Raw genomic sequence first — 60,350 nt, 5'->3', positions numbered from 1 at the left:
TAAAAGAATTACATTACTAAAATGAGTTGTAAAACATACCAAAGATAATTTAGATAATGGGCATGATTATTACTTGATAAAAATTTTTACTTTTTGAGTAATTTCATTCTGTCACCAGTATATGTACTACCTATATATCCAACATATAATAAAGTTCATCAGGATATGATGACAGAACAAAAGGCATCACAAGAAGAGAAAATAATTTTGCCTCTTGTTATCGGTTTTGAAGTACTGGAAAATATTAGCTGGAGCAAATGTCTAAATATTAGGTGGAGCAAACTCGTAAAAATTGGCTCAAGTTTTCGTTCAACACAACTTCCCTTCTCTAACCTCTGCACCTTTGGTGCACTTCCCATCAACCAGATTTGGTCTGATGAGCCTTGGAAAGGGGACAGAAAAATCTTCCACTGGACTTTGTTGACCTCTATCTTATTCATTTTCCAGTGTCTCTAAAGGTATGTAACTCGTGTGACAAAATTAATTTCACTTCTGTTCTCAGCATGGACATTGTTTACATGGATGGTTGAACTAATTTTTTTCCTAGGAAGATATAGGGATTATCACATGGAAGAAGAACCCTAAACATAACTCTAATTCCCTTTCTACTGAATAAATTTTGAATCCCTACTTCTCTGATGCACGACCACAAGAGTGTGCAGAATCCTCAAAGCCCCTGCCTCAAAAACTTGAGGCAATGACAATCATCTCCTTGAATGCGCAAGGAGTCGTAGTTATGACTCCTGAGTTCACCTCTTGGGATGTTCACACAGAGTTTCATGAAACTGGTGTCCAGCAAAGCTGCTGCACACATGGTGCACAATGAGTTTCCATCCTCACTCCTCTTTTCAAGGGTAAACAGATATGGCGGAATTCAGGCCGGTTGCGTCTTAAACTACAAACTTTCACGTAGACTTGGGAAACCTTGTTGTTTCTGCTCCCTCTCCTTTCACACTGGAGTTTCTATCTTTGCTTAACCATGAATTCTTGTGTCATTCATAACCTTTGATTTAAAGTTACAGAAAACTACTCAGGCTACTGAATGCAAGAATGTATTAGATTTGAAAATGGGAAGTCAAAGTCAGGGCTACATTAAGAATTTAATAAAATCTCTAAAAATGTATACTTTCTCCATTCTTCTCTCTGCTTTATGACAAAAGGATTTTTTAAAAAAAATTTGTTCCAACCTTTTCCATTGGTGACAATTATGGCTTGCAGCATGTTCAGGCTCATGGTCATTACCATAAGCGAGCTCCTGTGGCTCTCCCAACTTCCAAACTAGCCTTGAAACGCACCTCCATTGACCATATTGGTTCATGGTCCTGTCCATTGAACATCGCATCATCAGGGAGATAAAAAACTATGATAGTGGCACCTGGGTCAAAAGTACAACCCATTATTCCTGGATATCAAGGTCTGTTATGGTTGAAGAGAGGCACTGCCAGAGAGAAAATTATAGGAGCAGAAGAAAGTAATGTAAGTCAATGATGACACTCTATTAGGAACCAGAAAGATGGCATTTATTTATACATACAATAGTTGTAAAAGATTAGAGGAAGCCTGTCTCCTGAAGACATCCCTTATACCTTCATATGTAACACACTTTGTACATATCACTCTCTGGGGCATTGCTTCACCTACCTCATGGAGGATTAGTGTCCTTAAATGTATCTGGGAGCATGGCTATGTGTGGAGAACTTGATTTGTGACATCACTAAACTGTTTCTACTTCAGTCAGGTGAGGAGCTGATCCCAAAAGATGAAAATGGAGAGGTACTATTTGACACACTGGATCTCTGTGCCACGTGGGATGTGAGTGCTACGAGGTGAGGACATATATACAAAAGATGAGATAGGAGACATCTGGTTTCCGTCTTCCATGTGCGGGAATGGGAAATGCACCATTCATCCAGAAATTTAGGAGCTTTCAAAGGTGGCTTTACTGAGTTGTGGGGAATAAAACCCATGCCAGGAATTCAACAGGTGATACGGGACGAGAAGAATTGGGGAAGAAAGATCACAGGGACCCCTTTCCTTTGCTGTGCATTAATCTCTTCAGTTTCCTAAGGAGTAAACAGAAATTCTTACTCTTGTTCTCACTATCTTATTCCCCAATTATGTTTTAATTTTTCTCTTCTTGAAAATCACTGCTAATTTTTCTCTTCTTGACAATCACTGCTAGCTAGTTTGTCATATCCTAAGAGTTGTTGCTTTTACACTTCTACCTTGTATTTATCTTGATCTGCAGCCAATTCCACAAATGATTTTTCACTATCCTTTTCTCCCCAGGCCATGGAGAAGTGTAAAGATGCAGGATTGGCCAGGTCCATCGGGGTGTCCAACTTCAACTGAAGGCAACTTGAGATGATCCTCAACAAGCCAGGGCTCAAGTAGAAGCCCGTCTGCAACCAGGTGAATGCCGTCAGCCTCCTCTCTTTTCTCTTATCCCTGCTCAATTTTCTGTACTACTGCCTTGTGTTCATTTTTTCAGTCCCACTTACCTTTCTGTAACAGAAGATTCCCAAAAGCAAAGCATCAGTCTAGAAGGGCATGGAGGGCTCTTATTTGTACCCTGCTTGGAAAAGTCTTAGTGAAAAGGCAGAACAACTTTAATACTGAATTGTGTAACATTTCAGGACGCTCAATTTGATTAAGGAGGCCAAGGATTGTCAGAATCAGGGAAAGGTTGCCTTAACCCTAAGCTATGAAAGATGACCAGAGACTGGATAGGTGAAGGTGACTTGGAGAGACTCTGCATAGATATAATGCCATAAAAATATGAAATAAGCAGTATATTACGAGAAACTGAGAATAAGAGAGGTAGTAGGGGTTTATATGGGGTTTGGACATCTCAGTGCCTCTTGGTATCTCTGCTTTCACGTTTCTTAACCAAAGGCATAGCAACACTAAAAATTAGCTGCAGACAATGAAAGCCACCTATCATAGAAAGAAAATTACTTTTTAGAGATGTCTGTTCAGAGTGGATGAAATTAACACTGAGGAAGGTTCAGCAGAATATCAAGCTGACTTGTGACTACCCCTACTCTTAGTCTGCTGCTCTTCTTTGGGGTCTGTCATGTAATCAACTGTTTAAACACATCTATTCCATGCATGGTTGTTTCATAGCTTAGGGTTAAGTCTACCTTTCTTCTGTGTTCTGACAATTTCACACCTCCTTGATCAAACTGACTTCCCTAAGTGTTACATGCTATTCAGCATTAAGGTCACTGCACCTCTCCCAATAACTTACACATTTTTGTTCAAACTCACTTTTTACAACGTAAGAGTCAAACAGTAAAGGTCTATGATTGAACTAGAGTATAAAAGTTGTGAATTTAGTATAACACACACAGCCCCAAGAGAGTCCAATAAAACCGCTAAAATTCAGGTGGTTTTAACGTTAGTAGTTTTCTCCAGAATTGGTGTGTTTTTGATCTTGCTGACTTCAAGAATGAAACTGCAGACCCTCAAAGTCAGTTTTACAGTTCTTAAAGATAGTGTGCCTGGAGTTTGTTCTTTCAGACGTTCAGATGTGCCTGGAGCTTCCTCCTTGTGGTGGGTTTGTGGTCTCACTGGTAAGAAAGAAGCTACAGACCTTCACGTGAGTGTTACACCTCTTAGAAGCAGCAGGTCTGGACTTGTTCATTCCTCCCGGTGGGTTCCTGGTTTGGTTAGTTTCAAGAATAAAGCTTCAATCCTTCACAGCAACTTTTACAGCTCACACAAGCAGCAAGACTTATAACACAGGAACAAATCTCCCACAATCTGACAACGGATCCTACCAGGTTACCAGTAGCTAGGGCAGCCTGCTTTTATTTCCTTATCTGGCCCCACCCACATCCTGCTGATTGGTCCATTTTACAGAGAGCTGATTGGTCCATTTTACAGACCGCTGATTGGTCCGTTTTGACAGAGTGCTGATTGGTGCGTTTACAATCCCCGAGCTAGACACAGAGTGCTGATTGGTGCATTTACGATCCCTTAGCTAGACATAGAAGTTCTCCAAGTCCCCACCAAACTCAGGAGCCCAGCTGGCTTCACCTAGCAGATCCTGGAGTAGGGCCGTGGGCGGAGCCGCCTGCCACTCTGGCGCCCTGCACCCGCACTGTTCAGCCCCTGGGTGGTTGATGGGACCGAGTGCCGCGGAGCAGGGGGCTGTGCTGGTCTGGGAGGTTCGGACCGCGCGGGAGCCCACCGCAGGGTGGGGGTTCGGGCATGGCGGGCTGCAGGTCCACGATCCCGAGCCGTGCCCCGCAGGGAAGCAGCTGAGGCCCTGCGAGAACTCGAGCGCAGTGCCCGCGGGTCGGCACTGCCAGGGGACTCGGTGCACCTACCGCAGCTGCCAGCCCCGGTTCCAAGCTCCTCACTGTCATGGGCCGGCGGCCGCTCCGAGTGCGGCCCCCGCCGGAACTCGCGCTGAACTGTGAGGGCCGCTCGCAGCCCCGGTTCCGCCCGCGCCTCTCCCTCCACACCTCCCCGCAAGCAGAGGGAGCCGCCTCCGGCCTGGGCCAGCCGGGAGAGGCTCCCACAGTGGAGTGGCGGGCTCAAGGGTTCCTCAAGCGCCGCCAGAATGGACATCGAGGCCGAGGAGGTGCTGAGAGTGAGGGCTGCTAGCACATTGTAACCTCTCAGTAGTTCTCCAGGTTTTTTTTTTTGGCATTTTTAAAACCTTAAGAAACTTTGAAATAAATAGTGTGGGACATGCATGTTACTACTTATATTCAAACTGTTGACCTTTAGCCACATTCCCAAATATATAGGCATATATAGGATACATCTGCATAAATGCATATAGTATTTTCAGAACCTTTTGAATCTAAACTGTAGAGATGATAATTTATTCCTACAGAGCTCACAAAGCATGTAACAGAAAGATATTCTAGTTACAGTGTCATTATATCTTAGAAAATTAACTATAATGCCCTCATGTCATTTGATACCCAGTCCATATTCAAATTTCCCATTGTTTAATCAAAGAATTTTTGTAACTCTTGTTTGTTTTAACCATAATTCAGCTGTGATTTTCAGATTGTTTTATTTGGATAATGTTTAACTTGTTTTTTCAAGTTACTGAAAAAGCTTCTGTAAATTAGAAGTTAGATTTGAATGTTTTAGTACATCAGGTTAAGCCTTTTGGGCAAGAAAGTGTCTTTCACGTGCTGTGTTTTTCAAATTGCACCACACTAGACAGCATGAAATGACAGGTTGCGGCACTAGTGGTCATGCTAGTTTTGATCACTTGGTTAAGCTAGTAAGGGTGGTCGGATCTGTTCATTTTAACACATTTTCCCTTTAACAATAACTACTAATCTGCTGGGTGATAATTCTCAACAAGAAGTCGTATTCCCATGTCAAATTTTCACATAGGATTGAGTATACATCAGTGATTTTGAACTTAGTTTTCTTATTGTATTTGTTATTTCCTTAGGGTTTTTAAAAATCATTTTCAGTTTTAACCACTTGTTTAAATATTCTTTAAATATTCTTACCTGACATTTTACTATAAAAAAATTATTGACTGGGCGCAGTGGCTCACACCTGTAATCCCAACACTTTGGGAGGCCAAGGTGGGTGGATCACTTGGGGTCAGGAGTTTGAGACCAGCTGGCCAACATGGTGAAATCCTATCTCTATTAAAAACACAAAAATTAGACAGGTGTGGTGGCAGGTGCCTGTAATCCCAGCTACTTAAGAGGTTGGGGCTGGAGAATTGCTTGATCCCAGGAGCCTGAGATTGCTGCGAGCCGAGATTGAGTCACTGCATTCCAACCTGGGTGACAGAGTAAGACTCCTCTCAAAAAAAAAAAAAAAAAAAAAAAGAAAAGAAAAGAAAAAAAAATCACTAAGTAAAAATAAGGAACAGTTATTTCTCTAGACCAGAGTAAAAATTTAACGACTTCCCTTTAATTAGCAGTGTCCTGAGAATGTACTTAATGCAACAACCACCACCAGAGTAGGCACATACTTTTGGTTTTTCTCTAATTTTCTCACTCATTATTGTGGACTCATGGATTTTTAAAAATGATTTTTAATTAATTTTACTGTGTTTTAAATGCTCACGTCGATATAGCAGATAAGACTTTTTATTTTGATGCTCAAATGTGACCAGTGACATTTCTATGAATCTAGTGCTTTTGTCTTTCAGACCTGCCCCCATGTCTCTTTGACAAATTCTTTTTCTCTGGCACAATTTGATGCCCAAGACTCAAAGAATTTTACCTGATCCCAGGTCTCCTTGTAGTAGTCAAGTTTATTTAGAAAGCAGGATCAGGTTCCTAGAGTTGTCTGTGCTCAGAAAGGGCTGATGCTTTTAGGAGACAGGGATATAAATTTATTTTTATGAAAAATGTTATTACTTGACAGTTCACGTTTAATGTTACACATCATTTATTTAGCTTCTTTTAACTTTAGTCCTTTTAATATTAACATAACTGTTTCATATTATCCAATGCTTTTCTATCTTGGTCATCTACCGGTGGAATGTCATACTTACCTCAACCAGAGAAAACTGCTGGATTTTTGCAAGTCAGAAGACATTGTTCTGGTTGCCCGTAGTGCTCTGGGATCGCAGCGAAACTTACGATGGTACTAAGAGCAACAGGAAGTTTATCTAAAATACTATTTTGATGAGAAATGTTTAATCAAAGCATGCTCAGTCTTTTGTAGTTAATCTCAGCTGTCTCTGTAATCCCAGCACTTTGGGAGGCCGAGGCGGGCGGATCACAAGGTCAGGAGATCGAGACCACGGTGAAACCCCATCTCTACTAAAAATACAAAAAATTAGCCGGGCGCGGTTGTGGGCGCCTGTAGTCCCAGCTACTGGGTAGGCTGAGGCAGGAGAATGGCGTGAACCCGGGAGGCGGAGCTTGCAGTGACCCGAGATCGCGCCACTGCACTCCAGCCTGGGCGACAGAGCGAGACTCCGTCTCAAAAAAAAAAAAAAAAAAAATCTCAGCTGTCTCGGGGAGAGGAGAGAATTTGCATTTTTGAGGAGATGCCAGGTAATGCTGCTGCTGCTGTTCAGGAGACTCCCTTGAGCAGCTCTGGTGCAGAGTGGACGCCTTAGTCTGTTTAGGGAACCGCCTAACAAACTGTATCCCCAGCCTCAGGGCCTCAGCATTTCTGCCTTTCCTTCCAGGGTGGACCAGAACTCCCCGGTTCTCTTGGAGGACCCAGTCCTTTGTGCCTTGGCAAAAAAGCACAAGCGAACCCCAGCCCTGATTGCCCTGCGCTACCAGCTGCAGCGTGGGGTTGTGGTCCTGGCCAAGAGCCACAATGAGCAGCAGATCAGAGAGAACATGAAGGTGAGGAGCAGGGCTGTGGGCCTCAGGGTTCCTGCACAGTGTCGTTCACATGTGTGCTTCTTGTAAGGCTCTCAGGACACCCTTGGGCCAGCTCCATTTCCCTGGCATATTCTATGCACAAATGCTTTATGTTCATTGTAAGGGTTTTCCACTCTATCACAGGAGAGGCAGCATGGGTGGAGAGAATTAGGATGGGATCACAACAAGATATTTAGGTTTCAGCATTGAGTTGACAATTGACTTTGTATCCTTCTGCCAGGTACATCTCCTTTTCTTCGTTTTCTAAAACAAGGAATTTAATTAGGTGTTCTTTAGTCTCCAAGTCATTGTGAATTTCTTTCTTTTCCATATATACTCACATAGTATATACTTCTTATATTTATTCTCTTAGAGTTTTATCTTTGTGAAGTGCTTGTTAACTCTGACTCTTTTTTATTGCGTTGGTTGTCCTGTTTGTATGCAGAGGAGATCAAGATTATATGAATACTTTGGGATATAAAACAAACCCTCTTAACATAAAGGCTTAATACAAAGCCATTTATTTAACTCATATTCCAAGTTTGGAAAACTGGCCTGGGCTCAGCCTGAATGTAGCCCAGTCCTTCTGTTCCTGGCTGGGCTCTCATGTGTGTGCAGGGCAGTGAGGCAGCTCTGCTTCAAGATGGCCATGGGGCATCTGTTGGGGTGCCTCCGTCTCCTCCATGCAGTTCTTCATCCTCCAGCCATCCAGCCCAGGCTTCCTCTCAGCACCAGTCTCCCTGCAGTGGATACCAGCACCAGCTCTGATTGAGGTGGCAGGGGAGTGACATAGACTCTGAGATTCCCTGGTTGTAGATAGGCTTAGTGTGCTGGCTTCTTGAATGCTGGTTATGCGAGCAGTGAACTCGTCATGTGGACCCACTCAAGACCTCTGGTTGGTCAGGATGTGGTACACAGTGATAATAGCTGAGGTCATGCAGGTGTTTTCTCCTTCCTGGGAACAGTTCTATTTATTCTTCCTAGAGGTGCTGTGTGGACTGTCTTGGTTGGTCTCCAGCTAGGGGGTGGCACTTGCAAAAGAGCACCAGCTGTGGTGGTAACAGTGGGATTTGAGCTTGACCTGAGTTGCCCAGGGAAAGTGATTTCTCAGGCAATGAGGGATGGGGTGGGGTGGGCTGTGAAGCTCCTAAAAGTGTATCTTTCTGTTAAGCTACCAGGGTGGGTGGAGGGGTACCACCAGTGAGTCCAGGGTTAGGTGGTCCTGCACTCTGAGTCTCCTTGGATGAGGCAGGCTGCAGCCCCTGTGAGGGTGAAGGGGTGGTTCTCAGGCTGCTGGGGTAATGTTCCAGAGGAGAGTTTCATTGCCTCTGCTGCACAGAAGAATTCACAAAGGGAGTGGGAAGTAGTGGGCTGCTTACAGCTTACAGTGAGTTCTCAGACAATTGTAGCTGAGCGGCGTGGTGTGGGGTGGTGGCAGGGGCAGCTCTTCTAAGAAGGTCCACTACAGCATCCATCCACCAAGTACTTATTGAAAGGGCTTGTTAAACCACAAACCTGCACTAGATGGCTTCATGAGGTCAGGTCGTGAGACATCTGTGGCCTCGTAAAAGCACTCAAACCTCATTCTCAGGAGGCCGTTTTCAGCATTCCTTATCACACCACACACACCACTCCCTGTCTTGTTTTCAAGGCCAAGGAGTTTCATTCTCAGCACAAATAACATACACACAGTGCCTCAGCATTTTTCCATGCCCTGACCTCAAATGCCTTGTACTTAAGATTGAATAGCTTGCTGTGCACCCGCCCCCCACAGGGAGCCTCACCCAGCACCCATGGAGTTGGCAAGGCAGTTTTCATTCCTTTCATTCCAGTAATGCTCTGCTAACAGTGCCAGATTTATATCCAGACAGTCTGTGCACAAAACTCAGACCAGCCCCAGGCCATCAGCTTTCCCACAGAGATAATAATCATGGCTTTCAGGCCACATCCCCCCTGGTCTGCCCACAAGGCTGGATACCCGGCTTCTGCACTCATGTCTGCAATGCACTTCCAGCTCTCCCTTGTGGGTTCTACTCAAGGGCACGTGTCCCCACTTGAGATTATATTACAAAATTCAGTTGGGAGCTTCTTTTACCCTGTGACCCTTCTCTGAGCTCATTTGCTGACTTCGCCAAGGGCCCCTGTGACATATAGTCAGGAATGGCTTCCCTGAGTTCACACTGAAGACTGGGAATGCCTGCAAGGCACCTCCCACTGCTGCTTCTATTTGTGTATTTCACTGGCTCCCTAAATGCATTCCCACTCTGCATAGGATTAAAGCCTTCTCTTGTGGCCTGAATTTCCAGATCCCCAGTGGGGATGTATACTCTGGAGTGAACTCTGTCCCCTCAGAATCTGGGGATATGGTGTTTTTTTCTTGTTTCATGGAGGAGGGCTGTGCCTGTGACTTCTTCAAAGTGTACGTAAAATTTTTTCGTGTTTCTATTAAGTCTCTGCATTTGTTCTTAAAAGGAAATTCACAATGTAAATCCCTACACACTAATCTCCAAGTGGGAGAGGCATGCTAACACTGCCTTCCATCTGCCATCTTGTACTTTTCTTCATTTTCTTAGTTCTTGATGAGATCTTATAGTTGACATCTGTTACCTTTTGCTGCCTCTTGTACTTGTTTTGTCGTTTGTGTTATCTCTGATTTCTTTCAGTAGCTTTTATAAAGAGATCTTTCCCCTCCCTGGCTAGCTATATTGTAACACATGATGCTCATTTACCATTCCAACAATCCTAGGGTCCTTAAGATTTAAGCTATATCTACTCTGCAAGTGTTCTATAAATAAAGCAAGAAAGCCTAGATATCAGCACATCTCCTTAAATAATGGTTTACTGAATATTTTAAGCCCACTGTTATGACTTACTGCTCAGCAAAGCAAAACAGTTTTTTGAAATGAGAACTGCCTGTTGACAAGGTACCTAATCAACCAAGAGCTCTCTTACACAGAGGTTGAAAGAGATTATTGTTGTTTCTATGCCTGCTAACACAACATGCATTCTGTTTCCCATGGATCATAGAGTAATTTTGATGTTGTTCTTTTATGGTTCAAGAAATACATTTCATAAGTCTACGGCTACCATGGTGACTCATCTGAAGAACCTGGGCAAAGAAAATTGAAAACCTTCTGGAAAAGATTTACTATTCTAGATGCCATTAAAAACATTCATGATTCATGACAGGAGGGCAAAACATTAACTTGAACAAGAGTTTAGAGGAAGTGAATTCAACCCTCATGGATGACTTGGAGGAATGCAAGATTTCAGTGGAGAAAGTAATTGCAGATGTGGTAGAAATAGCAGGAGAACTAGAATTCAAATTGGAACTTGAATGTTACGGAATGCTTGCAATATCATGATGTAATTTTAACAAATGAGAAGTGCTTCTTATGAATGAGCAAGAAAAGTGGTTTGGTGAAATGGATCCCATTTCTTAGGAAAATGTGGTAAACATTGTTGGAATGGCAGCAAAGGATTTAGAACATTACAGAAGCATAGTTGATAAGGCCATGACAGTGTTTGAGAGAATTATCTCTAATGCTATCATGTCCCCATAATGACAGAGTTGCCTAACAAAGCCATTCTCAGAAGATAGTCCAGGCGTTATGCAACACATGACTGTCATTGGTGACAGGGAAGGAGTCACTTTTGCCATTTTCAGTGTTTTCCTACGAGGTTTATAGCTTTCTATCCTTCATATCCACCGTTACTACCATTGTGTGAGGTTGCGTGATTTTTTATTTGTTTTTTTTTTGTTTGTTTTTGTTTTGTTTTTTTTTTTTTTTTTGAGACGGAGTCTGGCTCTGTCGCCCAGGCTGGAGTGCAGTGGCCGGATCTCAGCTCACTGCAAGCTCTGCCTCCCGTGTTTGCGCCATTCCTCTGCCTCAGCCTCCCGAGTAGCTGGAACTACAGGCACCTGCCACCTCGCCCGGCTAGTTTTTTGTATTTTTTAGTAGAGACGGGGTTTCACCGTGCTAGCCAGGATGGTCTCGATCTCCTGACCTGGTGATCCGCCCGTCTCGGCCTCCCAAAGTGCTGAGATTACAGGCTTGAGCCACCGCGCCCGGCTGCGTGATTTTTTAAATGAAGTTTGGATTCCCTTCTGATTTTCCTCTTGCATATATTCTACAATTATTCTTTTTGTGATTGCTGTGGAGATGACAAAAACTTTTAAAAATTACAATAATTTTCTTTAAATCAATATGAATTTAACTTCAATTTCATGTAAAAAAAATTCTACATCCCCAGGTTTTCTCCACTTCACATGGTTTTGGTCAGTAATTACAGCTTCCTACATTGCACACATATTAACTTAGAATTATACTTACTTCTAGACATTTATATTTTAAATCTTGAAGTAAAATAATGAGTAGAATCCAAAATTTCAAAAATACATGATTTTATGTTACCGTATATTCACATTTACAAGAAATCTTTATAATTCTATATGGCTATAAGTTACTATTTCCTTTCATTCAACCTGAATTCTTCCCTTCAGCATTTCTTTGAGAGAAAAAATAGTAAAATTAGTGATTAGACGTCCCTATACAATTTTTTGACATCATAAGTGTTCCTGAAATCGGGTGTTTGGCTTTATGAAATTCTGAGTAAATTTTTTTTTTCTTTTTTAACCGTAAGAGTTTTATAAAAATGGATGGTGACAAACTGGAAAAAGTCCATAGCAGTTTTAGTATTTACAAATGACTGACCCAATGATTATTTCACATCTTGAAGTCAGAGTTACACGTGCAAAAGAGATTTGAAATATGAAAGTTTGCTTAAGCGTTACACACTTGACTATTAAGTTTTAACAAAATGTCAATCTTTTCTTGACAATTATATCAATCGGGTTTATGAGATGTGAAATTATCATTCCTTAGATTCAGAAAGTTAAGGTAGAACAGGATGGCCGTGGTTTACATGAGGTTTCCTGGAGACATGCTAAGTGCGAATGTCGTTTAGACTTTAATGTGGAGATGCAGAGTTCACACTGTGATCTTCCATTGTAGAATTTGGAGGAAAAATCTGAGCTAGAAATATTTGTGGGGGCATTTCTCTGCCTAGAGGTGATATTTAATGCAGAGAATATCTAAGATCATCAACGGAATGACAGTAGACCAAAAATAATCCAAAAAATTGGTCTAGGGCCCTCTAAAGTTTATGGCCTCCTCCAATTTTATAGAGTAAGTAATTTACGGAAAAATTGTGAGCTGCAAACTTGCTGGGATGCCTATCAGCTCTGAGACATGCCTTGAGAAGGAGTCTCTGAAGGGGTTAACGTGGCTACTAGAGTAAGAATAGTGGCGGGTAAATGTGTTAGAAAGTGTGCCCAGCTTAAAAACCACTGTTCTCAAAATGCTTTGATCATTAAGCCCTGAGACTATCCCACATTTTCAAAAGTGTTGTCTGAAATGAAAATCATGTCTTCATGATTAGCTGATTTACTTAGTTCCCCTGAAAATTATGTATAAGAATGAAATGCCTTTGTAAGAGTTGTTCTTAAAATTTACCAATGTTTGAAAACAGTGTGCTGTTTCACATACCCTGTTTCCAAAAGATGCTTGAAGTCTTGGAACACAAGATTTATTAGATTTATTATTTCCCATTTTAATCTTGAGTGCAATACATAATGACTTTGGGATATTTCTGTTTTATACTTGTAACTATGCTTTGCTTAATGTATAAAATATTTAAAAGATTAAATATAACCAATGAACAGCACATTTTTACAATCTAAGAATATTTTCTAAATATGAGGTAGTCAGGGGAATGTGATTAGTCAATGATGACTTTGATGTCTTGCCCCACCAGAGACCAATAGGGTCAACGCTGTGACTGGGCACACATCAAAGATTCATGCCTGACTCTCAGCTGTGGGGTTTGTTAAAGCATTGTGGAAAGTTCCCTTTCATGAACAAGATATAATGATCAAAAAAAAAAAAAAAAAAAAGGGTGCTGAAATGTTTTTCCAAGCAGAGATGTGCTTGACTCTCTCTTATTTAACCTCCTCATATCTCACTTCTAATCACTTTTTCTGGTGGGTGCCCTTCCACCTCCCTGACGCCCCCTCTCACAGGGATGCCTCCTCCCAAGGCTCCAGAAACTCTGACCCTCACACTGCTGGAGGGACCCCATGAATTGGTGGTCAATATCGCTCACCCTGTAGACTCCATGCTGCATGTGCTGCTTCCAACAAGAGCTAGAGAGGCACTGACCAATACCTGTCACCTGCCCCTTTCCCAGAGGGTGAACCTCCACCCATTCCCACTGCAGAAATGAATCTTAAATGGTTGTTATCATCTTCCAACCCCGGCCCTAAACACATAGGCAAATCACAATTTTGGGTCATTAGTGTGTCAGAAGGAAAGAAAACATAGAAGTTATGGAGACTAAAGCAGGTGAAAAATCTTTAGGAGAGAGCATTTAATTTTTTCAAAATGATAAAAAAGTTATTGTCTGTCTTTTCTGGCCAATGGGCTTAGCTGTAGCTTGCTGAAGTGGTCAAGCAGGAGAGATTTAACCAGAGATGACGTGTCCAGTCACCAGCATAGAGAAATCTTCTGTGTCACCATCCACACGTAGGGCCTTCTGGTAGACCTCATGCAATGCCCTCCATGTTAATATTCATCAGAAAATGGATAATTAGGGGGGCCAGCAAAACTGGAAAGAGAAAAAAATGTACACCCTGAATGGCAATGACTCTGTTACTAGCAAGTAGCACAGTGTAGGAAACAGCCACTAGTGTAGATGTTAAGAAGTTCATTTTCTGACTGCTCTAGAATCTGTGTTTCTTAGTTTAATGAACATAACTTTATTGTATCTGTATTTTCAAAATAATCACTTAATTCTATTCCCCTGCCTGGAACTTAACACATAAAACACACAAAGTCAAATGTTCAAACATATTTCTCTACATCTGTCAACAGAGCAAAGAGATATTCTGACTTTTCTATTTCAAATTCTCAGTAAAAACAGGAACTCATTCTGCCTTACACTGAAGAGGAACAAGGTAGATATATGCTCATCACTAACAAACAATTTTGAGTATGGCAATTATACTGGTAGCAATAATACTTAATCACTTAACGTATTATTACCTGCCTATCATATGCAACACACTGGTTAGATTCAGAAATGTAAATTGTTGTGTTTGATATAGGGTCCAATATCCAAAGAGCTACAATGCATAAACCATTTTATAGGCCCCAATAACCCATAAAGACACAGATAAATGACTGCTCACATGTACAGTTACAACTTGTTAATTAGGGAATTGAGCCTATCCTTTGTGATTACACCAAGAGCAAACACTCAGAAGCTTGCAAGTGGTTTACTCCAGATCATATTTGAATTCTAGGAAATAGCACTAGTGATTGATTTTACGATCCCAGAAAACATTAATTGGTTGTAAAAAATTTCTAATGCTTGCTACTTTTCCTTTTCTTTTTTATGATTTCCTTTTTCATTTGGTATTTTCCTCTAAATAATAAAATACTACTAATAATATCTACCAAATTTTGCATACTTATGATGTGCCATTGTGCTTGTTTTTTTACACATTATCTCTTCATCTCTATTAGTTATTAAAATCTCCACTGCCATCAGTTACATAACTTCTTTTTTCCCTCATTTTATGAGTGACCTTCTATGAATCCTAGAACCTTAGAACATAGAGGAATAGTAAACGTCTGTTATTGGTTATAAATTATCTCCAGCAATGGTGCTTTTGCATCTACACTCTTCACTTGATTTTAAAATTTCTTCATCCTCTGCACTGAGATCTCCATATTGCAGAACATCAAGGCCAAGCGCTCCTATTTGCTCCACTAAGACAGAATTTTTGTAGGCAAATGCTGTGTTTGGCTCATGGGAAAAGATGCAAAGAAAAGGAGGGAAAAGGTTTGAAAAGATTGAAAATGCTAAATTGACAGGATCTGGCAAGCAATTCCATGTGAAGTAGGTGGGAATTGGAACCTGGCCCACAAGGTTGGTGGAACTGCCTTTCATCTGGTAACACATTGTGCAGGTTGGGAAGAACAACATATAAGCACAAATTTGGAAACATCTAATGCGAACACATGGGTAATATCTGCAGCATGGCACTAGACAGTGGTAGAAATGCCAGGCCTACATGGAAGGTGCAGATTCAGCAATGATCTTGGTGCTCTGGAAAGTTTCATGAAGTCATAAGAGCAGAGGCACAAGTCAACCCACGCTGACCCCGGGCCACTCTCCCTGCCAGAGAACAGGGCTCTGGAGTGAATCCAGGAGGAGAGGCCCAGAAAGCTCCTGTCTCACCTCTGTCTCACATTGGCCTCTGTGCCCCTGCTGTGGAGGTCACTCTCAACACCCATCCTACATTCCTCCTCTGAAAATAAATTAGGACACCCATCACCAAAATCACTTACATATCAAGGGTCAAATATCGTATATTTCTGTCTAGGCCATCTATGGCTTTCATGTCCTCTGAAGTCAACTGGAATTCAAAGACCTATCAAAGTAATAGAAAACTTTAATTATTTTTAGATTACATCATTGCCAATTGGGAAACACCAAGTAAATCAGACAGTAGGGTGCAGAGACAATACTTAAGAGATTGATACGTTTCCAAAATTTATGAAAGACCTCTCTAAACACTCAAGGGGTCAATGAAAACCAGATGAAGAGTAAGCAGAAATCCATTCCGAGATAAAGTATTTTGAAACTGTACAACACTGCAGACAAAGAGAATATCTCAAAAGATGCTGAAGAAGAAACAGAGCTGACATTGTGCCCACATGATAGGGTCATGTACCTAGAAGACCCACAAGAATCTAGAGGCAAATTTTGTAATGTCTAGTGTAATTTAGTAGGTTTGATGAATGATGTTGAATATCTATCTCTCTAATGCACAGGTATAATAGGAAAAATTAGTTTTCAACATTACTCAAGCCTATAATTGTCTAAATATTAATGATTTCACATTAAAAAAGCATGGGTACTCACTGTATAAATTTGGGAGACTCTAAATATCAAAAAGATGTCACTCTAATACATTAAATCAAATAAGCATATAAATCAATAGGGAAACTGAAGGAGTAATACAGAAAATGAGAGAAAGAGTAAAAAAATGACATCAATGTAACACTTGATGAATCTAGGTAAGAAGATGTGTTGCATTATTCTTTTAATATTTCTATTAAAATTTCTAATATTGGAAAACCCACAAAACAAAATGAAAAGTTATCAAAAACTATTATAATTATCAGTAATGGAGAAAGTTATGAAATTAATGTTATATTTATTAAAATACCATTTATTAATAAGTGGGAAATTCATATTATGATCATGGATTGGAAATCTCCATATTGTCAAAGATTCCGTTCTCTCCACCTTGATCGGTAGGCTTATTACAATGTCAAGAAGAGACTAAAACATTTATTTCCTTGCAGAAGTTAATAAGACAATTCAAAATTTTCAATAACACATTAGTCAAGAATAGCTAAGATATTATTAAATAAATGAAGTTAGAAAAATATTTGTAACATACTGGAAGTGAAATTTACTTTTTAACATCATAGTACAGAAAAGTAAAAAAGTTAATTGAAGATGGAAGAGAGGCCAGATAATTGTTCATGGAAATTTCATATATGTTACAGGTAAAAAAATCAGTTATGTGAGCAAATGTGAACTTTTCAATAAATGTTGGTGGGAGATTTTGCTAAAAATTCAAAAATTAGGTATGCATGTTTGGATCCTTATTTCATATAGTATTTAAAAAGTCAATCCTATTCGAATTAACCAAATTTATAAGGAAATAATATTAATAATTTTGTAAGATAACACAGTAAAATATTGTGATAGTCCCAATATAGGATAAGACACAAAACTCACCAACCACAAGAAAGAGGCATGAAAAATGAGTCTACATGAAGGATAGAAACTTTTGTTTGTGAAAACAACCACAGAGAATATGACAACACAGGTAAAATTTGGAAGACGTTATTTCAAGAATACATTCAAGTCTCTAAAGAATTAATATCCAGAATAAATACATATATATGTGGTTTCTAATTAATTGAACATATATAACATATATCTCATATATATATCTATGTATACTAGATGAATTAGAGAACATACACACGTATAAATACCACAGTCTTTTATGACATTTCCTTTTTGTTTTGTCAGTTTTCAAATGTCTAAAAATATTTTTAAAATCATATAGTGAATGCCATTACCTAGATTCATCTATTGTTTCATTGTCATTTTTTACTTTCTTTCTCATTCTCATTCTCTGTGTCATTATTTCAGAGTATCCTATGGATTTCTACACTGATTTTACTTAAGGTTTTAGAAAATAGTGACATATACATATATGTGATATATGTCATATATACGACATAGGACTTACAATATATATACCATATATGATGCATATTTCATGTATCTATATATAATTAGAAAACATACATATATATGTATGTATTTGATATTAATTCTTTAGAGACTTGGATGTATTCTTGAGAATATATAAAATAATACATCAATTTACATATATTCGTATTCATACATATACCTATTAATATATTATTTCACACATATCATATAACTGATAGATTAATTAGGAACATGCCCTCTAACAATCACATGTCCCTGTATCCACTTGCTTGGTTATATGAATTTCCAGCTCCTTCCAATAAGAGGTGGTGTGTATTTCCTCACCCCTTGAGTCTGACCTATCGTGTAACTTGCATTAAGTGATAGAATTTCCCAGAAGCGATGGTTGGCAGCTCTGAGCCTAGACATGAAAAGGCTTTGCACGTGTCCACTCACTGCCTTGGGGTCGTGCCCGGTTCTGAGACGAACCCTGGGCTGGATGACTGGAGGATAAAGAACTGCATGGGAGAGGGGGGCGCTCAGACAGATGCCCCATGGACATCCTGAAGCAGAGCTGTCTCACTGCCCTGCATGCACATGAGAGCCCGGCCAGGAACAGAAGGACTGGACTGAGTTTAGGCTGAGCCCAGGCTAATTTTCTAACCATGGAATCTTGCGCTCAATAAATGCTTTTGCATTAAGCCTCTGTGTTAACTGGGCTTGTTTTATAACCTTAGGTATTGGTATAAATATGGTCTCCTACACGTAAAATAAAGACAACCACCTCACCAAAAAAAAAAAAAAAAAAAAAAGGCAGAGTTAAAGAAACAATTTGCAAAGATAAAATTCTAAGAGAATAAATATAAGGAATTTATACTTCATAAATATACAAAACAAAAAACAAAAAACCAGCGATGATTTGGAGACTAAAAAACATTTAATCAAACACCTCATTATAGAAAATAAAGAAAAGGACATATCCCTAACAGAGGGATATGGATATCATTGACTTAATGCTAATTCAAATCTCTGGTTTTGATCCCATTCTATTTCTCTCCACCTGTGTTGCCTCTCCTGTGCCAGAGTAGAAGAAATCCTTGTGATGTACACAAAGAGTTCATGCATAGGAAATACAGGGAAATGGAGCTGGCCCAAGGGTATCCTGAGAGCCTTACAAGAAGTACATGTGTGAAGAACACTGTGCAGCAGCCCTGAGGCCCACAGCCCGGCTCCTCACCTTCATGTTCTCTCTGATCCGCTGCTCAGTGTAGCTCTTGGCCAGGACCACAACCCCACGCTGCAGCTGGTAGCGCAGGGCAATCAGGGCTGGGGTTCGCTTGTGCTTTTTTGCCAAGGCACAAAGGACTGGGTCCTCCAAGAGAACCGGGGAGTTCTGGTCCACCCTGGAAGGAAAGGCGGAAATGCTGAAACCCTGAGGCTGGGGATACAGTTTGTTAGGCGGCTCCCTAAACAGACTAAGGCATCCACTCTGCACCAGAGCTGCTCAAGTGAGGCCCCTGAACAGCAACCTCAACATCACCTGGGATCTTGTCAGAAATGCAAATTCTTCCCTCATCCCAAGTCAGCTGTCAGTGAACTCCAGGAAACAGTATGAGCTAATTAAATTTTTTTAAATTAAAACAATGTTTTACGTAAAATTCGTGTATCTCTTATTACCATGGTTTTTCTCGATGGGATCCCAGAGCACTAAAGGCCACCAGAACAATGTCTTTGGACTTGCAGAAATCCAGCAGTTTTCTCTGGTTGAGGTAAGGATGACATTCCACCTGCAGATGAGCAAGATGGAAAGGCATCAGATAATCCAAAATTTATATTAATATTAAAATCACCAAAGTAAAAGAAGCCGAATAATATAGAGCATTAAATTCGAACTGAGAATATTATTGTCAAGAAATGATCTTTTTCATAAAAATAAATTTTATGCCCCTCCTAAGAAAATAGAAATGCTATTTCTGAGCACAAGCAACTCTATGAACCCTATCCTGGTTTCTCCCTAACTCTGACCACTAGAAGGAGACACGGCCATTTCAGAGCTGGGATGAGGTAAGATTCTTTGAGCTTTGGGCATCATATCGTGCCAGATATCAAGAATTTGGTCAAAGAGTCATGAGAGCAGGTCTGAAAGACAAAAGAACTAGTTTCCTAATTAAGAACCAAAATGTATACATATATATGTATGTTTTCTAATTCATCTAACATATTTTATACATATCATATATGCCATCTATGAGATACATATATATCCATATATAATGGATGAACTAGAAAACATACATATATGTATAAATACTGATAATTTTAATAATCTTTAATTACTTTTCCTTTTTGTATGATGGATTTGTATGGTGACATCTCAAATGTCACCAGTGGGTTTCCTATGAAACAAGTGCTTTTGTCTTTTAGACCTACCCTCAGGAGTCTTTGACCAAATTCTACACACACACACACACACACACACACACATATCTATCTATCTATCTATCTATCTATCTATCTATCTATCTATATACACATATATACCTACTGAGTAGATATGAGCATTGAAAAATAAGTAAAATGAATTAAAAAGCATAGGACAAAAATCCATGAGTCTATAGTAATTAGTGAGAGAATGAGAAAAAGAACACAAATATTTGTCTACTCTGATGGTGATCATTATAGTAATTACATTCTCAGTACATTGCTAACTGAAGGAAGACATTAACTTTTACCTGGATTTAGCAGAATAATAGTTTATTACTTTTACTTGTTGAGAAACTATTTTTAGTAAAATGTCAGGTAAGAGTAGTTAAACAAGTGGTTAAAATTGAAAAATTTCTGTAAAAAACCCAAGGAAATAACAAACAAGAAAACAGAAATACAATATAAAAAACTTCAAATCACTGATGTATACTCAATCATATGTGAAAATTCGTCATGGGACTATGACTTCTTCTGTCGATAATTATCCCCCAGCAGATTACTAGTAATCGTTAAAGAGAAAACATGTGTTAAAAACAACAGATCTGACCATCGTTAGTTTAACCAAGTTTTTAACTAGCTTTACCACTAGTGGGGCATTCTGTGATTGTATGCAGTCTAGTGTGATGCAGTTTGAAAAACATGGCATGATAAAAACATTTTCTTGCCCCAAAGATTTAAACCAATGTAATAAAACACTGTCATCTAACTTCTAATTTACAGAAACCTTCAATAACTGGGAAAAACAAGTTAACTGATATCAAAATACAATGGTATAAAAACAACTGAATTCTGGTTAAAAAAAGAAGAGCTACAAAAGACATTTTGATTAAACAATGGAAAATTCAAATATGGACTGGATACCAAATGAAATGAGGGCGCTGTAGATGATGTTCTTAGATACAGTAATGACACTGTAACTGGGAGAATATGTTCATTCCTGTGACATGCTTGGAGAGGTCTCTAGGGGTCAATTGTCATCTTTACAATTTACCTTGAAAAGGTTCTAGAAACATTATATATATTTATGCAAATATATCCCTATATAACATTGCAAAATGTTAGTAATTTTGAACATAAATGGTAATATGGGCCTCCAGTAGTACTTCCATCAAATTTTTGGAAAGTTTGAAAATTGCCATATTAAAAATTGGGGAACTACTAGTATTAAAACCACATTAATTTCTCATTGCTTTTATGTAATTATCATGGCACTATATCATTATACCAAATTCACAAATTTTATACATTATGTATTTCCACTGTTGATCTTTACTCATTAACTCTAAATTTTTAAAAATGAAATAAAACAAAAAAGTGTAAGGTACTGGGAAAGGTGTGGTGACTTTAATGCTGAAATGTGTGTAACATTTGGGGGCAGTCAATTTGATCAAGGAGGCCTGGAATCATCAATCAGGATGCAAGGAAAATATGGAATTATGTCTAGGCTATGAAAGAACCACGCATAGAATAGATGTGTTTAAGCAGCTGATTGCATGACAGACTCCAAAGAACAGCAGCCGACTAGGAGCGGGGCAGTCATTGGTCAGCTCGATGTTCTACTGAACCTTCCTCAGCGTTGATTTCATCCACTCTGAACAGATATCTCCATAAACATGTCAGTTTCTCTTTCTATCATGGATGACCTTCATTGTCTGCAGATAATTTTTAGTGTATCTATGCCCTTGGTCAAGGAGCGTGAAAGCAGAGATACCAAGAGGCACTGAGACATCTGAACTCCATGGAAATCCCTAGTATTTCTCTTCTCTTGCTCTCACTCTCTCCTTATGTACTGCTCATTCCATCTTTTCATGGCTTCATATCTATGCACAATTTCCTCCAAATCACCTTCACCCATCCACTCTCTGGTCATCTTTCATAGCTTAGGGGTAAGTCCACCTTTCCCTGAATCTAATTGACAATCCTTGGCCTCCTTGATTGAACTGACTTCCTCTAAATATAACTCACAATTCAGCATCAAAGTTGCAACACCTTTCCATAAGACTTTTCTAAGCTGGGTACAAGTAGGAGCCCTCTATGCCCTTCTAGACAGAGGCTTTGCTCTCTAGAATCTTCTCTTTTACAAAGATCAGTGGGACTAAATGAATGGATACTTGGCAATAGGACAGAAAGAGGGGCATGAAGAGCAGAAAAGAGAGGAGGCTGGGGGTGCTCACCTGGTTGCAGACAGGTTTGTACTTGAGCCCTGGCTTGTTGAGGATCATTTCCAGCTGCCTGCGGTTGAAGTTGGACACCCCGATGGACTTGGCCAATCCTGCATCTTTACATTTCTCCATGGCCTGGGAAAAAGGAATTGTGAGGTGTCATTAGTGTAGTCAACTGAAGGTCAAGATAAATGTGACACAGAACTGTGAAAGAAACAACTGTCTAGATGTGACAATCAAACTACGTAGCCGTGGTTCTTAAAAGGGAGAAAATAAAACAGAAAATTGGGGAAGAAGATAGTGATTGCAAGAGTAAGAATTTGTTTCCTTCTTAGGAAACTGGAGAGATTAGTGCACAGGCAAGGAAAGAAATCCCAGTCCTCCTTAACCTCAATTCTTCTCCACTTCTCTCTTTTGTATGCCTGTCATTTCTTCTTCCTTACTGCTTACAAAAACTACCTTTGTAAAACTCCTAAGTTTTTGATCCAATGGTGCATTTTCCATTCTTGCACTTGAAAGATAGGAAACAGATACCTCCTATCTCATCTTTCTTATCTGTGCTCTCCTCCAAGCACTCACCTCCCACGTAGCACAGAGATCCACTGTGTCAAATAGTAATTTCCCATTTTCATCTTTTGGGATCAGTTCCTCACCTGGCTGAAGTAGAAGCAGTCAGTTTAGTAATGTCACAAATAAATTTCCCCACACATAGCCATGCTCTGAGGTACATTTAAGGACACTAATCCTCCTTGAGATAGGTGACGCAATGCTCCAGAGAGTGATATGTACAAACTGTGCTACATATGAAGGTATAAGGAATGTCTTCAGGAGACAGGCTTCCTCTAATATCTTATAACTATTATATGTATAAATAAATACCATCTTTCTGGTTACTAATGGAGTGTCATCATTGACTTACATTACTTTCTTCTGCTCCTATAATTTTCTCTGTGACAATACCTCTCTTCAACTGCAAAAGACCTTGATATCCAGGAATAAAGGATTGTACTTTTGACCCAGATGCCACTATCAGAGTTCTTTATCTCCCTGAACATGTGATGTTCCATGGACAGGACCATGAACCAATCATGGTCCATGGAGGCGTTTTCAAGGCTAGTTTGGAAGTTGGGAAATGCACAGGAGCTCACGGTAATGACCATGAGCCTGAAAGTGCTCCAAAGCCATAAATGCCACCAATGAAAAAGGTTGGAACAAATATTTTAAAAGCCTTTTGTAATAAAGCAGAGATAAGGATGGAGAAAGGATACATTTTTAGAGATTTTATCAAATTCTGAATGTATCCATGGCTTTGACTTCCCATTTTTATATCTAATACACCCTTGCATTAACTAGTCTGAGTAGTTTTCTGTAACCTTAAAATAAAAGTTATGAATGACACAATAATTCATGGCTAAGCAAAAATAAAAACTCCAGTGTGAAAAAAGAGGAAGCAGAAGCAACAAGGTTTCCCATGAAGGTTTGTAGTTTAAGACACACCCGGACTGAGTTCTCGCCCCTTGAAAAGAGGCAAGAAGATGGAAACTCATTGTTCACCCTATGTGCAACAGCTTTTCTGGACACCACAACTTCATGAAACTCTGTGTCTGTAAACATCCCAAGAGGTGAACTCAGGAGTCATAACTAAGACCTTGTGCCTTCAACGAGATGATTGTCACTTCCTCAAGTTTTTGAGGCAGAGGCTTTGAGGATTCTGCACTCTCTTTTCTTGTACACATGCATCACAGAAGTATGGATTCAAAATGTATTCAATAGAAAGGGAATTAGGAGTTATGTTTAGGGCTCTTCTTCCATGTTATAATACCTATGTCCTCCTAAGAAACTGCTTAGTTCAAATATCCATGAAAACAATCTAGGAAAATGCTTAGTTCAAATATCCATGAGAACAATATTTATGCTGACAACAAAAGTGAAATAAATTTGATCACATAAGCTGCCCACCTTTAGAGACACTGGAAAATGAATAAGATAAAGGTCAACATAGTCTAATTGAAGATTTTTCAGTGACCTTTCCAAGGCTGGTCGGACCAACTCTGGTCGATGGGAATTGCACCAAAGCTGCAGAGGTGAGAGAAAGGAAGTTGTGTAATGAAAACGTGAGCCAATTTTACTAGTTTGCTCCACCTAATATTTAGACATTTTCTACTACTTCAAAACTAATGATCACAGGCAAACGTATTCTCTCTCTTCTTGTGATGCCTTTTGTTCTGCCATATCCCGATGAACTTTGTAATATGTTGGATATATTGTTAGTACATATATTGAATGAAAGAGTGAAATTACTCAAAGGGTAAAAATTGTTATCAAATCATAAGCATACCCATTATCTGAATTATCTTTGGTATGTTTTACAACTCATGTTAGTAGTGTAATTATTTCATCTATTCAGCCCAATGGGCAAGACTAAGTATCTTTGTGGTTTAGAAGCTTAGGAAGCAAACACAGTTTTTAATATGTCAACTTGGGCTGGACACAATTTGAGACAGTGTAGGCATTATTATTTAATACTCACAGAGCTTGCTTATATTGCTTTCTCTCTCTGTATGATCAACACAATAATGGAAACTGAGAATCGTAACAAATGTAAGAAACTCACCCAGGACGAAACTAATAATATAATATGATTAGGATTCTTTCTGATTCTATATTCTATGTTAAACCATACTGATCTGTGCTGAACTCAAAAAGGAAAGGCACTTTGAAGTCATGAATTGGAACACTGCAAAGATGAGAAAGTCATCTTCATTTCCTGCTTTTGATTTTAGTTTTACTACATGAATAATTGTGAATAAATTGAAATAAATAAGCACAATTCACCGTCAACTATGGATCCAGTCATAGAATTGCCACCTCCACACAATCACAATAAATACATGTGCACACAAGCTCATCATAGGCACAGTACCTTTGAAGTGTAGAATATGTCTTCTCTCTTCACAGTGCCATCTGCAATCTTGCTCCGGATGGCCAGTCCAACGTACTCCTCATTATTGTATAAATGAGCAGAATCAATATGGCGGAACCCAGCTTCTATTGCCAATTTGGTGGCCTCTAGAGCTTTATTTTTAGGAACCTGGGGGAGCAACCAAAGGCAGTATTTTTTGACTAATGTGCCTGAGGGTTAATTCAGGCACAAGCAGCGACGTTCACAAAAATCAGCTTTTCCTCCTTTCTTGGATGTGTTCTATATGTAGAATAACAAGTCCATCCCAGTCAGCCTGGGTCTTTCCCAGTTAGTAATAAAGGTTGGGCATAGCAGGAACTTCTGCAGTCACAGAAAATCACTGCTTAATCACTATCTTGGAAGTGTCCCCAAAATAATTTCAGGTTCAGTGATTTTTTTTTTGAAAAATTAACAGGACGCAACCTACAGATATAGATATAATCTTAATTAATTTTAGTATGGTGAAATTAACACGAGGAATGGCCGGGCGCAGTGGCTCACACCTGTAATCCCAGTACTTTGGGAGGCCGAGGCGGGTGGATCACGAGGTCAGGAGATCGAGACCATCCTGACTAACACGGTGAAACCCTGTCTCTACTAAAAACACACAAAAATTAGCCGGGCGTGGTGGCGGCGCCTGTAGTCCCAGCTACTCGGGAGGCTGAGGCAGGAGAATGGCGTAAACCCGGGAGGCGGAGCTTGCAGTGAGCAGAGATCACGCCACTGTACTCCAGCCTGGGTGACAGAGCGAGACTCTGTCTCAGAAAGAAGGAAAGAAAGAAGAAAAAGGAAAGAGAGAGAGAGAGAGAGAGAAAGGAAGGAGAGAGGGAGGAAGGGAGGGAACAAGGAAGAAGGGAGGGAGTGAGGGAGGGAGGGAGGGGAAGAAGGAAGGAAGGAAGGAAGGAAGGAAGGAAGGAAGGAAGGAAAGAAAAGAGAGAAGGGGAAATAGCCACATGGAAGGAATTATGAAGGAATGCAGTGTAAGCTCCTGTGATTCCTCTCCCACCCTGTTGCTGCACAGAACGCTCTGACTTTATCCAGCATCACATTTTGTCAATGTATGTGAACTGTTGTCTACAAGAGATGCTCTCTACATACTCCATTACTAAGATTTTGTCTGGGACTGCTTACATTGACTCACTCTGCCTAGCAGACACAAAACTTCCAGTCTCCAAAAGGAAAGCAGGTGCACAGAAACTCCACAGTTTGCACAAGCAGTTACTTATAGCCACCATTCTTATAAGTTAGAAAATAGCGAGAAATCCACCTTATCAGATACCAGCAGGTTTATATTGGAAACAGGCCTGTCTATCTATGCATAGCAGTCTATTATGTTAAGTCTTTTCTACCCAGCCTTTGGCCATTCTGTCTACATGACAGAACTAAATACTAGGAGTAGAGATGTATACTCTAAGGATATTGATTTGTATATACAAGAAATAGACTGCAGGGAGTAAGTGATTAGCAAAATGGGGTTCAGCTCCATAAATTCAAGGCAACTCTTTTAGGAAACATATGATTGCAGTGAAAGTTACAATTATTGACTTACATAACAAATGTGGATACAGATTTGAAAGTATATCTTTTAAATGACAAAAACAGAAACAAAGCAAACTGTTTTCCTATCTTAAAAGTATTTCAGAGGCTTTCTTTTTCCCACGAAATTACAAGGAACTAGATACTGGGTCTCACAGCCCACTACTCATATCATCCTTGATCATTTCTTTGCTGTGCGAGCACTCAAAGGCTTACCAAAGCTGGAGTTTCAGTGGTGTTCTCATCTTTACTTCCTCTCCGTGACAATTTATATTAAAGTAAACCACTCCTGTCAATGGTCTTCAAAATGTCCCTTTGTAAATCCTTATATTGTATAGATGAGAAATGTGAGACTCAAATTTTATATAACTAGTCCCTATTCATACACATTGTATTCCCATGACAGTCTTGAGATACAAGTTTTCTTCCAGTATAGAAAGAGCTAAGCCTAGAAAATAAAATCTATTCCATTAATTTTCTTGTCAGAGAAACAAGAAATTTCTCTGTTATAATATTTTGACACAAATCTGACCCATATAAACAAAGACAAAGAATTTAAATTTTCCTTGTTACGTTCTAGTATTTATTTTTTCTTAAAATGAGGATATTTTATCCTTTCAGGTAATTTTCCTAGAGGTGAGAGTAGTACATGGGAAATTCTTTTTAGTCCAGCTCTAGTATTACAGTTTGGTGCACGAGGCTGCCCATCAGAACAGTGATACTCTCCCAACAGATTTCATGCAACCCGTCTCCACTAACTTTTGCCATAAAGATTCCTCTGAATTGTGTCTTCTTGGAAGAAGTAAATATCTGTTCAACTATACAAAGAAACAGAGAAACCACTCCCATTGCAATCAATCTTCAAGAGAGGGAGCAGACAGGCCGTGTTCTTTCTGCGGAGTTTTATAGACTCTGACAGGCTGTGAAATAAACATAAACAGAAGACAAAACAGTGCCCCAAATAAGCAGTAGATGACCCTGTGACCAGACTGCATTGCAGAACAAAGACTGTCGTTTTAAGGAGAGTCATGCAGAGTAACTTGGGAACACAAGCCTGACAACCTGGTCAGCTTCCACTTACTCTAGCTTTGCTCCTTTAAACTCTGAACACTAAAAATATTATTTTTACCTCTGCAGGCGCATAGGTGCCAAATCCCAGGACAGGCATGAAGTGACCATCATTCAGCTTCACACACTGATGTTTCGAATCCATTTCTGTCACTGGCCTGACTGGCAAATGTGTCTTTCTTCCTCCCTCACACGCTATAAGACCAATGAGCAGGCAACGCCCCTGGACACACTGTCTGCTTGTTAACCAATGGCATGTGAGAGGAGGGACAGAGGCAGTCTTACATAAGCTATGATAAAAATGGAATCTAGTTCAACTGTTTCTTATCTAAGAAAATTCCTAAGTAAATTATTATGCAGTCATGATACACTCACTAATTTCTCTCTGAAGTAGTTTTGCTATTCCAAGTCTCTATTTATGAGACATAAATTATTCAAAGAGATTTGTAGAACAAATTGTGAGTTTACATAAGACTGTAGAAACCTCCAGCTACAAAGCTCTTTTTTGTTTGTTCCATGGTGATGTTCCTTCTGTAGCTTGCATTATTTGAAATGATGAATTTTCATTTTTCTCTCTCTCACACACACAGTTTAAAGGAATGACTAATGAGCATTTCACTAAAATATTGCCCTCCATTAAAAATTAAAGTTTACTTTATTTATTTATTTGTTTTTTGAAGTGCAGTCTCGCTCTGTCACCCAGGCTGGGGTGCAGTGGCACAGTCTCGGCTCACTGCAAGCTCTGCCTCCCGGTTCACAACATTCTACTGCCTCAGCCTCCCAAGTAGCTGGGACTAGAGGCACCCACCACCATGCCCGGTTAATTGTTTTGTATTTTTATTAGAGACGGGGTCTCACCGTGTTAGCCATGATGGTCTCACTCTCCTGACTTCCTGATCTGCCTGCCTCGGCCTCCCAAAGTTCTGGGATTACAGGCGTGAGCCACTGCGCCTGGCCTAAAGTTAAAATTTTTAAGTGCATTACTGTTTTCATCAGCAAATTTATTGTTTCTTTCTTATTAGCCTTGTAAGAGAAATATCCCTTCCTGATCAAGGTGCAGTCCCGATAAACTTGTAATCCTGATGTGGGTGTAAATAAAAAATAAAATTCAATGTGGTTTTACTACAGGATTTCTTATTAACAGCTTTTGGACTTTGGATATAATTTGTAACACGCAAACTGTGCCTTATCTTATTTGTCTTTTCCAGCCGGTTTTATAAGTTACTATCAAAAAGTAACAAGCCAAAAACCTGATAACTATTAGATATACTTTATAATATTGTTAAACACTATTCATAAAGAAAAACTGGTAACTAATGACATATAAACTGGTGAATAATCCTCACATGGGATAATTTTTACTTTATCTTCCCTCTGGAGGGCAGGTTAGAACATGAATGTAATTTGCATGATCCATGATTCACATCTTGGAAGAGTCACAACTTGCAGTGACCTGATTGCTTCTATTGGCTTTTTCATAAAACAAACAGAAATTGAAACATAGGTAAATTGTTATACATTGACATAAATGTAATATTATAAAGATATTGAAATTTTTCACAGAGGATAATTTCAACAAGATCGTGGATTATAAGACTCCCATATGACTCATGGAAACATCAGAAAATATCTAAAATTGAGTGAAATAAACTTATTTATTTATAGAGTGGCTCAGTAGAGATTCAGGGTGACTATACACATACAGATGTTACAGGCAAAACACTAGGAGAAGAGACATGCAATAGTCCATCTAAGCCACTGAGGAGAAACTGGGATACAAAATTTTGTAATAGCAAGTGATTCAAAAGCCATTGGTTATTTGGTGAAAAATAAAATGGCAAAAACAATCCATGTAGGTGCATGTTCAGAAACAAACTAAGAAGGTCTTGAGGTTTTATGTAGGGCTGATGCCTTGACTGAGAACCTGCCACACTTATGAGTTGGTGACTGTCATGACAGAACAAATCTATATGCAGTTACAAAGATGTTTTATTTTTTCAAATGCCCAGTTAAATAAAATAACAAGGCATACAGGCCAGATGCGGTGGCTCACGCCTGTAATCCCAGCACTTTGGGAGGCCAAGGAGGGCAGATCACAAGGTCAGGAGACTGAGAGCATCCTGGCTATCATGGAGAAACCCCGTCTCTACTTAAAAAAAAAATAAAAATAAAAATAAAAACATAGCCGGACGTGGTGGCGCATGCCTGTAGTCCCAGATACTCGGGAGGCTAAAGCAGGGGAATCACTTGAACCCAGGAGCAGAGGTTGCAGTGAGCCGAGATGGCACCACTGTACTCCAGCCTGGTGACAGAGCAACACTCCAGCGCAAAAAAAAAAAAAAAAAAAAAACAAAATAAAATAGCAAGGCATACAAACAAACAAGAAATCACAGTCCATTATGGGAAAGAAAATAAATTAATAGAAATCATTCCTGAAGAATCACAGGCATTAAAATTAGTTGAGAGGCATTTAAACAGCTGTCTTAAATATGCTAAAATTGCTAATGAAAACTATGGATTAAGAACTACAGAAAATCTGAAAAAGTAAGAAAATCAAAATATAGTCATAATACAGAAACTATAAAAAAGAAGAGGAAATAAATTGGAGCTAAAAAATATACCTGAATGAAAAACTCACCAGTGGGTGTTTCAGTAGCAAATTTGAGAAGGATGAAGATATGTTCAATGCACATAGGGATACCGCACTCGAAATTCCTGCGTCTAAGGACAGGAAACAAGAATAAAGAAATGTGAACAGGTCCTATGGGACTTATGGGACACCTTTAAGCCAACCAGTATGATAGTATTGGATTCCCAGAAGGAGAAGTGCAAACCCATGGTGGTAGAGAGATTATTTGGAGAATAAAATCATCAAAACTTTTTCAAATTGGTTAAATAGAAGAATCTACAAATTCAGGCAACTTAAAGAACTGCATATAGCATAAACTCAAAGAGACTCAGACCTATATGTGTTATCATCCAACTCTAAAAGCCAGAGATAATCTTTACATAGCAATAGATTTTGGGAAGCTGAGGTGGGTGGATCACCTGAGGTCAGGAGTTTGAGACCAGCCTGGCTAACATGGTGAAACACTATTTCTACTAAAAATACAAAAAATTGGCTGGGTATGGGGGTGCACACCTGTAATTCCAGTTACTTGGGAGGCTAAGCCAGGAAAATAGCTTAAACCCAGGATGCGGAGGTTGCAGTGAGTCGAGATTGCACCACTGCACTTCAGCTGGGGCAACAAGAGCAAAACTCCATCCCCTAAAAAAAAAGAAAGAAAGAAAGAAAAGAAAAGAAAACAAAACAAAAAGTAGGAAGAGAAACATGACTCATGGGGTACAAGGTTTCCTGGACAAGGTAATCCACAGATTTCTTATGAGAGTCTTTGGAGGATATGGTAGGTGATATATTTAAGGTGACCAATTAAAAAAAAATTTCACCCAATAACTCCATATTTGGCAAAAAATTATTATTATTATTATTATTATTTTGAGACAGAGTTTTGCTCTGTCACTAGGCTGGAGTGCAGTGATGTGATCTCAGCTCATTGAACCTCCCAGGTTCAAGCAATTCTCCTGCCTGAGCCTCCTAAGTAGCTGGGACTATAGGTGTGCACAACCACGCCCAGCTAATTTTTGTATTTTTAGTAGAGACAGGGTTTCACCACAGTAGCCAGCATGGTCTCTATTTCTTGACTGTGTGATCCACCCACCTTGGCCTCCCAATGTGCTGGGATTACAGGCATTAGCCACTGCACCCAGCCAAATTATTTCTTAAAAACAAAAAGTTATTAAGACAATGTGATGTAAAAGCTGCAGGAGTTCATTGCCATTAGAACTGCCCTATAAGAAATGCTAAAGAGAGCAATTCACTTTGAAATGAACGAATTTTAGACAGCAACATGAAGTCATATAGAGTTATAATGACCTCTTGTAAAGGTAGGTGTATGAAAAACATGGAAACATGTATTTATGAAATTTTCTTTTTACTCTCATTTTCTTCAAGATTTACATTACAAATGTGTACGAATAAGAATACATTTCTGTTAACATATGCACCATGTATAAAGTTGTAATTAGTGGCATCAATAATGTGAAGTGGAAACATAGCTGTGGAAAAGTAGAGTTTTTGAATGGAATCGAAGTTAAATTCACATTGGGATTTCAAAGTGGATGGTATAACTATGGGATGCAGTATGTCATTTCAGTGGTAACTACAAAGAAAATAATTACAGACTATGCACAAGATAAATTGAAACGGGAATCCAAATTTTAGCAAGAAATCATAGACACCCCAAAATATTGTTAGTTGAGGATACAAAGGACAAAAAGCTGAAGACATAAACTTCTTTCTTACATACAAAATCCAATCAGTTTATCTCAAGAATCTCCAAAGCCTTATCAGGTTTAGAAGCAACTTAAATGTCTAAAATGCAAAGATTTATCTGAGATCCAAGACAAATTTCTATCAGCTATGAGCCTGTAAAATCAAAAACAAGTTATTTACTTCCAAATTACAATGGTTTTATAGGCAGCGGTTGAACAATCTCATTTCAAAAGGGAAATATCAGTTGAAAGAGAAGAAGAAGGGGCTTCATGCAAGTCATAAACTCAACAGGGCAGAAATTAAATCTTAAAGCTGCAGAATCATCTTCCGTGACCCTATATCCTTCATTCTGGGCACACTGGTGCCAGGGGTAGGCTTCTGGGGCTTTGGGCAGCACTGTACCTGTGGCTTTGCAGGGTGCAGCCCACATGGCTGCTCTCACAGTTTGGAGTTTAATGCCCCTGGCTTTTCCACGCTGAAGTTGCAAGCGGCTGGTAGATTTATAATTCTGGAATTGTTAGGGGTGAGACCTTTCTCCCACAGCTTCGTTACGCAATGCACCTATGGGGTCCCTCTGCAGAGCTCCAACCACATATTATTGCTCAACACTGCCTAAATGAAAGCTCTATGTTGGGGCTCCAGCCCTGGAACAGGTTTCTTTCTGGGCATCCAGGATTCCTGACACGTTGTGTGAAATCTAGGTGGCAAGGGCCAAGCCTCAACCACTCTTATGCTCCAGAGAGCTCAGGCTCAAAGCTCCCCTCTTCTATTTGTCATTCTCTACTCATCATTTCTCCAGTGATCAAGTGTGTGTCATGCACCTTGCCAAGGCTCAAGGGGTCCCTTGTAAACGGGGGCTTCTGCCTGACTAATGTGGGTCGTGGAGTCGACAAGAACTAAAACTTTCCACAGCTTGTATACAATCAGGGGGAAAGAAACTGAACTGATCTCAGGAGACCACAGGAATTCTCAGTCCTATAGGTGAGGGAGAGGGGGAGGAACATGAGGAAAGGGAGATGGGAAGAGGGAGGAAAACAGATGGAAGATGGAAGACCGGGGAGGAAAGAAGTGGGATGTCCTTGAGTCATACATGAAGAACACTCATGTGCCTCAAGTAAATAACTGATCCTAATTTCTTCTCCCTATCTTTTTTCCTAAACAAGTGTTACAGTTTGCAAAGAACTTGAATATTTTCTCAACAAATATATATTGATACGATACTTTAAACAAAATGATGTTTGCCAGCACTGTTTTATCCTGAGATTTCCTGTTTGGTTGACTCAATTCTCTGGGGTGAAGAGGATCTATGTGAAGAAGAAGGGGTACACTTGAGCCTCACAGAGGTTTGTGGGTGAAGTCGTGTCTGTGAGAGGCTGTGGAAACTCACAGTTTGCTGCATTGCTGTGGAAAATGGTGGGACGCCAAAAGCCGTGCAGGAGGAAAAAGGAAGAGCTGGGAGGCTGTGGGGGAGGCTGAGGTACTGCGGATGCCCGGGAGAAAATTTTAGGGAAAAGAGAGAGATGCCTAAAACAATATGTAGGAAGTTTTAATTATGACATTAGATGAAATTTCACAACCCATGAAATTTAAAGTAAATTCCACATTGCTCAATTTTTTCATAGAGTGAACTCTGAAGAAACAACTGTGACACCGTGTTCACTCTGGATGAGTGACGATTCCACCAAGTACTTTTTGAGATGCCTGCCTCTTCTGCACTGTTTGTTATTTTACTATTTCTCAATACTATTGTTCACCCTTGCAATCTACTGGAGTTGAGGCAGTCAGAGTGACTCAGCAGCTTGCACACCTTCTGACGTCTCCTGCATAGGTCAACAGTAGGGGAGATTGTAAAGAGAAAATTATCAATTTTTATAGTGGTTTTGATTAGCATAAAACCAGGTGAGAAATACCTATTTCTGAATGGTTGAAACTCCATGTGATATGGACAGGAGACAGGGAAATACTGGGTAGAAGAGGGTGATTTCCCAGCAAAGGCCCCACCCTCCAGCCTGGATACCTGTGCCCCTAAATGAGAACAAGCATTTCAGTTTTCACGCCCCCAAAATTTGCCTTTTGGCCCACCATGCCTCCAGTCTGCCCCTATATAAACCCCCAAACCTAAGATCCAGGGCAGACCAGCGGGCGAGGAGACAAGGAGGCAACCAGATGGACGGTAGAACAATGACATCCAGAAAGAGAGAACAGGAGGGACATTGGACACTGAAAGGAGTTTGGCCTTGGAGGATTGGAGAATCGTCCAGCCACTGGGCAGCCTGACTCCATGGGAAGATCACCTTCCTACTCCTTTCCCCCATTCCGACTCCCCATCCATCTTGTTGAGAGCTGCCTCCACCACTCAATAAAATCTTGCACTCATCCTTAGAGCCCACATGTGATCTGACTCTTCTGGGATGCCTGGCAAGTGCTTGGGATATAGAAAGCTGTCACACTGGTCCTCTGCCTTTGAGATAAGTCAGAGAGTCCATGGAACTGCAGACTCAAGCCGTCTGCAGATGGCAAAGCTGAAAGAGCTTTGTAACACTGTGGTTGCAGGCACCCAGCCCTAGACCCTACCATGAAGTCAGAGCCCAAAACGCTTGCCCTGGCCTGTGCACCTGCCCATCTCCATGCTCCCTCTCCCTCAAGGAGTTTGAACAGGTGACCCACACCCCTGTCACAAGTCCTGCAATGTGAATCAGGAAACTGTCTCATTTCACATACAAATCTGTTAGCACCATATCAAGAAGTCTAAGGAATGGTAAGCTCTGGGGGTCGCCCAGGGGCATCTGTAACTTCTCTCATCTTTTCCTGACTCTTCTTCTGTGTATTGATGTCATTCTCAGGCTGAGTGGAGGCTGCTGCAGCAATTTTAGAACTCCCAAGGAAACAGGACAAGAGCCACTTGAAGGAGAGGGGCCGCCGAATCTTAAAAGCTTCTTTCTAGATGTGAGAGAAACCACCTCAGAAGCCTGCAGCACAGTCCCTCTCATGTGGCATTGGTTAGGGCAGGGTTGCAGCACTCTTCCCACTGTAGCTCATGCCAAGGGCAAGGAAATAAACATGAGTGACCGTACCAAAGCTTTTATGGTAAAATGCATGTTGGTGATAATACAATCCTAACCCCTAAAACCATAATGAAAAATTGATATTTTCAAAAAGTTAGACATTTGCAACCTTGCTCATACCTCAAAATAGCTTTGCAAGCTTTTAAAACAACTGGAAATAAATCAGTCTTAAATGTGAGACCTGAGACTATCAAGTGCTAGAAGAAAATCTAAGGAAAACTTATTGGGGCAAAAAATTCTTAAGTAGGTCCTGGCAAGGAACTCAGACTAAATTAAACCAATGAGCTTCTCTAAAGCAAAAAAAAAAAAAAAAAAAAAAAAAAAAATCAACAGAGAACAGATGACCTCCACAACAGGGAAAATAATTGCAAACTGTGAATCTAACAGAGGACTGACATCCAAAATTTATAAGGAACTCAACTCAACAACAACAATTACAAGAAAACCCAAATAACCTCTTTAAAATTCATCAAACAGCAGAGGTTTCCCAATCCCATGGCTAGGCACACCTATGGGCACTTAATATCTGCCCATTGGATCCTCCTTCTTCCACTGGTGGAGACTCAGAAGGTTGCGAGGCTGGGAAATTATTGGGTAAATACAATGGACATTATTCAGGTGATAGCTACACTAAAAACCCAGACCTCACCACTGTGCAATGTATCCATGTAGCAAACTGCACTTGTCAACTGTAATTTTATACAAATCCAAATTAAAATAAATGAAACATGGTAATACCTAAACTTTTCTACAGATCAAATGAATAACAATCTGTGGTGTAGGATTTTAGCTTTTGGCAAGATGGTCTACAAAGATACAAGCAGGGCAATTTGTTCTGGGTGTATGCGCATTGATCCAGTTGGTTGCTATAAGCACAGATGAATAGGTACAAGGACAAGAGACCCCAACCAGCAGAAAACCTAAAGAGAAATCTAGAGAGAATGAATGTAGTCTGAGGATTTCAATTTAGTTTATTATGTAAACAAATCTGAGTATGTAGACCTGTGTGGAGATTGAAAGAACGGAAAGAGGAAAGATGAGAGACCCAATGTCCGCAACCAACCAAGAACTTGATGAACTGATGTGTAGTGAAAATCAAAGAGTAAGAGGCTTCATTAGTATGAAGTGTGTTAAAGGTTCATAGACAGAGCAGTTACAAGTACTTCTTTGTCGGTATAAGTTCTAACCTGGAAGTATTGCCTGAAGTATAATCTAGGTATGAGTAGAAACTTTCAGTTGTTGAGAATGTAAAGAACAGAAATGCTGGAGTTTTCTACATGTACAGTGAAAAAGACGTCCACAAATCCTGGGAAATCACTGTAAACTAAGGGAGTAAAGGGACTATATCTAGAAGGGGGCATATGATAGGGTATAAATGATATCAGAGCTAAAGAACAGGTTTTTATTTATTTATATCTGAGATGAAATCTAGATTTTTTCAGGGCCTAGTGGCTGGTGATATAGTACTTTCTATTAGCAAGGCTAGAAAATTAAGGCTTACTTGCTTCAAGTTCTCCACAAAGCTGGTACAATAGTTTCAATAATGCTTCCCCTCCTCCGCTCTCCCCCATCAATAACTCATGCCTTTATCTTTGGAACCTGTGACTATGTTACCTTACATGCAAAACAAACTTTGCAGATGTGATTATGTTAAGGATCATAAGATAGAAGGGTTTTCCTGAATCATCTGGATAGGCAATGTAATCTCAAAATCCTTACAGGTAGGACCCAGGAGGGCCACAATCAAAGAGGATATGTAAGGAAAGACAGATCCTAAGATACCATGCAGTTGGCTTTCAAGATAGAGTAAGTGCCATGAGCCAAAGAACACATCCTCTGGAACCTGGAAACGGCCAGGAAAAGCATTTTCCCCTAGACCCTCAAGAAGAAATGCAAACTTGTGGACAACCTGACTTTAGCCTGTTAAACCAGATTTTGGAATTCTGATCTCCAGAACCGTGAGAAAATTAATTATGGTGTTTCAGGCCACAACATTTGTGATAATTTTTTTACAGCAGAAACAGGAATGAATTCAAACATGATTCAGCAATTCTCATCCTCTCTCTCGTGCATCAGCAATTTTTCTCTTTCTACTAGAATCTTCCTAAGAGCATGTAGGCATGCTGTGTTTTCTGCCATCTCAAAGAAAATTGTCATTTGACTCCATTAGCTTCTCCAGGGACTTCTCAATTCTCAGGTGTATTTATAACCCATTATTTGAATACTTTCTACACTTGTGTATCTAATTCTTCTCTTCCTACATTTTTTTGAATGCACTCTATTCAGGTTCTTGCCTCAACCAACTTATCAAAATTGGGACAAGGGAGAGGATTTTGAAAAATAACAAATGAGTATTAGGCTTAATACCTGGGTAACAAAATACTCTGTAGAACAAACCCCCATGGCATGAGTTTACCTATATAGCAAACCTGCTCGTGCATCCCTGAACTGAAAATAAAAGTTAAAAATATTGAAAATAAAAAAGTTTTGGGGACCTAAATTACATTATTTAATTCCAATTCTGAACAATTATATTATTTAATATTTAGTAAACAATTCTGATACTAATTCTGAACAATTACATTATTTAATAATTATGAAAAAAATAAATTAAAAGAAATACACATAACAGTGTCATGGCTAGCCTGTGACATTCTCTTGAAAAATTAAAGCACAACATTCTGAGAAATTACATTATTCTAATGTAAGGAAGTGTGTGAAGAGCACAAAGTCAGAGAAGGCCCCAGTGGCCCTGAGGGCTCATCTGGTTGTGGGTGGGCTTGTACTTGGGTCCTGGCTTGTCTGAGGATCAGTTCCAGCAGTTAGTGATTGAAACTGGACACCCTGATGGACTTGGTTAAACCCGCATCTCTGCATTTCTCCAGGGTCTAGGGAAGAAGGAAGGGGGTGTAGATCTTCAATGTAGCCTGGCTTTGTCATTTGTCATTAAACCTTTTCTTTAGTGTGGTAAAATATATATACCATACAATTCATCATTTAACCATTTTAAAACATACAGCTGATTGGCATTAAGTCCATCCACCTTGTTGAGCAAGCATCACCAGTACACATATACTACAATTTTAATCATCCCAACCTAAAAACTCTACTCATTAAACAACAACTACCCATTTCCCCCTTATTTCATCATCTGGCATCCACCATTCTACTTCCTGTCTTTCATTTAATTATTCTAGGCACCTCACATAGTTGGACTCATACAGTATTTGTCCTTTTGTGTCTGGCTTATTTAGCATAGTAACATGTCCTCAAGGTTCAACCATATTATTACACAAATCTGAATTTCATTCCTTTTTAAAACTAAATAATGTCTGTTTGTGTGTAGACACTACACTCTGTTTATCCTTTTATTTGCTGATACTCACTTGCATTTTCACCTTTTGATTATTGTGAATAGAATTATTATAAATAAGGTTATTGTGAATAATAACATTGTTTCAAAAATATCTATTTTAGTTTCTGCTTTTAATTTCTTTAGGTATTGTGAGCCCCAAACATCTGAGACATGCCCCAGTCAATTCAGAAATTTATTTTGCCAATGCAAAACCTCTCTTCTATTGTCCAGGCTGTCCTCTGCTATGGTTACTGGGCTCGTTTTTAGCACAAAGGTCGCAATGTTGTGTTATACTTTCCAAGTGAGCCTTCGGTCCTTTTCCTTTTATATATTTTTGCAAGAAAGTTAATGAGGCATCTCATCCAAAATGCATGCTGTGATGAGTATATTTTGGCACTGGGTGAACGAGGTGTGTTGGCACCCAAACCAAGCCTTCATCATTTACTTTTCAACCTTTCTTATTCTGAATATATCCTCTGTCTTTGGCAGCCTTTTTAATCCTCAAGAGTATCCTGCGATTTGAAAGCTGTCAGATCTGTTTGGGAAATTAAAGGTGCCTGGACCTCAGCACTGCTTTGTTGGGTGCCTGGCTGTGCAGTCAGTAAAAGTGTTCCCTCTAGCTAGATTGGAATTCCTGTGCTGATGGCCTGGACAATGCATAGCAGCTATTTCCCTTGGGGTTGTCACCACCTTCAATAGTCCCAACATGGCTTTGCGTATTTAATTTTAGTATTATCTGCCTTTAGCAGTCTCCTTTCCTTGCAAATAGCTCTGTGTGCATGGACTATCATGAAAGAATATTTGGAATCAGTTTAGATATTTTTCTCTTCCCCTAGGTCAGTTGCAAGGCTCCCGTAAGGGAGATTTACTCAGCCTTTTGCCCAGAAGTCCCTGTTGGGAGAGTTCTTGCAGCTATTACCTCCAAGAGAGTCACTATAGCCTAGACAGCATTCCTCCTTCTGTTGGTGACTAGGCTGCTTCTGTCCACAAAGAGCATCCAGTCTTCACCCTGTAGGGCTGTGTCCTTCAGATGTGGTTGACTGGGTGACTCTTGATCTATAACCGCTAGGCAGTTGTGTACTAGTTCCTTTGGTTGTCCAGTAGGTGTCAACAAAGTGGCAGAGTTTAAGGCTCCAGTGGCATATAGTTTACTTCAGGATCATCGAGCAGGATAGCCTGATACTTGCCTAATCTGCCCACCATTAGCCAGTAGCCATCCTTCTGCTCTAATAACTCCAGGACTTGGTGGGCACATAAATCATGATGGACTGACCTAAAGTCAGCCTCTTAGCTTCCTTGAGCAACAGGTATGTGGCAGCTACTGCACTGAGACAAGGATGCCAGCCCTTTGTCACTGAATCAAGCTGTTTTGAAAAATAAGCCACTGGTTGCAATATTTTTGCATTAGGACCACAAGTGCTAGACCCAGTCTTTCATGAACATAAAGTTGCAAGGGTTTATGATAATTTGGTGGTCCCAAAGCTGGGGCCAATGTTAACTTATGCTTTAGTTATTCAAATGCAGTCTGGTGTTTTACTTCCCATACAAAGTGGTTGTGGTTGGCCCCTTTTAACAGTTCATATAGTGGTTTTACTGTCAGTGCCTAGTTGGGAATCCAAATTCTACAGAACCCTGCTATTCCCAGGAAGCCCCTCCACTACTTTCTGGTTGTGGGCATTGCAGCAGAGGCAATTGCATTTGGCCTCTCTTCTGCCAGGGCTCTGGTGCCTCTCTATAATAGAAATCTTAAGTATTCTACAGTTTGTTTGCATATCTGTGCCTTTTTGCTCAAGACTTTGCACCCACAGGCTGCCAAATGGTTTAGAGTCTGTACAGTGTTATTTTGACACTCTTGTCTCTAGGGACTTAAGATTAGCAGATCATCCACATATTGTAGTAGTATCCCATTTTCCAACTGTAAGTCTCTTATATTTTGAGCCACTGCTTCCCCAAATACAGTTGGGGAATTTTTAAACCCTTGAGGAAGCACTGTCCAACAGTATTGAAATCGTGCAAGCTGTTTCAGGGTCTGTCCACTCGAAAGTGAACAATAATTGACTTTCTGGATCCACTGGTATAGAAAAGAAAGTGTCCTGTAAATCTAACACTGTAGACCATTCATGGTCTCTGGGAAAGAAAGTAAACATAGTGCATGAATTGGTCGCATTGGGGTGGATGTCTTCCACAATATTATTGGTCACCCTTAGATCTTTCATAAACCTGTACTTGCGTGAGTGAGGCTTCTTTACTGGCAGGATGGGTGTGTTATACAAGGGCTGACAAAGTCTTATTAAGCCATGTCAAAAGAGTCGAACCAGTACTGGCTGTGTGCCTTCTAGAGCCTCTTTCTTTAGGGGTACTGTTTCTTTTAATCAGGTCGGGTGCCTTCCTTCAGCCTGACTTTTATGGGATTCACATTAATTGTCCTTCCCAGTTGGTTGGAACCCCATACTTCCGGCTTTACCTTATTGAGGACTTCTGGTGGAATCATCTCTACTTCAAGGTGTGGAGTCTTTGATTTCATCAGGAGGGCCTGTAGCCACAATCTGGGTTCTGGGGGTACCTGGAGGCACATCGGACATTTCTCTGGTTCAAAGACAATTAATGCCTATAACTTACACAAGAGATCTCTACCAAGCACGGAGGTTAGGCAATCCCACACATAAAATAATTGATTAGCTATTATCAATACCTCATTACCCACCTTGCAGAATAAGGGGCACAACCCTCCCCCAATTTTAGCTCTCCATTCACCCCAACCATATTGACAGAGGTGTTGGAAAGTCCACACTTTGGGACATCAGTAGCACCTGTATCAATTAAGAATTCCAATTTTTGTTTCCCTACTGTCAATTTTACCCACATCTCCTGGGGTGAAATCTTAACACTGGATAGGGTTGGAGCCTTTGGGAACCTTGGGCATCCTTGGTCCTCCTTGGATTTTTTCCAGACTTAACAGCCACAGGTGACTTGGGCTCCCCCTGACTCAGCTTGGGGCAGTCTTTCTTCCAATGCACTGTCACCCTACAGTAAGCTCGTTGATCTTTTTATACTTCCTCTTTCCACCTTGGGAGTTCCTTTCTCTTCAGGTTTCCTCCCATGGCAGCTGTAAGTATCACTGCCTTCAGTAGTGCCTTGGTTTCCTTGATTTCTCTGCTATTATAAGGCCTTGAACACAATGTTAATTAATTGAGAAGCGTTCATTCCAATAGCCCCCCTCCAGCTTTTGTAACTTCTTTCTGATGTGTGGGGCATTTTTGCTCTATAAAAGTCATGTTTATCATTCTGACATTTTCAGGTTCCTGCAGGTCTAAGTCTGTATGATTTCCATATGTTTGACAGATCCATCCATGGACTCTGAGGGAATCCTTGTTAGGCTTCTGCTGAAGCTCCTGCACTTTTTTCAGACTTTTAAGTCTTGGCACCCCTGACCTATCCCCCTTTAGAACACCCCAGAGGATTCATCCCGGCTCCACTCACCTCATTTGGGCCCCAGTTTGGGTCAGCGTGTAGAATCTCATCAGGGTCTGGGGTATCATCTGGGTTTTTTTCATGAAGACACCATGCTTCCTCCTTTCCTTTGCCTAATGCTTGCTTTCTCTTGTCTGCAGCAAGCATAATATTTAGGAGGGCTTGCACATTAGCCTACGTAGGGTGATGGCTGGCAAAAACAGTGGTAAACAATTCAGTCATCTTCTGAGGATCTTCCCTGTAGAAAGGATTGGAAGTTTTCCAATTCAGTAAATCAGATGTGGGAAAAGGCCTGTATTCCCAATAATATTGAGCTGAAGTCCATTGCTGATTAATTGGGATATTGTCAGAGGGGAAATTGCCCTGCCCCAGCTTGGTAGATCTCCAGCCAAGTTAGTGCCTTGCCTAGTTCAGGAGGGAGAGACTGTGTTTGCAGCCTCTTTATACTCCAGGGGTGGTGGTTCCTCCCCATCTTGACTAAGTAATGTGGCACCAGCTTCAACTGGGTCGAGCATATTTAACAATTGCTGACTCTCTAGCTCCTTTTCTTTCTCTCCCTGGGAGTCAGGACAAACTTTTTCCAAGTGCTGCACCATTAGTTTATTTCCTTTAACCTCTTGGTTATGTAGCAACATAGATGTCTGAAAATAGGGTACTTCCTCCCATTTCTCTGAACACTGACAAAATGGTTCTAACAGAAAGATGGTAAAATAGTTTAAAGATCTGAAAACAGGCTACTATTCTTTGAATCCTCATGTCAGGGCAGGAGCCCAACTTCCATTAGCTCTAGTTTGCAAACCCAGAGGGAATAATCACATTGGCCAACCAGACCCTTCCTGTTTTTTGTAATTTTCCACTTTGCTGATTCCACTCAGTCCCTGCTCAGCCTTTCCCTCTTGCCCATTCTCCCTTAAAATGCTGAGTCACCTTGTACAAATCAAAGTTCAGTTCAGTCCGCACTGGACCTCTTCCCTATTACAACACTGGATTATTAATAAAATCCATCCTCACCATTTTAACCAGTGTTCAACTTTGTTTCTCTTTGACTTTAGCAATAGCAGAAATGTTTTTCTAGCTTTCATAGTTAGTATCTACAGTCAGGTGAGAATGAAGGTTGACTAATATGACACTTACCTCTGGCTTCTAGTACTGAGCAGCAAGCTAAGTATTAGAGGTTTATAATGTGATTAACTTCACAGCAAACTCTGACATAAGTCAAAATAACCACTTATATTTGATCATTAAAATATCAGGTCAATATCCACTTCATAAAGGAGATCATGAAATTGTAATTATGTTTCTTAAATACTTCTGTTTAGAAATCATGTTTGCTTGATCTTCAAGTTTCTAGACTTCTGTAAGGGTCAATTGTTAAAACTGAGTTTTTTCTATTGCCAACAAGGACAGAGACTTTTCTTCTCTGCCCATTCCTTAGATATTTCCTTGAGAAAAAAATTGTATTTGTAAATCCTTCCTCAGTCCCTTTGATATTCATGTAAAGATTTTTAAAAGCCAACTGAGCCTCTTACCAGAATTGCAACATGTGAGTGTTTTGTTAAGAGTAAGAGAGCCAGCTCTTTGGAAATGTAAACATTAATAAAGGAAAATTCCTATCTCCCTGGGTCCCTTGCTCCAAGCTACAACTGCCTGCTTGTCATGGAGAAATGTCATTTTTCCTAGGGATAAAAGTGACTGACTAGCACAGATGGCTAACCCAATTACCAGGTGAATTTGGGATGAAGCCATGAGAGAATATTATCAAAAAACAGTGTTGTTAGGCCTTCTTATATGAGGACCAGTTACCATTTATCATGAGAAGATGTGTGTAAAGGTTGTACTCCTCAGCTTTTTAAAGAGGTCAAATTCATTTTTGCCTTTTAATCTCCTTAGACATTACCTGTGGTGCACATTGCAGTGTGGTTTAATGACTTTTGAATAAGAATATTATATACTTTGTTTTCTACATTTTTATAGAGGAGTTTTGTAGATTGGCAGGAGATTTCATTTTTAACATTATTCTCCAGTATAAAGGAAAAAATACTTGACAGTTATGTCCCAAATTAGGTAAAAGAAGATTGAAATTGGATGTTCCCAGGAGCTCATAATTTCTACCCATAGTAACATATCTTCCCTCTGTGGTCTGTAGACACAGAACTTCCCTCCTTTACACAGACTCCTCATTGGTACAGCCCAATTACATCCACTTTCCTAAGCATATGGACCCCCTATCTCTCTCAATCCCACTACTAGTGAGTCACTGAGGGAGCAGTTCCAGCCCTGGGTCCCCAGATGATGTAAGGCATTGAAAACCCCACCTTCCCATAGGCCAAGAGCAGAGCATGGGCATATTTCATTAGTACTGAGGACATATGAGAAGAGTGAAACTTTGCTGTGACTATATTCTTGTATATTAGTCCATTGTCACACTGCTATAAAGAACTACCTGAGACTGGGTAATTTACAGAAAAAGAGGTTTAACTGACTCACAGTTCCACAGGCTGTATAGAAATCATGGCTGTGGAGGCCTCAGGAAACTTATAATCATGGAGAAAGGCAAAGGGGAAGTAAGTGTGTATTCACATTGCTGGCAGGAGAGAGAGACAGAGGAAGGGAGAGAAACAGAGAGGCGGGAGGTGCTACACACTTTCAAACACCTAGATCTCATGAGAACCATAAGATGAGAACTGCAAGAGAGAATTCTGACTCCATGATTCATCAGCTCCCACCAGGCTCCTCCTCAAATGGTGGGAATTATAATTTGACATGTAATTTGGGTGGGGACACAGAGCCCAACCATATCACTCTGCGCCAGTCCCTTCTAAATCTCACATTCTTCTCACATTTCAAAAGACAATTATGCCTTCCTAACAGTCCCCCAAAGTATTAAATTATTACAACATTAGCTCAAAAGTCCAATTCTAAAGTCTTATCTGAGACAAGGCAAGTCCCTTCCAGCTAAGGGCCATAAAATCAAAAATAAGTTAGCTACTTCCTAGATACAATGGGCGTACGGGTATTGAGTAAATGCTTCTGTTCCAAAAGGGAGAAATTGGCCCAAAGAAAGGGGCTCAGGCCCCATACAAGTCCAAAACCCAGAAAGGCAGTCAATAAATTTCAAAGCTCCAAAATAATCACTTTGGACTCCATGTCTCATATCAAGGCCACACTAATGCAAGAGGTGGGCTCCCAGGGCCTTGGGCAGCTCTACCCCTGTGCCTCTGCACAGTAAAGCCCCCATGGCTGCTTTCACTGGCTGGCATTGAGAGTCTGCAGCTTTTCCAGGCACACAGTACAAGCCTTCAGTGGATATACCATTCTGGGCTCTGGAGGGTGGTGGCCCTCTTCTCATAGCTCCACTAGGTAGTGCCCCAGTAGGAACTCGGTGTGGGAGCTCAAACTCCACATTTCCCCTCCACACTGCCCTAGAAGAGGTTCTTCATAAAGGTTCCACCCTCGCAGCAGGCTTCTGCCTGGACATCCATGCATTTGTAAACATCCTCTGAAATCTAGGCAGAGCCTCCCAAGCCTCAACTCTTGGACTCTGAGCACCCACAGGCTTAACACTAGATGGAAGCAACCACACACTGGGGCAAACATCCTCTAAAACAAGATCTCAACAGGTATCTGAGGCCCTTTTAGCCACGGCTGGGGCTGAAGTGGCTGGTATGCAGGGTGCCATGTCCCAAGGCTTCACAGGGAAGTAGGGCCCTGGGCTTGGCCCATGAAATTATTTTTCTCTCCTGTGCCTCCAGGTCTGTGATAGACGGGGCTAACATGACGGTCTCTGAAACACCTCGGAGGCATTTTCCGCATTGGCTTGGCTATAATAATCGCCTCTTTTTACTTATGCAAATTTCTGCAACCGGCTTGAATTCTTCCTCAGAAAATGAGTTTTTCTTTTCTACTACATGGCCAGGCTCAAGTTATTCAAACTTTTATGTTCTGCTTCCCTTTTAAATATAAGTTCCAGTATCAGATAATCTCTTTGGGCATGTATATGAGAATATGCTGTTAGAGGCAGACAGGCCACATCTTACTTACTTTGATGCTTAGAAATTTCTTCCATCAGATACCCTGAATCATCTCACTCAAGTTCATAGTTCCACAGATCTCTAGGGTAGGGACACGATGATGCCAATCTCTTTGCTAAAGCATAGGAAGAGTGACCTTTACTCCAGTTCCCAGTAAGTTTCTCATCTCCATCTGAGACCTCCTCAGCCTGGACTTCATTGTTCATATCCCTGTCAGCATTTTCTTCATAACCATTCAAGTCTCTAGGAAGTTTCAAACCTTCCTTCATCTTTTCATCTTCTTCTGAGCCCTCCAAACTCTTCCAGTGTCTGCCTACAACCCAGTTCCAACGTTGCTTTGACACTTTCTGGTATCTTTATATCAAGCCTCACTACTCGGTACCAATTTTCTGTATTATTTTATTCTCCCACTGCTATAAAGAACTGCCTGAGACTGGGTTATTTACAAAGAAAAGAGGTTTAATTGACTCACAGTTCTGCAGGCTGTACAGGAGGCATGGCAGGGGAGGCCTCAGGAAACTTACCATCATGGAGGAAGGTGAAGGGGAAGCAAGCATGTCTGCACATAGCTGGCAGGAGAGGGGGAGGCAGACAGAGAGAAAGAGAGAGAGAGAGGAAGCAGAGAGAGAGAGAGAGAGAGAGAGAGAGAGAGAGAGAGAGAGAAGATGGAGGTGCTACACACTTTCAAACAACCAGATCTTACGAGAATTCTATTATGCAACAGTAAGAGGAAAGCCCTCACGATTCAATCCCCTCCCACTAGGCCGCTCCTTCAACACTAGGAATTACAATTTGACATGAGATTTGGCTGAGGACACAGAACCAAACCAAATCATTTGGGATTCCAGTTTTCTGCCTTGCTGTTGCCACCCTCACCTCTGGGTGCTACCTTTTAGTAATTTTCCTCCTCTGACCCCACCCTGCTCTATGGTTATAAATCCCCTCTTGTCTTAGTTGGAGTCAGAGTGGAGCTTCAAGGGAATCAAAACATTTTGCACTAAAATAAATTTCTTTGACACATTTCAAGACAGCTATTCTGAAAAGCAGGAAATATTAGAAAGGCCAAAAAGCTGTCTGCAGTGGGAAAGACTTGCATGTGTAGAGAAAATTTGCATTGACACAGCTGGGCTTTCTCTGAGAATCTCCCTTGGATAGGGAAAGATTAACTGAGAATCTGATACCTTTAAAGGTCTAAAGAAAAACATTTCCCAGCTGTTCTCTCTGAGGGCTACTTCCTGAGAGATTTCATCTAAATAACAAGACCTCCTATGCTAGCCAGGCTTGCTCTTCTCTCCATTCCATAACCTGTGTTCCACTGTAAGCAACTTTGCAAAAGATTTAAGTGCAATGGTGCAATCCCAGTGCCCTGCAGCCTCCACCTCCCAGGTTCAAGCAATCCTTCTGCTTCAGCTTCCCAAGTAGCTGAGACTAAAGACAGCTGCTACTACACCCAGCTAATTTTTTTAATTTTTCCTTTTAACAGAGACGAGTTCTCGAGGTGTTTTCCAGATTGGAGCTGAAGAGATCTTCCTGGCTCAGCCTGCCAAAGTGCTGGAATTACTGGTATGAGCCATCAGGTCTGGCCATCTGGCTGTTTTTCCTACTTTCTGCCTGTAACTATTTTTTAGGGTCCTTTTCCACATGTCTCATGTTCAGAGTCTCTAAGGCATATGGTATAGCTGAGCTGATTCACCGCTGTCCTGTACAGAGCACCACGTTGGGGAAAGTTCCTGGTCTGTTATGCCATCGTGCAGCCAAAGGAGAACTGCCTTTGCTCTGGTTTCACATTCCTGTTTTAAATAGTCATGCCTAGAATTACCTGGCTACATTGTGACCTTAAAAAAAAAATCTAGTTTGTGAAGTCATAGACTTTGCTTTTCATAAATCTAGAATCTCTTTGTGTTTGGGAGTCTCACATTCCATTAGGGTCCCTCTTTCAGCACCTCACTAAGAGTATTAAAATTAATTAAAATTTTTGGATGAACTAGAATGTTTGTAGAAACCTCTAGCCATTTTGCTGGTTCAACAGGATAACCTTTGTTCAACTAAGGAACATTAGTGTTAGTTTAGTCATGAGGTTAATATTCCCCATTTTTCCACCTCCCTTCTCCCAACCCAAAATGTACTGGGCTGAGTGTTAAGGACCAAATACTAATCACTTGGCCAAAGGGTTACTTGTATCTCCACAAGTCCTAGGTATTTTTCTCTAATTGAGAGAAGAGGGTCTGTATTGATGCCTGGATATGGGATTTTATACCTTCTTGGCATCCAAGGTTGAAAAATCAATGAACGGAGAACGTATGGAAAATTCCCTAAAAAATGATGGGTCATGCCAAGACTATGGGTTTTTCTTTCCTTCTGTTAGTTGTTACAATGATTTTCTAGTGTGAAACTTGAGTTCTGCATTTCTCAGTTTTTCTTGACTCTCAAACTAGCTAAACACTTCATTCTTCATTCTTAAGAGATTGGCAACAAATCAGTTTGTCCTGTGTGGGAAATGCAGTGTTTCTCCTTTGGGTGCATTTTTGAACACCAAGGCAAAAACATTACAGTTCATTTTTATTGTCTGTGTGGGTAAAACATTTGATCTTACTGAACATGCTCCATAGTTACATGGCAGGATGTTTTGATTGGCATAAAAACTAACCAAACTTCTAAATGCGAAGTAGGTCACCGGTAGAGTACAGGACTCCTTGTGAGTTGTTTTTCTCTCCAGTCCAGTATTTTCCTCAACATGTTTTCTAAATAACATAGGAATTTCATTTTGGAATAAGCAAGTCATTTAAATTTATTCATAGTTATATAGGAGGGGTCCAGAAATGTTAAAAGCACAAGTGGTTTCAACCGTATACCTTTGCTTTATGGGATAGTGTAGTAAGTTGAAAATGTTTTCTATTGAAGCAAGTGACTGTTTGCCTCATGATTAAATAAGAGAAGAGCAGCTTGAGGCAGCCCATTTGCAGTGAAGGGTGGAGCAGGCCGATTTGCTTTCACGTGTCAGACATGTCTGCTCTACCCCATCCCTCATTAAGGCACTCACATTCACCAGGCATGATCATCTAAAAGTGTTTCGATAGTGTTATCTCCAACCTCCTTCTCTGGAAAATATTGCTGACTCACAGTGACTAGGGGACTTCGATGGCATTCTAGACCTGCCAGGCACAAGCCTGGGTCATTCTACCTGTTCTGAGTCGCACCGGTCTTTTACTTTAGTGCCAGGTGTTTGGAAACTGGCCCATGAAATAGAACTGCTCATTTTTAAATTATCCCTTTTGTTGAAGCTTTTGTTCAGGAGCAGGAGTGGGGCCACAGGCTGAGGACCTCATGGTACACTCTTTGTTTTAAAGACGTGTTATACAGGGTGAAGGAAAGAAAAAGGTGACACTCAAAATGTACTTTTTTGGCATATTTTTATATGGCTATTCAGAGGAGTCACAATTCAGAGAGGCTGCCAACACACAAAGAGACCTGAAAAGCTTTCTTCTCTCATACAGATTTGTAAGTGCTGAGGAAATGTACATTAGTGAGGCGAACAGAGGATAAATGCCTTTCTCTGAGGACCTCTTTATATGCCTTATTGGATCAAGGAAAGATTAACTTCCAGGAAAAACAGACTAAGATCCTGACACCTTAAAGGTCTGACTGAGAAACTTCTCCATAGCCCGCCGCCTGCCTTCCTGAGGGCAGCTTGGGGAGCCCGAGAGGCTCACATCTGTGAGGGGACAGCCTGGGCTCACCATGCACGCCTCTTCCACTCCCCCATTACCTAAGATTCCACCTCCCCCAGTGACCCGAAGCCCCTGTTCTCTCTGTAGCCTCAGGATGTGATGAAACCCTCTGTCATCAGGACCGCCCTGGAGTCTCTTACTTGCAGGAATCTGATGTCCATGTACACGTATACAAATTTGCATGCCTTTTTATATTAACCTTTCTCTTGTCAGTTTGTTTTATACACTCTGATTATCAACACTTCAGAAGGGAGAGGGAAGAAAATGCCCTTTGTACCTACCTGGGTATCTGCATTTCCAATGCAAACCAGAAAAGGTGAAGGAAAGTAATAAAACCCAGTCCTAGAAGTAGCAAACATGGCCCTGACAATGGCAACGAAGAAATAGTGCGTGGCCTAAGATTGGTCTCCCCATGACTGAGGACCATCAGGGCCAAGTCTCTTTTTTTTCCTTCCTCCCTTCCCTTCGCCCCCAACTGCACACATCCGGACACAGGACACAGTTTGGTAAGAGCATCTGATTAGGGAGGGTAACTGGGAAACTGTACATGAGGATGTGCATGAGTGAGTGTGAATATGTTAAGAATTGAGGGGAGAAAACCTATCCTTCTGCAAGTCTGTTTACTTATCTAGGACGTTTTTAGGTGTTAAGACTTCTGAGACCCTGCTGTTGGGTGTGTAGTGTGATCCTCTGGAAGGATGTTGAGGAGGATGCCATCTGGGCTTCACTTTCTCCTTAGTCTTACGGGAGCTTTCTCATGGAAACCTGACAGGAGGAGCCTCTGTAGAAGAATCCAGTGTTTGTTCTCATTGTGTGGTAACTGATTAACACACAGAAATAGCAGGTGTTGCAGCAGAGAAGGGATTTAATAATTGAAGGCAAACAAATGAGGAAATAGGAGGAAACTTTGAATTCACTGCCCTGAGGAGTTTTAGATGGGGGTTTCAAGGAATTTTGGCAGGCAGGGGGCTGAGGAGCAGGGCGGGGTGCTGACAGGCCAGGGTGTGGCTATGAAAGCCTAATGGTGTGGCAACTGCATTGTGGGGCTGAGTCAGTTCCTTGGAGGGACCTGTAGATTGGATGGCATCTGTAGAACTTTTAGAATGCAGGATGCAGAAAATATCTCGAGTGGAAAACGTGAGATTTCCTACTGTTTGAGACATTACCCATGAGGTTACGACCTTGTGGTACAGGCTACATGATTCCAAAGAGTAAGCAGTTATATGGAAGTGGGCTACACGGCAAGCTGGTTAATGCTTGCTATGCTTTCTTTCAAAGTTTATGCTTTTGCCAAAAAACCTAGACATTTGCTTTCATTAATTTGATGTGGATGTTGCCACTTCCTCCAGTGAACACACTCATTCTGAGGGACAGCTGGGTTGCAATGGCCATTAATCAACATTGTCTCAGTGCTTGCATTGATGGAAAGCTTTCCTTCATCTGAATGAAAACATTCCTCCATAGTAAGCACTAGGTCATAAGAGTCTCTGGGAAACACTCAGTGTACATAACAAATGTGTTTTGTGGTTAACAACAAAATCCTTTACTTTGTTCAAGGGAAGGCTTTTGATTTCAGCACATCTTTCAGCCTGGGCACCACCGAGCAGTTTCTCAGAGCTTACATAAAGGCATCCAACTCGGCATAATTCTGAATATGGCTCACTAATCCTGACTCTGCTTCCTTCCCAGGTGTGGAATCAAAGACAGAAATACTCCTCTTTCTCTCCCCTTCTCCTGTGTCTCCCCCCTGAGGATTTTCTGCACACTATCACTGCTCAGCTTGGCGTCTGTCCTGCGCATTGGTAATAATGTGGTATCGTTCACCCCTTTCTAGTATTTGATCACTCATCAGGAGCCCTTGCGTCCATGGGGAAAAACACAGAACGTGAGCTCCTGACTTCTTGCTTCTTTCTGTCAGCTTTCATTCTGATATATCCAAGTTGCAAGAGAAAAATAGAAGTGACATGGCATTCACCCTAAACTTACTTTGCATGATGATGTCTGTTACACTTAGAAGACACATTATACTTTATTGAAAGACATGCATTCTATCCATTCTCCAGATGACTCTGACTTAAATAGAGGGAGTTTCACTGTCTTGGTGAGTCCATCACTCTTTGGACACCTCTTCTCCAGGGTCAGAATTCAAGAGAGGGTCCTAGAGGTCTGAATATTTCTCAGAAGCCTCCAAGCCCTCAGCTGCCCATTTCAAAGCTTACAGCCTCAGCACAAGGCGCCATTGATGTTCCCAGCGGTAATTTCCTTAGGCTCTCTCCCACTTTTATTTCAGTCATCGAAAGAGCCCAGGACTCCAGTTCTGAACTGAACTCTTGTTCCCTAGAGCTCTTACCTCCAGTTTTCTGACCGTTTATCACACTTTCCTTAATTCTAAAACCCTTCTGATGGACCTTCTAGAACCTGTAACTCATTACAAAATTCAAAATCCTCACTTTCTGTTAATATTATCAGCTTCTGTTCCCTCCCCTGTTTTCTAATCAAAACTCCTAGTTTCCATGAGGATTCTGTTTCTTCTGCAGTGCTCCTAAGGGGAGGTGTGGGCCCTCTCCCTCTGTCCTCTCAGGGAGCATGGAGGGAGGGCAGGCATCCTCTTTTCTCCTCACTGCCTCATCTATCCAGTCCCCCTCCTGCTCCCTAGAAACATCCATTTTTCAAACTACCACTCCTTGTGGCAGTCATCTGCCTTCTACCTCGTGATCGCTTGCTCTGATTCCTTGGAAATGTTTTCGTGTGCTTGAGGTACATTGCGCAGTCCTACTTCAGCCATCCTTCCTGGTGTTTTCAATACGCTCATAGTTATTGCAACCCAAGCTCTAATCATTCATCTCCTTCCCACCATCTCTTAAACTTATGTCACTGAGATTTTTTTCTCTGCCCTCATTGTCCTGCTAAAAATGTTCTTAGTGAAGTCACCAATTACTACCACATTGCTAAAATAAGAGTTAATCTCAGTCCTTGACTTGCTTAATCTATCAGCAGCATCTAACAATCTATCACTATTGGTCCTTTATCATTCTTTTTTTTTCTTTGGACACAGAGTGTCACTTCATCACCCAGGCTGGAGCTGGAGTGCAGTCGTGTGACCTCAGCTCCCTACAACCCCTACTTCCCAGGTTCAAATGATGCTCATGCCTCAGTCACCCAAGTAGCTGGGATTACAGGCACGCACCACCACACCCAGTTCATTTTTATATTTTTAGTAGAGACAGGGTTTCACCACGTTGACCAGGCTGGTCTCAGACTCCTGACATCAGGTAATCGGCATGCTTTGGCCTCCCAAAGTGCTGGAAGTACAAGTGTGAGCCACTGTGCCTGGCCTGTCATTCTAAAATGACTTTCTTAAGTTGGTTTCTATGACATCACACTCTCTGTCTTGCTCCTTTTCCGTATCTGACTTGTTTACTGACTGCTCCTCGTTTTCATCACTTTTCATTATTGAGGTGCCCCATAGTCCTTAGATTCTTCCCTATCTTCAGGAAGTCAGACTCCCCTGATAATCCTAGATATTCCAACAGCTTTAAATATTATCCATAGGCTTATAGCCCCAAATTAATAACTGCAGCTCAATTCTTTCCCAGAAACTCAGACTGGAATATCAAATTTTCCACTGAACATCTCCACTCCAGGGCCCAAAAGGAATCTCAAGCTCAGGATATCCCAGGCAAAATACCCTTAACCACCCTGAAATCTGGCCCCACATCAATTTCCCCAATTTTAGTAAGATAAAAACTCCGTTTTCCAGTCATAAATACTAACATTTGCCAAGTCATTTTTGCTTTTTTTTAAAAAAAACTCTCCTCTCCAATATTAAATCTGTGATCAAGTGCTGCCATGTCCACCTTAAAAATATATCCAGAATCTGACCATTTCTCATCAGCTGTTCTACAACTATCTTGTTCCAAGTCATGCCATTCCTTGCCTTGATGATTAAAATAGCCTCCTAATGAGTTTTCCATCTTTGTTTCTCATCAACTTATATTTTACTCTCTACACAGCAGCTCAGTATCATCCAGTGTCTCCTCATCTGTCCTAGAGTGAAAGCCAAATCCTTGCAAATGATCTACAGGGCTCTATATAAAAGTGGCCCTCCATTCCTTTCTGACCTCTCTCCTAATCCTGCTGTTCCTAGAACATGCCTGGCCTGCCCTTGCTGCAGGGGCTGTGCCCTTCGGGATCCCTCTGCTGGAAGCCCTCTTCCCTCAGCTGTCAGTAAGGCTCACTGCCTCCACTCTTTCAGGTCTTTTCTCAATTGTCTCTGTCTCAGTGAAGATTCTCTGCTTATGCTATTCATAATTTCATTTGTCCCTGCACTCCTTTTGTACTCTACCCCGTCCCTACTTTCTTCCCCTTCAAGGTACTTCTCATCATACAACATGATCTTCATTCTGTGTATTTATTAGTTTCTTGTCTGATTCTCTCTCCTGGAAAGTGAGATCCATGAGGGCTTAGATTTTTTTTTTTTCTGCTTGTATCTAGCACCTATAGAATATTTATTATTGAATGAAATACAATTTCATATAATTCTTGGATACTCCACTTAGAGGCCATTGCAAAACCTTTCCTGACACTCTTTCTACCCCATCTTCCAGGATTGCATGTGTCCTTTTGTCTCCTTGGGTGCCATATTGTATTATAATTGCCATGTAGTCTCCCCTGTGTTGGCTTCAAGCTGCAGAAGTTGCAGTGATTTTTGTGTAGCCAAGCAGAACTCAGCTAGTGCCTCTGTTTGGATCCTCAATGGGCTGCAATGAAGACATAATCCAAAAGCAGGGTCTCCCTGAAGGCTCAGTGGGGAATGAGCTGCTTCTAAGGTCATGGGTGACTGGCAGGATCCAGTGCCTTCTGGGCTACTGGAGTGAAAGTCTCAGTTTCTAGCTGGCTGATGTCCACAAGCCACACTCAGTTCCTCTCCATATGGGCATTTTCAACAAGGCAATTTATCTTTTCAATGGTAAGTGAACACAGGTCGGGCAAAGCACAGCATAACAATAATCAAACACCATTTAGTGATTTTATCCAGCCAAAGTTCCTTGAGAATGAACTTTTACTAATATTGTTCTTTGACCTGCATAGCAGAAGCAATAAAAATGAAGAACACACAGAAAAGCGTGGCCAACATTATCCAGGGGGTCATAAAAGGACTCCTAAAACATGTGAGGCTGGATTGGGTGCATTTAGGATAAGAAAGACATCAGAAACCTGCTGGCAACAGGGTGCAAGCCGAGCAGGCTGTCCTAGAAAGAGGAAACAGCTGGAAAAAAGCAAGAACACAGAGATGTTTTTCGTGATATCAGACCAGGTTTTTTGTATCAACAAGATTCAAGGTATCGAGGCAGAGACAGTCACAAAATGAAATGAGGCCTTAATACAGGAGAATTTCATTATAATGAAGGTAGAAATGGGTGCTTCCAAGGAATCTCATTACATGTGGGCCTGGGACCAGGCATCTAGCTTTGTTCGAGGAATTCTCAATAAGCCATTTGTGATGGGATTTGTCATAAAATGGATGGTGTGAGACATAACTAAGGTCTTCTTGTAGAATCAATGTCTAGAAATGACCAATCTAATAATCATGTTGTATCTTGTAAAGTTTAAGTCCTATATCCTTAACAAAGACAGACTGGAATGTTTAATACTTCAACTTAAGTATCAAGAGTGAACAATGCCTAGAAGAACATTCGAACTCCTCTCTCAGCATACCAAGCATACCATTTCTAAATGTTCCTGTAAGATACACCTGCACAGATAGGAAGGAACTGAAACAAAAAAAGGCAATAGATCAATTCCAGCTTCATTCCGAATCACTGACAGTTATAATATGAGCTCTTCACATATTGAGGTTGGTGGAAATAAAGAACGCAGGAGCCTTGTCTTCTACTGGGATCTCACAGAGGAAAAGGAGGAAAGACAGTCAGATTAGCTGGGGCTGATGATAGATATGAACCACAGCCATCCCGTGAGGCTGAATGGTGGACACTTCATGCAGGTGCTGGGATTTGGTGCTGATGCTCCTGAAGACGCAAGTGGACCCCAGGGTCTGAAGGGTCCTAGATCAGCTGTCCTTGTAGGGTGGTCAGCAGGCAGGAGCCCTGCACCTGGTGGACAGTGGGTGCTTAGAAGGGCTCATCTGAGCTTCCATTTCTCTGTCTCTAACTTGCCCCTCTCAAGGTCACAGAGATCTTTTTCTGCATGAAAGTGACATGACAAGCTCATGACTCTGAGGATTCAGAGGTTGATAATTTTGTGGGTAGATTATATTTAGTATTATTGTTATCATTATTAATGTGACCTAACTGATATCAAGTGCTTTCTGTGTATTTTAAGCATTTTACATACTTTTAAAATTTAATTTCTTAACAACTCTTGGCACCCTAAAGTTTCACTGAAAATCAGGTGATGTAAGGCAGATTGAGTAATAGGAAAACAGGCACACATTTGTTTATTGTGTATACATGGGAGCCTTCAGGATGAAGACTCAGCTTCCCAATGAGTTGCAGAAGCTTGTATCCCATCTCGAGGTTACAGAAAAAATGGGGGCCTGAATTCTGGTAAAACAGTTTGTTTTAGGTTGGAGAGGAGCAATTATTTGGGGAGAAAATAAATGATTACTAGGGAGAATGACTGTTTCAGACAACAGTAATTAACTGGTAAATAGTTCTCTTTGGAATTTACATGATCCTTGGAGCCAGTCATTATTTTGAAAAGGTTCTGTTAAGGCCTAGTTATAGTCTTAACCTTTTCTGTACTGAGTCATGAGATAACAAGAGGTGTGCAAGGACATAACTCTCCTTCGTGGGCCAGGTTCTAGCTATATGTGGGTAGGGGAAATAGACTCTTCCATTGGTTGTTGATCTTGGAGGGTTTTAACATTAAAATACCCATTATACTAAGGAGCACTACTTGGGGAAAAATCGTTTATTTCATACTTCTCACCAAATGCATTACACACCCATTTGCAGTTCACTGCAGGGAAGCTGAAGTGGCACACTCTGGTTATGGTAAAGTAGGAGCAGCTTTGGGTTTGCTTTGGAGGGATTTCCCCCAAAATGACAGAGACCAATGTGCTCAGTCTTGGTAGAACTATGACATGAGAGATCACCAGATAACAGCTGTCAGACAGAGCCCAGCTTCTTTTCAATGGCATAATTGTCCATCTTATCCATTGTGAAAACTTAAGCATAAGTTAAGCATAAGTCTTACATACCTTATGTCCACCTTTTATTACTGTTCTTAACTACAGAACAGAGCTAAAGAGAACAGAACAGAATGTCCCATAATTTCCTGGCTGACAAAAATAAAATTAATACATGTGTGCTTAAAATTCATACAGTAAAAAAAGTGGGAAGTGAAATAAAAACGTCCTCAACATTCTGCGTTTTCACATGAAGCATTGCAGGAACAGGAAGCAGGTCCACCGTGCGCTGTGGGTTCCTTTGTCCTGCAAGCCTTGTTTTCTGGGAAGCTCACAAGCACAGTCTCTCAGATTGAGTCATTAATCCACTCCCTGTTTGAAATTTGAGGGACAGTGTGCACTCGCTATGGTCCTGACTTTGCCCACAGGCAAGGCCAGCTTGGTGAGATGAGTCTGTGCCATGGGTGAATCTAGCTGGTCACATGCATGGGAGTGGCTCTCGGGCTTCTGCTTCTGCATCTGGCTGCTCTCGCTGTGATATGTCCTGGATCTGGCTGCAGTGTTCCTCCCTCTCAGACCTCCCACGGAGGTTCTGATATTGCTGAGCAGGGCACAGCCTTGCATAACCCCCTGCCTGAGACACCAGCACATTGACTTTCATCACTTCGAGGCTGAGAAGTCAGCCACACAGAGGGCACTCAATAAATTCCTGTGGCATCAATGTGAAAAAACTACTTGGGAACGAAGGATAAAAAGAATCATAAATGATCTGAAGGCCTCAGCTGGTTGGAAACTGGGAAGGTTGGGTGTTATGGACTCATTTATTGTTGTTAGCCAAAAATAGATGCTGTCATGTGTATGTGTGTGTGCCTGTGTGTGTATACTATTGTGTATGTGTATGCAAGTGTGTGCCTGTGTGTGTGTATGTGTGTGTGCCTGTGTGCATGCCTCCATGTATATGTGTGTACCTGTGTGTATGTGTGTGTGTGCCCTAGGATTGTTGGAATGGTAAATGAGCATCATACCTAGGAATACAGATAATCACGGAGGGGAAATATCTCTACCATGAGAATTATAAAACACTGCTCAAAGGAAATCAGATATGACACAAACAAATGGAAAAACATTCCATGCTCATAGATAAGAAGAATGAATATTGCTAAAATGGCCATACTGCCCAAAGCAATTTGCAGATTTAATGCTATTGCCATCGAACTGTCAATGACATTCTTCACAGAACTAGAAAAAAACACTGTTAAAATTTACATGGAAGCAAAAAGATTGTAATAGTCAAGGCAGAAAAAAGGTGGAGGCATTACATCACCCATCAAACTATATTGAAAGGTTATAGTCACCAAATCAGCATGAGACTAGTACGGAAACAGACACACGGATCAATGGAACAAAACAGCCCAGAAGTAATGCTGCACAATTACAATCATCTGATTCCTGACAATTAATAAAAACAAGCACTGGGGAAGGGACTCTCTATTCAAGTGATTGGTACCTGGGTGACAAAATAATCTCTACACCAAACCCCCGTGACATGCAATTTACAAACCTGCACATGTACCCTGAACCTAAAACAAAAGATAAAAAAAGACTGCAATCCAGTATTGATGGACAGTAAGGCAATGTAACTACTGTCTTTACTGATTTCAGGTGTTTCTATCTATTTGAAGACTGCCTTTCAAATGCTTTAAGGTTTTAGGAGTCATAGACGGTCACTCACGTAATGAGGGAAAAGAGAAGTTATGTCACTGCTGGCAGTGGACATTTTAAGAAGTAATAGAAATGATGAGATAATGTGTGAAAAACGTAACCACAATGGCACATCGTAAGAACTCAAAAACTGGCAGATACCATTGTTGATATTGTATTAATATAGAGGAAAGTAAAAAGAAAAAGAAAATTATTAATTAAAAGGAACAATAGCAAGCATCTGTAATTCTTACCACCAATGAAATATTTAATGAGAAGCAGGCATTTATTTGTCCCTTTATTTTTTGTGTTATGTCTACATATACATTTTTAATGCATTGTATTTTCTTGGATATCGGACCCTGTATCATATACAACAATTTACATTTCTGAAACCAACCAAATATGTTGCATATGGTAGGCAGGCAGTAAATAATAATTAAAGTAATGAAAGAAAGCCCACCTTTCACACTCAAAATCATTTATTAGTGATGAGCATATAACTTGTTTCTTCTTCTTCAAAGTAAGGCAGAAAGAGTTCCGACTTCCACCGAGAATTTGAAACAGAAAAGGTCAGAATATCTCTTTGCTCTGTAGGTAGATATACAGGAATATGTTTGAACATTTGACTTTGTGTGTGTTTTGTTTGTTTGGAGACAGAGTTTCGCTCTTGTTGCCCAGGCTTGGGGTACAACGGTGTGGTCTCGGCTAACTGCAACATCCTCCTCCTGCATTCAAATGATTCTCCTGCCTCAGCCTCCCAAGTAGCTGGGATTACAGGTGTCTGCCATCATATCTGGCTAATTTTTGTATTTTTTAATAGAGATCAGGTCTCACCATGTTGGGCAGGCTGGTGTCAAACTCCTGATCTCAGGTGATACAACCACCTACCTCAGCCTCCCAAAGTACCGGGATTACAGGCGTGAGCCACTGGGCCCGGCGGAATTTGTGTTGTATGTCTTAAGTTCCAGGCAAAGGAGTAGAATTGAATAATTTATTATTTTGATAATACAGATACAATAAAGTTATATTCATAAAAGTAAAAAATGCAGACACTCCAGGGATCAGAAAATGAACTTCTTAACATCCACACTAATGGCAGCTTCCTGGAAATCACTGTGCTACCTCCCAGTAATGGAATCATTGCAATTCATATCATGCATTATCCTTTCTTTCTTCAGTCTTGCTGACCACCCTGATTATCCATTTTCAGGTGAATATTAACATGGAGGACTTTGTATGAGGTCTACCAGAGGCCCTATGTGTGGATGGTGACACACAGGACGTCTTTATGCTGGTGATTGGACGCATCACCTTTGGCCAGATCTACCCTGCTTAGTGACTTCAGTCAGCCAGATATAAGTCCATAGGCCAGAAGGGAAAGACAATAATTTTTTTTTCTCTTGGAAAAAATTGAATGCTCTCTTCTAAAGATTCTTTACCTACTTTAGTCTCCATTACTTGTATGTTTCTTTCTTTCTGACTCATTAGCTCAAAATGGTGATTTGCTTATAAGTTAGGATTGGGGGTGGGAGATGATGACAACCATTTTATAGACATTTTTAGGTGGGCATGGATGATTTCCAACTTCTAAATAAGGAGCTGGTGACAGGT

General features: G+C 40.7%; 1 protein-coding gene and 1 long non-coding RNA gene across 3 annotated transcripts; both read right to left on the bottom strand.

Annotated features, from left to right (window-relative positions):
- Positions 1 to 11,710: 11,710 nt before the first annotated feature.
- AKR1C1 (Aldo-keto reductase family 1 member C1 homolog) lies at positions 11,711 to 28,078 on the bottom strand. 2 transcript variants are annotated; one of them, XM_045399481.3, is made up of 9 exons: positions 27,964 to 28,078; positions 25,260 to 25,427; positions 24,296 to 24,412; positions 22,916 to 22,993; positions 22,349 to 22,471; positions 19,368 to 19,477; positions 18,928 to 19,093; positions 15,737 to 15,819; positions 11,711 to 13,988 (listed from the first exon to the last, which is right to left on the bottom strand). In XM_045399481.3, exons 1-9 carry the CDS (start codon positions 28,045 to 28,047, stop codon positions 13,946 to 13,948), a joined length of 972 nt encoding a protein of 323 aa, XP_045255416.2. In that variant the 5' UTR covers positions 28,048 to 28,078; the 3' UTR covers positions 11,711 to 13,945. The 2 variants fall into 2 exon arrangements, with proteins under 2 accessions (XP_045255416.2, XP_045255417.2); XM_045399482.3 differs by lacking the exon at positions 22,916 to 22,993.
- A 682-nt stretch (positions 28,079 to 28,760) lies between these two features.
- Positions 28,761 to 33,742, bottom strand: LOC141407640 (uncharacterized). Its single transcript, XR_012417398.1, has 3 exons — positions 33,623 to 33,742; positions 30,541 to 30,623; positions 28,761 to 28,858 (listed from the first exon to the last, which is right to left on the bottom strand). It is a non-coding gene; the product is annotated as an uncharacterized lncRNA (long non-coding RNA).
- Positions 33,743 to 60,350: the final 26,608 nt, after the last annotated feature.

The sequence above is a fragment of the Macaca fascicularis genome, chromosome 9 (genome assembly GCF_037993035.2).
Source record: "Macaca fascicularis isolate 582-1 chromosome 9, T2T-MFA8v1.1".
Lineage (NCBI taxonomy): Eukaryota > Metazoa > Chordata > Mammalia > Primates > Cercopithecidae > Macaca > Macaca fascicularis.
The sequence above is the reverse complement of the archived record's forward strand: the minus strand, read 5'-3'. Positions and strand labels throughout refer to the sequence as shown.

Coding starts and splice junctions, on each gene's coding strand:
- AKR1C1 (XM_045399481.3), bottom strand. CDS start 28,047: ATGGATTCGAAACATCAGTGTGTGAAGCTGAATGATGGTCACTTCATG. Junction 22,994..24,295: donor ATTTTCCAGTGTCTCTAAAG/GTGGGCAGCTTA, acceptor CTTCTACTTCAG/CCAGGTGAGGAACTGATCCC. Junction 13,989..15,736: donor CGATATTTGACCCTTGATAT/GTAAGTGATTTT, acceptor TTCTCTTTCCAG/TTTTGCTGGCCCCCCTAATT.